A 72089-nucleotide genomic window follows, 5' to 3' on the forward strand; every position below is an offset into this window, starting at 1 on the left:
GTGAATTTAGAGTTGGTAAAAAGGAGCCAGATGGACATAAGAACGGCCAGACGGGGTCAGACCAAAGGTCCATCCAGCCCAGTATCCTGTCTGCCGACAGTGGCCAATGCCAGGTGCCCCAGAAGGAGGGAACACAACAGTAATCCTCATGTCTTCCCTCTCCTGTCACCCATTTCCAGACAAACAGAGGCTGGGACACCATTCCTACCCATCCTGGCTAATAGCCAACGATGGACCTAACCTCCATGAATCTATCTAGCCCTTTTCTGAACCCTGTAAAAGTTCTAGCCTTCACTGCTACACTGATGGCTGCTGGTTCTCCCCAGAATTTGTGCTTTATTATTATTGTTAAGTATCAGAGGAGTAGCCGTGTTAGTCTAGAAGGTGCCACGGGACTCCTCGTCGCTTTTGCAGATTCAGACTAACGGATGTATTGGAGCATGAGCTTTCGTGGGCAAAGACCCACTTCATCAGCTGCATGTAGTGGAACTATCCAGAGGCAGGTATAAATATGCAGGGCAGAATAAATGGACACAAAATCTTTTGAATAAATGGACACAAATCAGACCTTAGGAATGGCAATATACAAAAACCTGTAGGAGAACACATCAATATCCCTGGACACACAGTAGCAGATCTAAAGGCAGCCATCCTGCAGCCAAAAAACTTCAAGACCAGACTTCAAAGAGAAACTGCTGAGCTGCAGTTCATCTGCAAATTTGACACCATCCGTTTAGGATTAAACAAAGACTGTGAATGGTTAGCTAAGTACAAAAGCAGTTTCTCCTCTCTTGGTGTTCACACCTCCATGTCAGCTGCTAGAAGTGGGCCTAATCCTCCCTGACTGAATTAATCTCGTTATATCTAGCCTTATTCTGGCCTGCATATTTATATCTGCCTCTAGATATTTCCACTACATGCATCAGACGAAGTGGGTCTTTGCCCACGAAATCTTATGCGCCAATACATCTGTTAGGGTACGTCTACACTAGCCCCCTACTTCAAACTAGGGAGGCTAATGAAGGCGACTGAAATTGCAAATGAACCTCATTAGTAACAGCTAATTCGAGTTAGGGGTTTACTTCGAAGTCCCGTTTCACTGCCGTGTGCAGATGCGGGCAGTTATTTCGGGCTAGTCAGTTTCCAAAATGGCAACGGCCCAGGAACATGATAATGAAGCGCGGGATATTTAAATCCTGCGCTTCATTTGCAATTTCGGTCCCCCTCATTAGCCTCCCTAGTTCGAACTTGGGAGCTAGTGTAGACGTACCCTTAGTCTATAAGGTGCCACAGGACTCCTTGTCATTATTATTGTTATTAGTTGTATTGCAGTGGTATCTTCTCGACCCAGTCAGGGTCATTGTGCCGGGCACTGCACTAATCGGCCTATTTTTAGAGTTCGTCTGTCTGTTTGATGAAGAACGTCTCCTAGGGTGTGTCTAGACTACAGGGTTTTGTCGACAAAAGTGGACTTTTGTCGACAAAACTATACCTGCATCCACACTGCCTTTGAGTTATGTCGACATAACGGCGACAAAACTCAGCAGTTTTGTCGACGTATGTAAACCTCATTCTACGAGGAATAACGCCTTTTATCGACAGAGTTCTGTTGATAGAAGACATTATTGCATCTACACTGTCCTTTGCGTCCACACTGCTTTGTCGACAAAGCGGCTTGCTTTGTCGACAGAACTGGATGTAGTCTAGACACTCTTTGTCAACAGAAGATTTGTCGACAGTATCTGTCAACAAAACTTCTGTCGACAAAACCCTGTAGTCTAGACATACCCCTAAAGAGCAAGAACTAGCACCCCCCAATTCAGTAGGCAGCTTCCTCTTATCCTCCCTGAAAGCCAGGCCAGGGTTGAGTTGAGCCAGGACAGTGGGATGTGCCTCGAAAGAAATTGCTTCTCATAAAACCAGACCGAAAAGAGACAGACTCACCAAATCAAGTAGAATCCTCAAAACTGACATCCCTGAGCGAAAGAGACAGCTCCTAGAAGAGCCTCAACCTGTGATAGGATTGCAGCTCAATAAACCTTACAGAAAAGAGATAGGACGGAGAAATGCGGAGTAGTGCTCTGTTTTGGCCCAGCTAAATCAATCCTTAAGGTTTGAAAACTAGAAGAAAATGTTAATGGAAACCTCGTTGACGAGAGCCCTTTTTTGTTAAAACATAGCAAATGAGAATATCTTGCAGGGATGAAGAAAACAAATGCACTTGATGGAATTCCCCTTTAAAATTTTTTTTTAAAACGGGCAGATTTTCACAATCCCATTTTTTAAGAAATCCGAAATAAAAATTAACATCATAAAAATAACACGGTAGTTTGGGAAATATACAATAATTTAAATAAAGCATCTCCATTTCTATTACAAAAAACCCAGCTTAATTGAGTTAAAGAGATGAGCAATGCCGGTTCAGTCTCCTAGTCCTCAATAAAAGATGATCCCTGGTCCCCCAAATCCCCTTGCAGTCTGCACAGCATGAGATGCAGCAGTGTAAGCTACCCCGTATCACCAGGGCACTATGCCTTTGTATTGACTGCGAGGGATCATGTCTACAGAAACGATGCTAGTTCACTTGCTAGCCCTTGAACTCTGTGAAGGATAACGACGAGGCATACCAGCTAATGCCCAATGCCATCTGTGATGGACATCCTTGGAAAACCTGGACTCAGGAAGCCACTTTTGGGGGCTTGACAAGCACTTTGTTGAAACTTTTGAGGTTTATAAAGAATTGCAACGTTCTTTCACTACCCACATCCACACAGCGAGATCTCTGTTATCTAGCAGATGCCTCTCCAGGATGGAAATGAGCTGAGAACTCGCCAACTCATTGTATGCAAGTGAGTAACATCTTTGAATGCTTGTGAGCTCGAGCTGGCTTCAGACCGGGGCAGGAGTGAACGGCTCTGTGTCTCTTCTCTGGCATCTTAAGCTCCCTCTCCCCGGCCTTTGTTCCTCGTGTTTAATGAATTCTTTTGCATCCCACGAGGTGGCATTTCCAAATGCCTGTCCTTCCAATCGCATTTGATGCTTGCTAACTAGGTGAGCATGGTGATTGCTTCCGTATTCGGTCTGAACATCATCCTCAGAGGAAGACGTCCGAGGCTGTGATGCTCAAGTGGAAATTAAGACGCGCTGGAGTTCTACCCCAGTTCTCCCAGTCCGAGATACTGGTTCTCCGGAAGCCTCTCGCCAGGTGACAAAGGGCCTGCTGGTCTTTTTGGAACCTGGTGCCTCTCTGTTCCTGCAGGTAGGGCTGATGGACGTGTTGGCTCTTTACTTTGCCTGGGGTGTCCGTGTTTCTGTCCTGAAGGCCGCCTCTTCGCTAGGGAACGGAATTACTAAGCTGCCTATAATTAGATGGTTTCTATAATTAGATGAGTTTTGCTCCTTCACCCACCACAGAAGCTCAACCCTTTGCATTTCCAACCCATGTAAGGCCCAGAAAGACTGCAAATCTTCTGAGTGTGTGTGTGTTTAATTGTGAGATTTCTGGCCTGTGCTCCCGATCAAGAGGTTTGATGTTTATCTGGAGGCCTCTGACAGGCAGAAGCTGGGCCTCAATGACAGGAGACAGATCAGTCAATAATCGCTCTGTTTTATTAATTCGATCTGTGACGGGTTGAATCACAGAGGTCGCCTCGGGACTGTCCCCTGCGGTGCTGATCATACCACTGAGCCGACTTCCCTGCCCTCTGGGGCGCCCCACTGCTCTGTGCGGGGTAATGTAGGCATACCACACTTGCAAATGAAGCCCGGGATTTGAATTTCCCGGGCTTCATTTGCAAGTGCGGTATGCCTACATTACCCTCCTAGTTCGAACTAGGAGGGTAGTGTAGACATACCCTGGGAGACTAGACATCCCCCAGGACACAGCCCTCAAAAGGAACCAACCCCCCCTCCAAAATCCATCTTACTCTGTATAGAAGTTTTACATAGAGCAAGCTCATACGATTTATTCTCTTCATCAAGGAAAGAGAGAGATGCACGGCTGTAGCTAATCCCAGGTAACAAGTATATACCTGGGACTAGATAATAAACAAAGGTGTTTTATTAAGTATAAAATGTAGGATTTAAGTGATTGCAAGTGAAAATAGACAGATCAACGTAAGTTACTAGCCAAAGAAAACAAAACACGCCAGCTCATCCTAATACACTAAGAGAGATCGTTCCAAATCATAAGCCTCACCCTAGTGCTTATTCCAGGCAAAATCCGTCGCAACAGCTGATCTTTTTCCCTGGCCCAGATCTCACAGCTCCACGCTTATTCTCCTGGAGTTCTTTGTTTTCAGGTTTCTTCGTGTATATCCCTTAGGGTGGGGAAGCCATTTCAAAGATCAGATGAAGACCATGTTGATGGCTTCCATTCCTTACATAGAATTGCTTCAGGGCAGGAATTCTTTGTTTAACTCTCCCCACCCTCATGGAAAAATCCTAGATCCAAGATGTATTCCAGCACCCAATGACATGGTCACATGTCTTTGTAGGACCAACCGCGGTTTGAGCTTGCAGGACATACAAACCCATTTGCAGACCATTGTCTTGGGCACTGGGCCATTAAGTACCATGAATGACTCTCACTACAAATTCTCATTTGCTAAGCAGGTTTACACTTCATGTGTCTAACGTCACATTCAGGAATGATACATGCACGCAAATGGAATATACACATTCGGGAGATCACAGGCTCTTGAACGATTGGTCACTTGCCCTGTTTTACATAAAGCAGACTCAAGTTATACATATTCATAAACATATTTCCATAAAAATAAGTGGGCGCAGCGTCGCACTCGCTAAAGCACTTGGCATTGATCATTGTTGAAAGATTAGCCACTGAGCTGGAGAGACCATGGGTCTAACGCCACATGTTTATTCTCATGTTCTTAAAAGACAAATATAAGGCCCTGTCTCCTGTGGGACCATGCAGCAGATCAGACCAGACCACACATCTATTTAGTCCAGGGTCCATCTAATGGCTAATTCTAGAATAACCCTCCCACTGGTCAAATTTCCTCCCGTCTCCCTTCAGCAAGTGGTTTGCTTACGTGCCACAGCACGAGGCGTTCATATCTCTTCAGATTTGGTTTTCATTGACCCTGTCAAATGTAACGGCAGCGTTCCTGCTATCCATAGAAATGCGCAACCCATCACTGTGTTTATGAAGCTCTTTGTTCGCAGCGCTGTCTTGTGGCAATGAGTTCCCCAGGCTCATTATGAGTTGGGTAGAAATGTATTTCCCTGTGCTGACTTTCACTTTAATTGCATGCCCTCTTGTCCTTGTATCACCAGATGGTGTTAGGAACATAAGAACATAAGAATGGACATACTGGGTCAGACCAAAGGTCCATTGAGCCCAGTAACCTGTCTATCGACAGTGGCCAATGCCAGGTGTCCCAGAGGGAGAGAACCGAATAGGTAATGATCAAGCGATCTCTCTCCTGCCATCTATCTCCACCCTCTGACAAAAAGAGGCCAGGGACACTGTTCCCTACCCATCCTGGCTAATAGCCATTAATGGACTTAACCTCCATGAATTTATCTAGTTCTCTTTTAAACCCTGTTAGAGTCCTAGCCTTCACAACCTCCTCAGGCAAGGAGTTCCACAGGTTGGCTATGCGCTGTGTGAAGAAGAACTTCCTTTTATTTGTTTTAAACCTGCTGCCCATTAATTTCATTTGGTGACCTCTACTTCTTATATTATGGGAACAAGTAAATAACTTTTCCTCATTCACTTTCTCATGATTTTATAGGCCTCTATCATATCCCCTCTTACTCTCCTCTTTTCCAAGCTGAAAAGTCCCAGTCTCTTTAATCTCTCCTCATATGGGACCCGTTCCCAACCCCTCATTATTTTAGTTGCCCTTCTCTGAACCTTTTCTAATGCCAGTATATCTTTTTAGAGATGATGAGACCACATCTGTCCGCAGTGTTTTGTATTCCTAAACCCTGTTCCCTCCTAGTCTTCTCCCCTCTGAACTAAAAGAGCTACCGTCAGCTGAAACAAGCTGCTCCTACCAGAGGGAAACTGCCTCTTGGGCATCGCCTGGTCAGATTGCTGCCGGTAGATCCAGAGGTTCACAGCTGGAGTCCCTGCCAAGTTGCATGCAAGGTTGCACCTGCTGAGCCACTCAGCCCATCAAGCTGGTAGGTTGGTGATTTCTTTGTAATGTCAGCGTGCCTAGGTGCCCACGTCTGGGGCCAGGACGGCCTTGCGTAAGGTGCTGTCCAAGCAGAACCACACGGCCGTCCCTACCTCCAAGAGCGTGATCACGTCAGGCTGCCAAGTGGAAGTGTATTTCTCACGCCGGCTAAGAAGCAGCCATGGCCCTAGGTCCAGCAGTCAGGTCTGCATGGGGACCGAGGTCCAACGGCAGCATGGGTGTTTTTACCGCCCTGCTTCTACCCCCACGCAGAGGCAGGGGAGAATTGCTACTTTCAAATTGACATGATTCATCAGCCTGCTTCCGTAAACAGCGCCCCCCCACGCCGTGCTGTCCCAGGGGACGAATACGAATATTGATCCAATAAAGAAACTGCCTTCCCTCGGCCTTTGGCCAATGGCTTAGGTAGCGAGATGGACTTTGCCAGAGCATACTGCAGCCCGATTTCACTGTCGCGTACTCCGGAAACTCCCCTCCAGACGTCGGTGCGGGGACTCTGGCTCTACGCCAGTATCACGCCTCTGGGTTCCAATGCGGGAGGCAGACAAATCTGCCAAGCAGCCCACGTCAGGCCAGACTGGCCCAAACCGCCCTTCTCCGCCCTGCCCGGCACAGCCCACGAACCTAGCCCTGGGCAAGACGTATCTTCCAGCACGGCTCCCTCTGGTTTCGGGGGAGCCTGTCTCTCTCTCGCTCCCCCTTACAAATGGCTTTGCAGCAGCCAAGGGAATGAAAGGCAGCACCAATAATGTCTCCATGGCTTCTTGTTAGCTGCACTCTAAGCAGGAAAGTGACTGGCCCTGACAATATAATTTACATCGCTGTATAAAACTATCTGTGGAAGCCAGGCTAATTTGTGCCAGATTAGGCTATTTGTCTCAGCCACTGTCTAACGGCACAATCTATCAGAGGGCTGTTTTCAAATATCGCTTTTCAAGCGTGCCCTGGAGAGGCAGGAATTGATTGGGATCTTAGAAAGCAAAATTACAGCAATAACTTAAAAGAAACAATAATTACTGAATCATACCAGTGTCAGCACTCTGCAAAACACGAAATAGCCATCAAACCCCAATCCAATATATTCCAAAGCAAATTTATTGAATGGAAAAAGCAGTTGAGTGAGGCTTTTTCCTCCCCCTCTTTCCCTTCACCCCCTCGCTCGCCCTGTACATACGGTTATCTCAAAACCACAAGTGAATGAGTCGATAATTCTTGTCATTGACTGCTCCATTTTCAGAGAGTCAAGGAAAGATCCATTAGCTCCCGTCTGGCTCGGTGTCTCTCTCCTTCCCCTCTAGTCATTTGCTAGTCTGTGCTCCTCAGGCAAACAAACATATATAACTAATCATCTGTTAAAACGTTGAGTCCCCTAATAAATCTCCGCAACCGAAATACTTTAATGGGTAATTAATTGATCCTGTTCCAGAGGAGTAATAAGATAATAAATTAGACAATATTTCACTCAGTTGTGTCAGTGTACTGCTAATGGTGCTGTAGGGCTGAGCTGAAGGATAATAAATTAGCCAGAAATTAACTGCTAAGAGCTTTCTGCAGAGAAATTGGCTGACGGGCAAGTCTCCAGGATCTAGGGGCGTGATACCATTGTGGTGTCCTCCATTCCTGCCCCCCGCTTCCCCCGTTACCAATATTAACTCCTGTTTGGAAGCCAGTGGCAGCTGGTGTGGGAAATTCGGAGGATGGGGGGCGTATTCCAGTGGGCTGTGCTTTGCCCCACCGGTGTATTCCCAGCGTCTTCTGAGACACCGCGCAGAGTCTACTGGAAACAGGGCCCCTCTTGATGGTATTTAAACCATGTGGCAAGGAGCAATATCTAGCATGACTACATCACCAGCAGATTTATAGCGATCCAGCCGCGCTGCATGTAGGTAAATTACTTTTGTGCTGACTATAAAAACTGTCTCTGTGGCAAGTTATTACCCATCCAGCAAACAAAAAGGAAATATTTTCCAGGGCCTCTGCCATTTTTCACCGCATGGAAAAAATGACACGATGAGTCCGATGCACAAGGGGGGTAAATCCGCAGAGCCCTGCCGAAGTGCTGTACCGATTTACACGAGCTGGGGTGAGGAGAGGGGAAGATCTGCCCTCGGGGGAACTTTAATCCATTGTAAAACTGGCCAGTGTTCCTTCCCTATGCAGGCACCGACATTCTGATTAGCAAGGAGGTTCTAATGGTAAATGGCCACATGGGGATTGCGAGGGGGGCTAATGATTTATTTACTAAGTACATCACAGACCACAAAGGTGGAAAGATACGGCTCCTGCCTTCAAGTCACATTTTAGGCCACGGCTTTAGAAAGAGACTGATGATTCTGGTGGCTTCGTTTTGGGTTGTCCAACTCTTTTAGAGTGAGGGGAAAACTCCCATTGACTTCAGTGGAGTCTGGATTTCCCTTGGGGCATGCTCGGTGCTTTCTGACAACCGGGCCCCATGATCTCTAGGGAGGTGGCCCCAAAAGACTTGGCCTTAGACATTAAGACTTGGCCTTAGACATTACCCAGTAGAACCCAGTGGCGCTGTGTGCATTCCTGCAATTGTTCCCCTGCCCGTTGTGTTGAACATTCACAATTAGTCAAATCAGCACACATAGCCTGTGTCTACACTGAGCCGCTTTTCCGGAATAACTTGAAAGCTGTCTACACTGGCCGCTTGCTTTTCCGGAAAAGCAATGACGATCTACTGTAAAATGGTCAGTGCTTTTCTGGAAAAACTATGCTGCTCCCATTCGGGCAAAAGTCCTTTTCCGGAAAAACTATTCCAGAAAAGGGCCAGTGTAGACAGCACAATAGTCTTTTCCGCAAAAAAGCCCCGATCGCGAAAATGACGATCAGGGCTTTTTTGCGGAAAAGCGCGTCTACATTGGCCATGGACGCTTTTCTGGAAAAAGTGCTTTTCCGGAAAAGCATCCTGCCAATGTAGACGCGCTTTTTCCGGAAATACTTATAACGGAAAACTGTTTCATTTTAAGCATTTTCGGAAAAGGGTGCCAGTGTAGACACAGCCTTTTTGTCAAAAGAAATACAGGAATAGTTGTCATTAGACAGACTCACCACTGATCCACTACCCGTAGGTACCCCTGACAATGAACACAGCTCAGTCAATAGTGTGGATTCCTCTATTGCCTCTTACGCCAGCCGAAGACATAAGAACGTAAGAATAACCAGACTGGGTCAGGCTAAAGGTCCATCCAGCCCAGTGTCCTGTCTGCCGACAGCAGTCAATGCCAGGTGCCCCAGAGGGAGTAAACACAAGAGGTAATCCTCACATGATCCCTCTCCTGTCAACCATTTCCAGACAGAAGCTAGGGATACCATTTCTACTCATCCTGCCTAATAGCCATTGATGGGCTTAACCTCCATGAATTGATCTAGCTCTTTTTTGAACCCTGTTAAAGTCCTAGTCTTCACCACATCCTCTGGCAAGGAGTTCCACAGGTTGACAGTGTGCTGAGTGAAGAAAAACTTCTTTCTGTTTGTTTTAAACTTGCTGCCTATTAATTTCATTTGGTGACCTCTCCTTCTTATCTTATGGGAACAAGTAAATCACTTTTCCTTATTCACTTTTTCTACACCACTCATGATTTTATAGATCTCTATCATATCCCCCCTTAGTCTCCTCTTTTCTAAGCTGGAAAGTCCTAGTCTTTTTAACCTCTCTTCATATGGGAGCCATTCCAAACCCCAAATCATTTTCTGAACCTTTTCCAAAGAGGGAGTCCTTCCACTCACTTCAGCAGGTCGGCTCTGGTCTTTGTTGTGGGCACTGTATAAAAAGATCTGAGCCTTCATGAACAATTCAAATGGGGAGTCAGAAGCACCCTGCACGTTCTGTGTCTGTCTAGGCTGTTCCCCACTTTGAATGCAGAAGGTGCAAGAATCACTCTGCCACTAAAGACTCGTGTTAAAACTCCCCAAGGTCACAGATTCCTTGGCCTTGAATGGTACGCTACAGCCACCCACATGCAAAAAGCCCTTTGAGAATCCAGGGAGATGCACTTGGGAATGTCTTCCAGAGGGGTGCCCCCAAACACTTTAACCCTCCGTCTGGGGAGAGCTTGAAAAACTGTCATTTCACTTAGTCGCTAGGCTTTGCCGTCTGGGGCATGTGCACACAGAATCTCCTGCCTTATAGGACACAGGAATCACATCCTGGCCATGAAAGGGTTCTTAACAAACCAAAGGAAACACACGTGGTGAAATATTACTTGGTTGCTAGATGTGAAAGAGCAACTAAAAAACCCAAGCAAACAAAAAAGGATGAAAACGCAGAGAATTGCTTCTACGGGATTCAGTCTGGAAAGTCACAGTGCAAGGGGGCAATTACATCTACTCAGCACTCTGCTGGTCACCTAGCTGATACCCACTTCTTACGCCCTGAGGCTGCCCACCACCCTGCCCTGATGGGCCCGATCCTCTGTTCCCCCCCAAACAAGGCACAGTGTTGGGGTAACCGCCCCCCTGCAGAGCAATGCAGACACTCAGCCACTTTAGCTGTGGGAGGACACAGTTCTGGGGCACAGCACCGAGGAAATCACCCCCTAAAAGGGATCAACCCCCCTCCCCAAATAACCAGTCTTTTTCTATGTAAAAGTTTTACAGAAACTCATGAGGATGTTTGCCCTTGTTATCAGTGAAAGAGAGATATGCACCCTGGTTGTTCCCCCTCTCCTGCCCCGCTAGCGATTATTAACACTGGGCCTAGCAATACACAAACGTGTTTTGATTAGGTACAAAGAGCAGGATTTAAGGGATTGTACGTGAAAATGGACACAACACCATCACACTGGGAGGGGATGACCTGGCAGATGCGAAGCAGTTCATCTACTTGGGGAGTATTATGGGCAGAGACAGAGGAACAGACAAGGATATCAATGCTAGGCTAGGGAAAGCAACAGCTGCATTCAACACCCTTCGTCCCATATGGAGTTCCCAAATAATAACTGTGAAGACGAAACTGCGAATCTTCAACACAAATGTGAAGAGTGTGCTCTTGTATGGATGCGAGACCTGGCATACTAAAAAGTCTTCAAATCACAAGCTATGGACATTCATAAACAGATGCCGAAGGTACATCCTTTACATCAAATGGCAAGACTTAGTCACAAATGAAGAACTTTGGAACAGAGCAAGACAAGAACCACTTGGTGCTCAAATCAAGAGAAGAAAGCGGGGATAGCTAGGCCACACTCTCAGAAAACCATCCTCCAGCATAGTCCGTCAAGCTCTCACATGGAACCTGCAAGGAAAAGGCAAAAGAGGAAGACCTCGGACAACGTGGAGAAGATAGACTGAGACTGAAGGACAACAGCTGGGGTACTCCTGGAGTCAGCTAGACGTTTTGTCTCAAGACAGAGTGAAGTGGAGACTTGCAGATGACCTATGCTCCACTCGGAGTACAAGGGTTAAGAAGAAGAAGTGAAAACGGACAGATCAAGAGGTGCTCTGGGGATGGATGGCAAAAGCATCTCACTCTCCACTCATGCTTATGGTGGACAAGGCCAGCCCGCCCCTGCCTGCTCCATAGTAACACCAGGACTCCAGAAAACTGACCCGCCTGTCCATCTGAACCCCAGCTCAGCAGACAAACAGCTTCCCTTCGGGCGATGGGAGGAGCCGCACAGAGCAATGTTGCACTACAGAGTCCTGCGTGGGGTTGAGTGGTGAGAATACTATCAGACCACTCATGGGTCCAATGTCATAACGGACATTTCGCACTCAGGGCCAGACTGACACCCATTTGAGGCACTTCACATCCATGCTAGGATGTGTTGTGCCGAGTCTTGGTGGCACCCACACAGCGGGAAGCCCTTCCCTTACTCCTCACAGAATGAGGAGTGCCGGATGCTGGTGGGAGCTGCTCTCAGCATTTGATTTATGGGTCTATACTAGACCTGCTAAATCAAACGCCAGAAGATCGATCTCCGGAGCGTCGATCTTCCGGTAAGTTCAGATGTGCCCTTACAGAGGGAGGTGGGGACAAGGACGCGGCATCTCCAGCCACGGAGCAGCTGGGTCCTTTGAGTGGGCACAGTTCCTATGGCACCCCCCTCTGCAGCACATCCACAGACTCTGCTCGGCCGGCCGAGAGACACTCCTTTGACTTCTCAGTAGGGATGTAAAATCCCGATTCATCAGTTAATCACCTAACGTGTAACCGGTTCACGGACTCCATGGGATCCTGGGCTGGCTACAAGCTGCCAGCCCCCTCGCTGGGGCTGGTAGCAGGGCTGGAGCGGCCCTCCACCCAGGGCAGGCTGAGGGCAAGGGGCTGCTCTCGGGGAACCGGTTAACGGTTCGCCTCTCTACTCCTCAGCCTTGGTAGAAGGCCCCCCAGCTGCAGGAACCCCCAGCGATATCAAGGAGAGAGGCACCCACGAGCTTCAAGTCCAGTGAGTGACACGTGGAGCTTGTCTCTCTCTCTGGCTCGCTGTCTCTCTCTCACTAGCTGTCTCTCCCTCCCCCTCTTCTCCTTCCCTCTGCCACTGCTTCTTGAGAGGAGGAGAAGGGGCTTGTAATCAGCCAGGGCACCAGGAGAACTCATGGAAGAGATTAAAAGCAAATCTAAGAAGAAAAATCATGGCACCGTTTATGTCTTCCTAATTAAAACCCCGCCAGTCTCCCTTCCCCCTCCTCCCCCTTTTCCAGCTAATGTTACACTAACGAGCTGAGTTTAGTGGCATTTATGTAGATAAAAGTCCTGATGATTGATCTCAATGGCTTGTTAAAATTAGTTTCAGTCCACCATATTGATTTAATTCCATTGCTTGAAAGTGCTAATTAATAATGATAATAAAAGTGTCTGAGCTCATTATTATCAGTAGGCAGATTGGGCGGGGGGGGGGCAGAACTGGTTTAGCATCACTTACTTCATCTGAAGGTGGCCTTTGAAAAGCCGGGGCGGTGGGGGGGGAGAATGTGGCTTTGCCCTCGGAGAGGGTCGGGTGACCCTCCAGCGCTGCTTCTGCACCGAGATATTTCTTTCATTTGTCTCTGCAAAGAGGCCTTGGCACGTTGAGGGCAACACCTAAGGGTGGGAGCCTTATGGGATGCGTTCCAGGTTTTCTCTGGGAGGCATTTCTTGGGCTAACTTCCCACAGCAACAGGACACGCCCGCTCTCCACAGGCTTAAGACAGAAAAGTTTAGAGGCCTACAACGTGCTCTGCCTACCATGGTTCAGTGTTGCCTCTTCTGGGCTTCTGACCAGATCCGAGGGGCAAAAGGAGCAGGCCCCGCCTTTGAAGCACTCAGCTGTCGTGAGAGCACAAGGTCTCTTCCCCGGAGCAGCGTGAACGGGGATTTTGACGCTGCCTGTGCGTAAGGCACAGGGACCAGGCGTCCACACGCCCCGGCTCTGCATCCGGCTGTGCCACTCGCCTTGTAGCACACGCTGGCGAGCAGCAGTCAAATCTGCACGGGCATCTCAGTGAGTGGGCAGAGCCACTCTCTGAAGCTCACAGGTGCATTGTGGGAGAAGCGGGGTAGCAATCGGAACAGAGAGGTGTGGCTGCCCCCTTCCCTCCGCCGCAGCATGGCCATACTAGGGCTGGGGGACCACCAAAGTCCTGCGGGAATAAATGTCTTCAGGAACGTCTCTGAACGATCTAGGTCGACAGCACGGCGCACATCTATTTACTGTGGCCTGCTCAGGCTCACAACTCTTCAGAACCCACAGCTAAAGTGTGTGTAACCAGGCCCCCACCACACTGACCCCACAGAGCTGCTCGGTAAGGGATGTTGTCCTTTAGCTCAGTGTTGAGGGCCAGTTCTTTAGGACGGGAGGCAGGCTGTGAAGAGCTGCAAAAGGATCCCACAAAACTCGGTGACTGGGCAAGAAAACGGTGGTGAGTGTTAACGCTGGCGAATGCAAAGCAATGCATATTGCAAAACAGACTCCCAACTCTACGTATGAAATGATGGGGACTCAATTAGCTGTTATCACTGAAGAAGATGTTGGAGTCACTGTGGACACTTTTCTGACAACATCCACTCACTGTGCAGCGCAGTCCAAAAAAGCAAACTGAATGGGAGGAATCAGTCAGAAAGGGATACAGAATAAGGCAGAGAATATCTTTCTGCCTGTGTCTAAATCCATGGCACAGCCACATTTTGAATACTGCATACAGACGTGATCGCCTCATCTCAAAAAAGGTATCTTGGCACGGGAAAAATTCAGAAAAGGGCAACAAAAATGAAGAGGGGGATGAAACGGCTGCCAGACGAGGAGAGATTAATAAGTCTGGGATTTTTCATCTTGCAAAAGAGATGACTAAGGGCTATAGAGGTCTATAAAATGATCACTGGTGTGGAGAAAGTGAATAAGGAAGTGTTATTTACTTGTTCCCATAACACAAGAAATAGGAGGTCACCAAATGACATTAATAGGCAGCAGGTTTAAAACAAACAAAAGGAAGTTTTTCTTCACCTAATGCACAGTCAACCTGTGGAACTCCTTGGCAGAGGACGTTGTAAAGGTCAAAAGGGTTCAGAAAAGAGCTAGAGAAATTCATGGAGGTTAGGTCCATCAATAGCTGTTAGCCAGGCTAGGCAGGGGTGGTGTCGCTAGCTTCTGTTTGTCAGAGGCTGGGGATGGGTGACATGGGGTGTATGACTTGATAATTTCCTGTTCTGTTCATTCCCTCTGGGGCACCTGGCATTGGCCACTGTCAGCAGACAGGACACTGGGCTAGATGGATCTTTGGTCTGATCCAATATGGCCATTATGTTCTAATGGAAGGTTCGGGTTCCGTTGCCAGCTACGATGACATGTATCACCCTAAGTTTCCATGGGTCAGGGTGAGGGGGTTAGTGTCTCATATTGCATGATGGTCTTTATATTGCATATGGACATATGACGTAATGAACGAAGTTCTAGGGCGGCCTTCCATTGGGAGTTCTGGGCACAAACAACCTAACAAGTCAGACAATGGAGGTTGGTACATTTAGGAAGAGGATTATAAACTTAGGATGCCTGAGATAGCAGGGGACTGGACTTGATGACCCAGCAGCCCCCTTCCAACTCTACGTTCTTGTGGGCTGAATATATTTTGATCTATTGTATTGAGAGTCTGTGGTTCATAGGGAGAGTATTGACATAATGTCTGGGTGGGTTTTTTTGACTCTGGCACAGTGTCTAGGACTGGCTGGGATGGTTGAGTCGGGGCTGGTCCTGCTTTGGCCAGGGGGTTGGACTCGATGACTCCTGAGGTCTCTACCAGCCCTGGGAATCTATGATGACTTCCATGGGTACCCATAAGTGAGTACTGATCCAGAGTGAGATCCGACCCTGTTGTACTTTTTAGTAACCGGGTTTGGTTCTTTAAAGGATTTGAAACCACAAACAGAGGAATACTTCTTTTTAGGGTTAAACAAAGATTTTTATTTTCTATTTACTTTTTAATGAATTTCTCACTTAAATCAATTCACTGTCTTTAATTCTTCTCAGACAGCGTAACATACAGATAAAAATATAAAATATAAAACAATTAAAACAAATATAATAACTCCCCCTACAGCTATACCCTCCAGATTTACCTTTCGACAGTTTGTGGAATTCTCGGTCACACCTATATAATACGCACATTAAGACAGGTAGAAACATTGTTTAGATTCAAGAGATATTCTTTTTCTTTATCTTTCCTTTCCGATTTTTTGTTTGTTGCAACTTACGACCGGTGTTCCCCTTTTGGAGCTTACAAACGGCAATGAGATTCAACGCCGGGGAGGGAGCTGCTTGGTTGATCAGACCTGGCTTTTTTGATTCGCAACCCTTCTGCTCTTGGTCTGTTTCATTCAACCTAATACACCGTTTTCGGTAATTTTTCCACTCACCTGACTATGCTGACATCAATCTCTTTGCCTTTATTTGTTGTTGTTTTTAATTGTTGTGGTTTGTGGTCTGTGTTACTTTTGTTTCCCCTAAAGCGGGGGTTTTTGTAGGTCATCCAATTCAATTTCACTTTTTTGTTTACGTCTTGTGTATCTCAACAATGCTTCCTTTCCTTCACAGGTACATCGAGCTTCGTGCTCATTTAACATTCTGGTTTGTGGCTTTACCACATCCAATTCACAATACTCAAGACAAGCTATCCCAGAGACAGAGACTTCACTGCGATCCAGATTCCCCCAGGTCTCCACCTCCACTGGGATCTATGCTGCCAGAACCAAATGAAGCCCATACCAGATTTTTTTCACACAACCCAGAATTTTTTTTGAAAGCCAGCATTGGATTTTCAAACATTTAGTGCCTGCTGTGTGGATCAGAGTCTCAAAAGAGCCCAGCACTGGTTGGGCTGCCCAAGTTTGGTTGCCGATTGCACCTGCTTATTCCCGGGCTGCATTTTGGGGGGTGCGTTTGTTAACCGCATTCGTGTTGTCAGCCTGTTCAGTGAGGCTCTTCTTCCAGTGCCGTGTGCCTCTGAAAACGTTTTGCTTCGAGATTCTTTTTTTTTAAAAAAAGGAAGATTTTTAAAGATGCCACGAACTGCAGAGTCACCAAACGACTCGCATTAAGCATCACCTGCAAAATGGCATCCACGCCCTCCTTTGGATGCCTGTGGTCTCCAGCTGCTAAAGCTGTTGTCTGCAAGAAATTAATTAACGTAATTCATATATTTATGCAATCATTCCATGTACTGATTACAGACAACATCGGAGAAAAAAAGTTTTAATGTTGACGCACGCCTTTTACCTAGGCCCAAACATCGGCAGCGACAATTGCTTCGTTTTTATTTATTCACTAGAAGATGGGCCCGGCGTGGCTCGGGTCCCTAACTCAATTCATTTTTGTTGTTTGGAAAACTAAATGGCGGGAGTGGGGAGGAGGGGGTCAGGGTGCAGGCTGTCCCGGGGAGAGAGCAGCAGCTTGGCACAGCCAGGGGGTGGGGTGCCTGTCCCCCAGCTGGGGCAGGTCCAGGTTTATCTGCCCCCTGGGCTCCCCAGCCAGAGTGAAGAATGCAGCAAACTGGGCACTTCTCCCTGGGGAAGTAGCCAGCAAAGTTCCCGTATGAATGGGGGAGGAGCTGCACCTCCACCCCCTCTGGAGAGTGTCTGGGGGGGTGGGAAGCTCAGGACTGGGGCAGTCTCAGAAGTGAGGGGGGGTACCCCCCCAGCCATCCCTGCCACCTGCCTGGTGATTCTGTCTCCTTTCTGTCTGGTTTTATCCATCGCCATATGAATGGGGGGGGGGGGTGGGGGTGGAGGGGAGAGGAGCTGCAGTCTCCCCTCCCCTCCTTAAAGGGCACCTTGGGGGGTGGGAGGCTCGGGGCGAGGGCAGCCTGGGCAGTGGGGGTTGCCCCCAGCAGCCCCTTTCACCTGCCTGGTGATTCTGTCTCCTTTCTGTCTGGTTCTCTGAGGAGCAATCCCATTCCAGGCACATCCTCTTGTCCTGGCCCAACCCAACCCTGCGAGCGTCTCCACGTACGAGTTTTGCGGCTCTCCACTGCGAGCGGGGCCACGGTACCAGCGCTGGGGGAGAGCTGTCCCCACGCTCTAGGTAAACCACCCCCACAAGGGGAGTCGCTCACAGCGCTGGCGCCCCTTTACACTGCCGTTGCTGCGCGGGAGGGGACGGGGTGTTTTTCCACACCCCTGAGGCCAGAAAGAGCCAGCGCTGCACAGCGCCAGCGTTGACTTTGGCCTCGGCAAGAAAATGAAGACGAGGCCTCCCCAAAGAGTCTTCATCCGTCTCTGGCAGTGAGAAATGACGGTTCGGACACTGTCCAGGGGACGGTTTTGTTGGGCTTCCAGCACGCTGCCTCATGCCAAGCGTGCTGAGGCTGCCCAGGCAAACACATGGCAATTTGGCAACACTGGGCATGCCGGCGCATTAGGGGAGGCCCCAAAGACTTTGGAGGCGTCTTCACATCTTGTGTGACTGGCCCACGACGAGCTCTGAGGCGAGGCCGGACGCCAGGCGTAAGCCTCGGGGAGGCAGGACACCGGGAGCAGGCCTGGAACAGGCCAGATGGAAAGGACCCTGCAGGGAAATAGGCAGGATGCAAATAACAGGCATGAAATAAATGTCTGAAATTAGACACCAGCCTTTCACTAACCCCTGTGTAAGTGATCCCGGGGGGCCTGCTCATTCACATGTGCAGTCTTTGCCAGGACAGTGGGATCACTGCTGCGTATGGCCCAAAGCCAGGTCCATGCCCCTTGGGAGAGCCAGACAGTGTGCCTGCCTGGGCGCGTTCTCTCTGGCTCTTGCGCCTTAGTAACGGGCAGTACAGGGGCCTGGACACTCCGCTGTTCTGCACAGTCGGGCGCATGCTCTGGGCCTGGCCCCGTGCCAACAAAAGGGGTCTTTCTGGGGCTCTGTCTGTCATATTGTCTACACACACACACACACACACACACACACACACACACACACACACACACGACCGGGTGTGACCCAGGGCTGGGTGGTGGAATGTCGGGCTGTGGGTGTCGTGGCTGCAGGGGGATCGGGTGAGAAGTGGGGGGGCTAAGGAAGCTCCCTGCCTGTCCTGAGCACCACAGACTGCGCTGCGCCCCAGAAGCAGCCGGCAGCAGGCCCAGCTCCTACCTGAGGGCAAGGGGCAGAAGATCGCACAGGGCTCTTCCCTGAGCACTAGCTCCGCACTCCCGCTGGCTGGGAACCTGCTGCCGGCTGCTTCTGGGGGCAGCAGGGTCTGCGGGGCCAGGAGAGGCAGGCAACTGCCTCAGCCCCCCCCACTACACCGCAAAGTAACCCCCTCCCGCCTCAGCCCTGAGCCCCCCCACCAAAACCCCTTCCTGCACCCCAAAGCTCTCCCCCTCAGCTGCACCCACTCATCAGTCACATGACGCGGTAACAATTTTCTTCACCTGGGCCACGAGAAAGACGGTTTGGAAACGGCGGCCCTGCTAGCGCGGCCGCTGGGTCTGCGCACGCACAGGCGGCTCTAGCGCCCGTCAGGCCCGAGAGCGATTTCCGGGAACGGGCTGATGTCATTCGCCTTGAGAATGTCAGTGGCAGGAGTAAATCAGGCCGGGAGAGAAAGCCCGCCCGCTCCCTGTCGTCTGCTTGTTTGCTCATCCTGTCTCTCGGTGCTTTGGCTTTGATCCCCCGCCCCCTTTCCCTGGCTCGCATCCGTCATTTTCTCATCGGCAGCGACTCAGCTAATGGAGTCGGCGGTAGCGGCAATAAATAATTAGGGGGCTTGATTTTGCCTCCACCCCCCTGGGCTGGGAGGTTAATTAGCAGTGGGACTCTGTCATGGTGCTATGAGTACGGGGCCTACAGCAGTGCTTCCAAACTTTTTGGCATCACGCCCCCTTTTTGATTTTTGAGAAACCCTCACCCCCCCCCCAAAATAGCAGTTAATCTTGATTAATAAACGAACAAACAAACAAGCCACGGCAGACACCCAAGCCAGGAAAACACATGTCCAGTATTTTCTGAATTTTTTTACGGGACGGATCAGGCTCTTTCTTGGGAGGGGGGATTGATGGAGGGGACGAGGGGGAGCTGGGTCGCCTCGTGCCCCCCCTGGAATTTTTTCATGCCCCCCAGTTTGGGAACCTTTGGCCTACAGGATCAGGCCCCGGGAGAGTCCTGCCTTCCCCAGCCGCAGTGGGAGGGACGGTGACTTTGACGCTGCAGGAGCGTGGTATGAAACCCCCGTTGGGTCTGATCCACGGAGGGGGTGAGTCTAGAACAACCCCCCAGCGACTCCCTCGGCTTTTAGGCTCAGGCTGCGATGGAGCTGCGGTGCCCATCAGCTCTGGCCAAGGGTTCTGATGGAACCGTCTCCCGGACCCAAAACACACGGGTGCCTGCCCCCCGGTAGCCAGAGGTTGGAGGCACAGGAGGTTGGTCCAACGTTCCTCGGGGTCCCCGGGGGCGGGGGGGATCAGACTGGAGGAGCTGGAGGAACAATCCTGAGGAAGGTTGATTAGTCCACAGGGAGGAGAAACGAATAAAGGCCCCAAGCTCCTCTCCACCTGCAGAATTTCTGCCCACGTCTCCCCTCTGCAGCACAGCCAAAGGCGTTCAGATAGCAGCTGCTGGTTTGTGCAGCCGCAGCCGCTGCACACCCAGACAGACATCCATGCGAGCGACTCCATTGCAGGCGCTAACCACATCAGCCGCCACCTCAGGGGCTCCTCCGCCAGCCCAGCCTCCTAGGCCAGCAGGAGCCAGCACTGCCCCCCTGCTGTGTGTACGGGCCACACTGGCCAGGCGCTAGGAGGAAGGGTGCTGTCAATTACCCTCTCTGTGGAGTTTTTTCCAAAATGAAGCACCTGTCCCCCAGGAGAACTTCCTGGTCCATGGGGAGGTGAGGGACATTCCAGCGCAGGCCTGCTTCAAAGCGCCACCCATCCCTTTAAGGCGGGGGGGAGGGGGGAGAGTGGGGGAAACATAAGAACGGCCAGACGGGGTCAGACCAAAGGTCCCTCCAGCCCAGTGTCCTGTCTGCCCACAGTGGCCAGTGCCCGGTGCCCCAGAGGGAGTGAACCAAACAGACTCTGAGAAACAGAGGCTAGGGATATCATTCCTTACCCATCGTGGCTAATAGCCATTGATGGACTTAACCTCCATGAATTTATCCAGTTCTCTTTTAAATCCTGTTAGAGTCCTAGCCCTCACAACCTCCTCAGGCAAGGAGTTCCACAGATTGACTATGCCCTGGGTAAAGAAGAACTTCCTTGTATTTGTTTTAAACCTGCTGCCCATTAATTTCATATGGTGGCCCCTAGTTCTTATATGATGGGAACAAGTACATAACTTTTCCTTATTCACTTTCTCCACACCACTCATGATTTTATAGACCTCTATCATATCCCCCCTTAGTCTCCTCTTTTCCAAGCTGAAAAGTCCCAGTCTCTTTACTCTCTCCTCATATGGGACCTCTTCCAAACTCCTCATCATTTTAGTTGCCCTTCTCTGAACCTTTTCTAATGCCAGTATATCTTTTTTGAGATGAGGAGACACATCTGTCCGCAGTATTCAAGATGTGAGCGTACCACCATAAGGGCAATAAGATAGTCTCCGTCTTATTCTCTATCCCTTTCCTAATGATTCCTAACATCCTGTTTGCTTTTTTGACTGCCGCTGCGCACTGCGTGGACGTCTTCAGAGAACTATTCAGGATGGCTCTAAGATCTCATGCCTGATGAGTTGTAGCTAAATTAGCCCCCAGCATATTGTATGTGATGAGAGAGCTGGAGGTGTTGGAACCTCGGGGATTCAGCCTGTAGAGCAAGTTGAGGGAATCCTTCCTAGCCCACCCTAGGATCCAAAGCCAACCCATTTGGAACGGCCCCGGACGCTCCTTACAGCTGCTAATTCCACAGGATCCTGCTCCCAAGCCCAGAGTCCGTCCCAGTCCACCCAATCGGGACTCCTGAAATGATCCAAATGCAAAAGCCTTCCCTCCACACTTCACAGGCATGAGCACATGGTTGCCTGAGACCATACGCCTGACCCGCGGAGAGGACAAATCAAAGACCGGACAAGTCCAGTAACCCCCCCAGTTTTGCCGGAAGTAAGAACACAGATAAACATCTCCAGCGCCTTTGGTCTTGGCTGGAAACAAAGTGAAGGTCCCTGAGTTCTCCTATAAGTGGTAATGATAACACAATTATCATGCAAAACAAAAATTAAGTTTAATGGTGCAAAGCCAGGGTGTACGGTGGAGGTAATTCATATTAATTATGTTTGGATTAAAAGCTTATTTCTTTTGTTACCAGCTGCAAGTAGGAGCTTAGCTGTAAAAAAAAAAAAAAAAAAAAAAAAAAAAAGCGGCATATAATTACGGCATCGTATGGAGGAGCAGTGTCAAACTTAATGGAGCATCCCTGTTCTCTCTGGGCACCCAGCGAGCAGCAATATTTCACATTTTATGAAATACAGAAGAAATAAATTACAGGTTTAATGATAAGAATTACTTGGGCTCGTAATGAAATCTGATTGGCTAGTTAATGCTTGCAGAACCCCAGATCCGAGCAGCAGAAAAATGGGAAAATAGAAATGGCCTATTTTCTTTGCAGTTTGGGAGCAGAGTGGGAAAAAATGATTCAGTGGCATAGTCCAGTGTGCATGGAAGTAGCTTAAGACATAGGAGGCCTCGGGTCTATTCTCAGCTCTGTGACGTGGCCTTCAAGCCCAGTCTAGTCAGACCTCCTGCATATGGTCACGGAACCTCACCTCCTCCCCTCCCCATTCCTGCAGTAGGCGTCCAACATCTGGTGGAGCTACTGAAGTCCTTGAGGGTGTGTCTAGACTACAGGGTTTTGTCAACAAAAGTGGACTTTTGTCGACAAAACTATACCAGGGTCTACACTGCCACTGAGTTCTGTTGACATAACGACGACAGAACTCGGCAGTTTTGTCGATGGCGGTAAACCTCATTCTACGAGGAATAACGCCTTTTGTCGACAGAGTTCTGTAGACAGAAGGCGTTATTGCATCTACACGGTCCTTTGCATCTACACTGTCATGTCAACTAAGTGGCTTGCTTTGTTGACAGAACTGGATGTAGTGTAGATGCTCTTTGTCGACAGAAGCTTTGTCAACAGTATCTGTCGACAAAGCTTCTGTCGACAAAAGCCTGTAGTCTAGACATACCCTGAGTGTGGCTGTGAAGACTTCACATTACAGAGAATCCAACATTGCCTCTAGTTCAAATCAACAACTGATCCCTGCTGAGAAGAAAGGCCCCTTCTCCCACCATATCCCTGCCAATCGGACCCAGGGGAGAATTCCTTCCTGACCCCCAATGGCAATCAGAACCAGAAGCATGTGGGTGAGTCCCACCAGGCAGACATCTAGGGAAGAATTTGCTGTAGTAATTCAGAGCCCTCCCTATTTCTGGCTGGTTAAGCTGTTTTCTAGTAGCTCCTAGAATCGCTATCCTAAAACTATCAAGCGCCGACTTGAAACAAGCCAAGTGTTTTTCCATCCCTACACCCTTGGAAGGCAGTTTCAGCTCTTCCCTTCTCTGAGGGTGAGAGGAACCCTTCGTTTATTACACTGACCTCCTTGTGCACCTGAGGGTAACCCACATCCCCTGTGTAGGTCTCTGCTCGCCTTTGGCTCTCCTTTGCTTAGAGTGTAAGATCGTTGGAGCAGGAACTGTATCACACTGTGTAACGTACAGCACCTAGCACTCAACTGTGATACTAATAACACCCCCGGCGAGCAAGGAAAGGGTTATGTCCATGTAGCCTACAACTATTCTTCTATCCTATTCTATGTCATTCTGATCCCAGACCTGCCAGGGCCCCCCCACTCCTGACTGGGAGTGCTTGGCGCTATTCTATATTAATACTTGTGACGTAGTGGGGGTACCTGGATGGTTTCTATGCTGCTGGCTCCTGGGTAACCCCCACTGGCTGCCGTGGGTACCACGACCCAGCAAAACAGGATGAGTCACTATGCAAACCAGTAGGGCCAGACACCCCCCGTGGAGAGGAACAAAGGAAGGTGGAATGCTGCCCTGGCTGGGGGGCAGGGCTGGAAGAGGGTTGGTTAGTTGCTGGCTGGAAGCATGGAGGAGACAACCTAGGGAAAGGGGCTGGAGTTTAGGGGCCCAGTCTCCCCCATCTCAAGGGGGCCTGAGGCATCCTAGCCCAGCTCTGTGACCAGATTACATCTGTGCTGTGCTGTATCCTGGAGAGGCAATAAACTTCCTCTATTCCACCGGCTGGTGCAGTCTGTTTGTGCCATTTCGGGGTGCAGGAGACGGGGGACCCCCAACGAGCCGTCACAATAGTACAATAATCATGTGGGTGATTTCAGGACAAATATTTGTTCAGGTTTGTCTCAAAATGTAGTGGCTTCTGGCATTTTCTTAGTTTGTGAACCAGCAAAAAGCAGCCAATCCAAACCGACATATGACGACTGGTTGAACCTCTCTAGTTCGGGAACATCCGTGGTCCGGCATGATTTTAGGTAGCTGGATGTCTGTGTATCATGAGTGTGGCCAAGTTTCCCGTGGTCCCATAAAGTTTGTTTACAGCCCCCAGTCCTGGCTCTCAGTGTTCTGTGCCGTTATTTAGCTTCAATTTACCACTAAACGTCTTCTAAAAGCCCAGCACGCAGTGGAAGTGTCGGTGATGCTGCTAGACAATATTGGCCTCCTGTGGTTCGGCAAAGTCTCTGGTTCGGAACCAGCCAGGTCCTGAGGGTGCCGGATTAGAGATGTTCAACCTGTACTAAGTTCTTCCCAAAGATCAGCAAAACCTTCCGAAGCTCAGCATGTCTCAAACCTATTTCCACTGCTAACTAGCTCCGGTTAGATTGCGGCCCGAACCTTTTCTGGTTCCCTTCCCATTCACTTTCATGACTGATAAGTACGTGCCGCAGACAAGCCAGAAGCCTTTGCTTTGGATACTCAGGCATGTTGGTGCACTGTGGATTCTGAGCTGGAACAGAGAATTGGTGGAGGCAACTGGGAACTTGCTGGAATCAGCCCAGGTACCTGCAGCTTTCAGCACACCCCAAACGCAGCCTTTTTCAGGCAGAAATCAGAAAGTTTTGAGAGACCCAAATAGTTTTTTAATACCCCAACCCAACCAGACAGTATACATCCAAGAGCAGTCCATACTTGGTTTATTCTTATATTCCAGTGACAATTAGGGTACGTCTAGACTACGGCGCTATATCGGGATACCAGAAGTATCCTGAAACAGCAACGCCATGTCTTTAAATGTGCCTGCTATTTCCTGAAATAGGAGGCACGCTATTCCAGCGTCCCTGTAGCCCTCATTCCACGAGAGTTAAGGGATTTGTCGAAATAGGGCCGTATTTTGAAATTTGGCACTGCCTACACAGCACCAAATTTAAAAATAAGTTCTTTCGACCTAGACTCGAAAAAAGCTTTGCAATTTGTGCAGTGCAAATTGAGTAGCTTATTCCCACAGAAGGGTCTAAATACACCCTGAGAGTCCTCAGTGCGATTAGGGCTCCATTCCGTTGGGTGCTGGCGGGGCCACATTATGACTTTCGTGGGCCCCTTCCTCCATAAAAAAAAAAAAAAGAAAGTATTTAAAGTTATATCAAAAATAATTGTTAATGTTTTAGGCAAAATTTAATTGTTTCGTGGGCCCTAAAAGTTTCATTTTTTTCTGATGTGAGAAAAAAATTAACATATTTTCTTCAACCCTAAAAGTTCTTTTTTTTTTCTTCCGATTTTAAAAGAAATTAAAACATGTTCGTGGGCCCTAGGCACTGTGCCTACTGTGCCTAACGGATAAGTCGGCTGTGGGTGCTGGACAAACAGACGTCTACACAGCAACACTATTTCGAAATAACTAGCGCTATTCTGAAATAACTGAGTCCTCATCTACACAACAGGCAGTTATTTTGAAATAGTGTCAAAATACTGTCGAGCTGGAAGACTTCTTCCTCCAGCTCCTGCATCCCTCATTGGATGAGGAGTAAGGGAAGTCGGAGGAAGAGGGCTCGATTTCGATATCAGGGCTGTGTAGACGCTCCCAATTTCAAAATAAGCTACACTATTGACATAGCTCCATTTGCGTCACTTATTTTTAGTTAAGCCCCTGCGGGCAGAGCTTGTGACCTCAATACACCAGCTGGATGAAGGCTGCGAAGGGAAAAGAGGACAAACAGGGGAAGGCCATGCAACAAGGCCATGCAGCAGCTCAGCGAAGAGCAAGACGGGTCTCCGAACATGTAGCTCCTATCCTTGAAGCTCATTGCTTTTCTTTAACACGTACTTGCTAACCCTGGTCCCATTTGTGCCTGGGTCCAAGAGACCATCGTAGAAATATGGATGAAGTCCCAGGTTTGGATTCGTTCATACGGTGGATAAAGCTTTGGGCTGACGCTCGAGGCTTGGATGGAGATTCAGACTGGGTTCAAGCAGACGCCTCACCTTCGCTCTCTCCTACACATTCTATTTTAGCTGCGTATGGCGGCCCCGGATCCACCGCGCCGTGGTTCCTGAGGGTTTTTAACTTGCATCGACACCCTCATTAGTGTTATCTGGTTATTGATCGGTGAATTAAACATTCTGTAGCAGGGGCCTTAGGGTCCTGATCTAATAGACCGTAATGACCTAAGAGAGCCATCCAGTTCTATACGATAGATTGGCCGCCCATTTGGTTACTGCACAGTCCAGGCTGGCGTTTATGGGCGGTGATAGTAGGGACACACTATGCAACCAGTAATCTCCGGCAGGCATTGTCTCTATACAATGTCACTCCACGGGCCTGGGCGCACCATCGTGTTCAGACACCCATGGAAAAGACATGAGGTCTCTGTCTGTAGCCAGCAGGTGAAAGGATAGTCACTTCTGAAAATGCTCCAAAAGGGATGGGCAAACACCAGGCCATGGCCCGGGTCTGGTCTGCCACGGTTAGCCCCTGGCGGGCCCCCACACTGCTGTATTTACCTGTTCCTTCACAGGTACGGGGGACCATGGCTCCTGTTAGCCATGGGTTGCTGTTCCTGGCCAATGGGGTCTGCAATCATCCATCCCTACCATATAGCCCAGTGTCCTGTCTTCTGACAATGGCCAATACCAGATGTCCCAGAGGGAGTGAACCGAACAGGGGATCATCAAGTGACCCCCTCCCCTGTCACCCACTCCCAATCTGGCAAACAGAGACTAGGGACACCATTCCTACCCATCCTTGCTAAGGAGCATTGATAGACCTATCCTCCATGAACTTATCTTGTTTTTCTTTTGAACCTAGTTAAAGTCCTGGTCTTCACAACATCCTCTGGCAAGGAGTTCCACAGGTTGAGTAGGCGCTGCATAAAGAAAAACTTCCTTTTGTTTTTTCATTTTAAACCTGCTACTTATTAAGGTAAGAGGTGCAGGTTAAATATAGCAGCAGCGACCCACCTAGGGCTAACCCCGGTGAGCCGCCGACATTTCATTGCCCACCCCTGTGCTACAACAAAGCCCTGTTTCTCATCTTTGGGAATACTAAGGAAATTGAGCGTTTAACAGCTGCTTCGGGTTTATGCCCTGAGACAACACACCCCTGCCTATGCACATGGGCGCCTGTGCCGATTGCATCTCACAATCTTCCATGGTCGCGTTGGGGCCTGATTCTTTTCTCATGTTAGTTTTGCTTCATGGCAAAACTGGCGTTGGTGGAGTTACTCCTGCTGTACGTTCAGAGGAGAGTCGCCAGCTTGGGCACTGGGGTGAAGCAGCGTGTGAGAAAGGCCCTGCCGCACAGACAGCGGTTCCGTTCTTGTCTGGGAGAAATACCGGGTGTGCTTTAGTTATGGTCCAGGGGACCGAACGCTTCAGTCAATGCCTTGGTGTTGAATCCCCAGTGGAGGAAGGGGGAAAAAAAGGATGGACCGTAAACGGTCCCTGTAAATGCAGGTCTTGGCTTTTAACTGGAGGAAGCTGGCAAGGCAGCACCAGAAGCGAAAGATTGATGCGACGTCTTGCGCTGCTCCCCCAGTCAAGCTACCCTGGACAATTCTCCTCCCCTTCATGGACCCCGCAGGGTTATCCCATCACTAGCCATGAGGTCCGTCCTCGGTCATGCTGCTAGGCGCGGTACAAAACCACCGCGAGACACTGTCCCTGCCCTGGAGAGCTCTTCTCCAGAGAGAAGACCCAGTATGGAAACAGATGAAGTGAATCCTAGAATCCCAGGGCGGGCAGAGTCCTCACGAGTCATTGAGTCCAGCCCCCTGCCCAAAGCTGGACCAACCCAACTCAATCAACCCAGCCAGGGCTTTGTCAAGCCAGGACTTAAACACATCTAGGGATGGAGATTCCACCTCCTCCCTAGGGAACCCGTCCCAAGTTCCTTGTGACTTGTCGAAGACCACACAACAAGTCGAGCGGTGGAGCTAGGAATAAAAAACCACCTCTCCTGTGTCCCAGGCCAGTGCTCTACCCACTGGGCTACACTGCCCCTCTGACTGACTCACATCAAGCTGCTGGATGAGTGAGGTAGGAGAGCGCAAGATCTGGGTACCAGCCTGGACCTGTCGGTACTCTCCGACCTTAAAAGGCTGGATCCTGCACTCTTCACTCAGGCAATATTACCATCGAGACGTCTGCAGTTTCCCCTGAGCTCATGGGAGTGGGGTGCAGCTTTTCCTGAACAGCCCCTGAAAATGACCTGTTGGGCTGAAGGGTCTGCATCCTGCCTATTCAGGACTGTGCCTGTCCCCAGACCATCTGAGCGGCTCTTGGAGATGGGCCTTTGGAGCGGGTTTTGTTAGAATCCTCTGGCGAATTGAAAACCGTATTCAGACGACACGCGATTCCTTTAAGCAGCAAGGGGTTCCTGGTCCTTCTGGCAGGCTGGTGGGCTCTGGGGATAAGCGCCTGAGTCAGCCAGCCTATCCCAACATGGGCTCTGCCTTAAGGAGCAGCCTGCTCTATCTGTCTCTGAGTTTGGTTCTTGGTGTTTCTTAGGGAATGTTTAGACTGCAAAGCTATTTTGGGATACCTCTGGTATCCCGAAATCGCTACCCTGCATCCAAGGAATGTGTCTGCTAATTCGAAAAAAATCGAGAAATAACAGATGCACTGTTTTGGCATCCCGGGAAACCTCGTTCCATGAGGAATAAGGGTTGTCTCAAAATAGCGCTTTATTTCGAAGTATGGACCGTATAGATGCGCCAGATTTCGAAATAAAATCAAAATAAGATACACAAGTTGCGCAATGCAAATTGCATATCTCATTTCGATTTTAGAGTGCAGTCTACACATACCCTTCATAAGAAACCTTAACACCGTTGTGTTATGTTGCCACCTTCCAGAAAGATTATTTTTTAATCTAATGTCACTGGGCACATACCAGGAACACAAGGAATCCCTGTGCTAAAACTGTCAGGGCCAAATCTGTACCTCACATTGTAACTGAGTCTCTGCCGAAAGGGGGTGCACTCATCTGCCCCAAGAGCCAAACCGAACGAAGCCCCGAATCTCACTAGCATGAAGCCACTAGCAGACCTGTACCAAAGTAGATCCCAAACGGGCACACATGCACCTCAGTTTGTATCTGATATTAACCCTGGGTTCAAATACTAGCAGGAGATGGGCTGCATTGGAGACAGTTCCTGTTCAGGTCCCATTTATCTGAATCCCTCCAATGCAGAATGATTGTCTATTTCTTTGTCCTCCACCATTACTGGAGCATTTAAACATTACAGAATTTGGATTTCTTCTGCCAAATCCCCAAGGGAAGTGCTGCTAACTTTGTCCTACCAATTGGGAACTGTAGCCCAGAGAGGCTAAGTGATCTGCCCAAGGTCATATTGGAAAACTGTGGCAGAGGTAGAAACGAAGCCCATCTTTAACCCTCACACTGTTCTCCAGGGTTCTGGTAATTTTATTGCTTCTGATGTTTGTCAAAAGAAGATTTGTTAGTACGTTTTGTTTACTAACACCCAGGGTATACCAAAAGCCAAAGAGGCAGCACTTCCGGGTGGCCTTTGCAGGGGACATGCCAGCTCCTGGAGAAAGCCATGGAGCCTAGAGGGAATCAAATTTATTATTTCCCTTCTCGAGGCTGCTGCGCCCTCTGCAGGATTGGCCCGATTTGCAAGCTGGGGATAACTAAGAGCAGCTGGCTGGCGAAAAGGCCCATCCGTCCATCTACTTGCCGTAGTGGCGACAGCATGCAACAGAAGAGATGCAGCCTTGGAAAATCAGCCGTCAGGTCCTCCCTTGGCAGTAAATCCAGTAAGATCCCTACCTCCTTCCCACCACCGAAAAAGGGAAATGCTGCAAAGGAATATATATATATATAACACAGTCCATTACCTAAATCAACCCCCTTTTTTGGCACAATAAATCTTCTTTTTAAACTTGTGGTAGCGATTGCATCATCCGCCCTCTTTCTCTCCCCCCACCTCCAGCCCTAGAACAGCACAGATTAAGATAAAGTGATAGTGCTGTGTCAAAGAGTGCTTTACTGCCACACTCGGGATAGAAGAGGAGAGGTTAATTTATCATCGCTGGGGAGAACTGACAGAAGAGAGATATACTACCGAAGGGGGATTTAACACAGGGCCAAGAAACTTCACACTATTTTTACCATCTGTCACATGCTCTAATAAAGCAGGACAAAATATGAAGAAAGGAAAAATGAACTATCAAACACTGATGTAATGCAGCCCATAAATCTAATTTAATTACTTTGCATGGAGACAGGTCCTTGAGTCCGTGTGAATATACTGGATTTTCTTGGCAACTTAACAACTAAGTGTTTTAATAACATCACACTATAATTTATTCTGCTTGAAACACAAAACCTCTTTTGTGCGAGTTTCATATTTTTTTCTCTTCGCGTCTCATTTTTTTTTTTGCTAGAACTGTTAATTTTTCCTGCGAATGTCAAAACTGGCATAAATTCCCATGTGAACTTGATGCCTGACTGTGAGAAAAGGCGGAGGTTAGAGAACTCCCTTTTTATTGTTCATTTCTTTGTGTGGATGGGGGGGGGGGGGTTTAATGGTGTGTGTGTGTGCGTGTGTGTGTGGTATCCATTAGAAATAATTGGGCCTGTGGATGACTTAGGTGAAGAGACTTGTCTTGATAATTAGATTTTAATATAATGACAAAGAGATTTTGAGGGGGTTGGCCAAAAGAGAGAGGAATGGAAAATAAAATGATAGATATTTTTTTCAAAAGGTAAAAACTTGAGCGTATTTTTTCCCTTGTTGTTTAGCAAAGAGATCAAACTCTTTCGGGATAAAAATACAGCACTCCGGGAGGGTCTGAGTCTATCAAGCTACCGGGATCAAAGGAATCAGAGTTCACCTGAGAAGAAGTGCGTAGTTCGGAAAAGAAACAAATAACGAAACAAAACAGAATTATTATTCATGGTGTGTTGCTGTGAATCCAGACGCAGTTACAGAAATTATTGCTAATAATGAAAGCTATATATCAAAGGTTATACATATCCTGGGTGCTGGGGCACTGTTTTGCCAGGCTTTGTTAGGAACCATTAAGGATGACATATTGAATGCGTGCGCCTCTGTGTATAATAAGCTACATTTAAGTCTGATTCTAACCTAAACTGGCAATTCTGACATTTGACTCTGGTCTTAAAAGTTGGCGCAGGGGTGTCGGCAGCCGGAGGAAGGTGGATAAGTCAAACCCTGCATGATCTCACTCAGGAAAGAGGCAGTAAGTGGGGAATTAATTTGTTAGATCATCCGTGAGTCATGCAAAATTAAACCAGCCGTTTCTCTCTAGTTTCAAATGAAATAAACCCCAAATAGAATAAGGAAGGGAAACATTTCCCACAGAAGACTAAAACCGATTGGCTAGAGGGATCCATGAAAGGAGAGCTCCGATTGGAGGGCTGTGTTACTTGTCTACAGTCCTATGAAATGCATTTTTAAGGCCATGCCGGCATGCTGGAGGGTGCCACACAGGGACGTGTGTTGACCAAAGTGTATAGGATTGAACAGGCTGGAGAACAGAATGGGCCAAACCGGCCAGTTTTTGAAATGAGCCTCCTTGGCCGTCTCCGGAAGGCTTGCTCTCCTTGCACTTGCAAAGCTCCACAGACACCCAAATCGAAGAGACGGGATCTGAGATGGAACAAGGGAGCCCTGTTGCCCCATCAGCCTGTTCTTCTCTAACATCAGGAAACCCCCCCATCAAGTGAAGGTTTTTTGGGGGGTGGTGGTAGAGATTCTGCCTCTCCTTTTCTTTAGCCACAATACAACCGGGACAAAGAAAAGAATCCGTGAAAAATGCAAAGCCGTGGGCATTTTCCAGACACGGTCTCGGCCAGGCGAGCCGGTTTTGTGCCACAAGGGAGGGCAAGAAATAGAGATGCTAAGCTGGTGTGTGACATTCTCAGAGGCCAGAACCCGTCGGGAAGGCACGAGGATTAAGACGTAGCCGCGGGAAGCTGCCAGCTCCTCTCTAGATTACATTTCTTCCACCAGGGGAGGAGACCCATAACTCATGAACTCCACAGGTGGGAGCCGCTCTTCCGAGCCTGCTCTCCCCGGCCCCAGAAATCTAATCCACCTGCGTGGGCGCGGCGTGTTGCTATTTATTCCCGGAGGATTCGTTTCAGTTTATTTTTAACGGGCGTGTCTTTCGAGGCTGCACCCCTGCTACTGTTACAAAGCAGAGGACGGGCAGGTGGCGGCGCCTGGCTTTTTCATGCTGCTTTCAGCCAAGAGGACGGTGACCCCAGCTGGGAAACCGGTGGGAAACTTCCCGGTGTCTTCATCGTCCTCTGAATCGGGTCCAAACCTAGCGGCGGTTCATGTGGCTCATCGTGATGAAGTTTGCTCCCTGCAGCCCGGCCTGGCGGGACCAGGCATGGCCGTATGGAGTTCAGTCACTGTGGCCTAGATTGGTGCAACACCCTGCGTGTCCACAAAGCCTTTTGTCTCAAAAGAGCCCCGCTTGCTTTTGAAGCAGGGTGTGTTTCCCCCACCCCTGACATGCAATCGCATCTTTGAGGGAAGGCCCAGGAAACATGCCCAGCAGCTCGGGAGGGGGAGTAAAGGAGAACGGGGCAGGTGAGCAAAACCACAGAGATCCGGGTTGTTGAAAGCCACCAATCCAATGGCAGCTTAGGGAGCAGGGCTACCGACAGCAGGGGTGATTGCCCCTGGGACCAGTGATTTAACGGGGTGCGGGGCTGAAGGCTGCCATCACCGCACACTGGCAGCCAAAGTCCAGGGCAGAGCCGAGCCCCCTCCCCATGGCCCGGGAGGGCTGGGCCAAGTCTGCTGCCAGCCCTGTTAGAGAAGACACCAAAGTTAACACCCCGTTCTTGCCAAAAGTGCAGTGGGATATTCAGCAACTACCAGTGTTCAATTTTACAACAACATCCCTTAGCCCTCCACGGACACGTGGGTTTAATCTCAATTCAGTGGTCAGAAAATCATCGGATAACCCATGTCCCTCTCACGCTTGGTGTTGCAGCTTAGGGCAATCACACCTGTATTTCCAGCCATGTGGCCAGTATGGACACTCGCCTTAGGCTCCTGGCTCTCCCAGGCAGCGATTTTCTGCGCTGTGAACTCTCCAGCACATCAGACTGCCTCCGCATGCCTGCGTTGCTTCCTCCACAGTGGCTTTACGCAATATAACTGCCGACCGTTATAAATCACCACATAGGCCTTTCTAAGCAAGTACATTTATTCTTAAGGTAAAAGCATTGCTGAAAAACACATACTGAAAATGACAAAAGAGCCTAACCCCATGCGAATAAGCTTACTAAAGATCACCCCCTGTTCCAAGAAGGGCTGCAGCAGGTGTCCACCCTGCAAACCTGACCCAGGGCTTTTTCTGCAGTTATAAATTCACACCAGCTGTTGATTTAGAATAAGCCCACCCATGAATCATTCATTCTTTCCGTCAAAGTCTGGGCCTTTGATCTTGTCCTCATGTCACAGCTAATCAGCAGACAAAGGTTCCTTCCTCACAGCAAAGTTTCAAAAGATTAAGTTCTTGTATAACCGGAGAGGGTATATTTGGATATCCTAGAATGGTAGGATCGGAAGAGACCATGAGAGGTCACGTAGTCCAGTCCTCTGCATTCATGGCAGGACTAAGTATTATATAGACCGGCCCCTGTTTGTCTAACCTGTTCTTAAAAATGTACAGCGACGGAATTTCCAGCAACCTCCTTAGGCAAGTTATTCCAGTGCTTAGCTATCCTGACGACTAGGAACTTTTTTCCTAATGTCCAACTTGAACTGCCCTTGGTGCAATTTAAGCCCATTGTTCAAAAAACCTCCCCTGAGGAATCCCTTTGAACTTTGTCCCAAAAGTTCACTCTGGTCTGGCACAGAATCCTTTGAAGCTCATAACACTTCCCAGGGTTCATATTGGTTGTGTCACTCCCTCCCTCCAACGGTTTTCCCCACAAAAGCTTCTGTCCAAATAAATCTGTTAGTCTTTAAGGTTTCCTTGTTGTTTTTGCTGATACAGACGAACACAGCTCCCCCGCTGCTACAATCTCACAGTAATACATAAACTTTGTGTTTATAACAAAAAGGATTCCAAAGCAATTTTAATGTAGTTCAATACATTTCCCAAAGCAATTCACACTTAAGGTACGTCTACACTTGCTCCCTATCTCGAGATAGGGATGCAAATGTAGTGTACCAAAATTGCTAATGAAGCGCGGGATTTAAATATCCCACGCTTAATTAACATAATCGCATCCGGGCGCCATTTTAAAATCATGTGATTGCGAAATAAAATGCCCCGTGTAGCAGCGTTATTTCACGAGAAAACCCTTCTCTCGAAATAACTGGTAAACCTCATACAATGAGGAATAACTGTTATGTCAAGAGCAGGGTTTTTTCTCGAAATAACGCTGCCACATGGGGTGTTTTATTTCGAAATAACGCAATTTCAAAATGGTGCCTGGACATGATTATGCTAATGAAGCGTGGGATATTTAAATCCCGCGCTTCATTAGCAATTTTGGTACACTACATTTGCATCCCTATCTCGAGATAGGGAGCAAGTGTAGATGTACCCTTAGGGCCGTGGTCACCAACCAGTAGATCGCGATCTACCGGTAGATCTCGGAGGCTCTAAGAGTAGCTCTTGAGCCCTCTCTGAACTGCGCGCCTGCGCAGTACATTTACATTAGATTTCCTCATTTGAGGAGCAGCTACTCACCGAGCAACAGCACAGGTGAGTAGCTGCGAGGAATGGTGGGATTTTTTTTAAAAGTAGCAGCATAAGGATTGGGGATAGCAAGTGATGGAGAGGAGGAGAAAAGAGAGGGCGGGGCTTCAAGGAAGGGGCGGGGTGGTAGATCTTGGCTTGGTCTGTCATTTAAAAAGTGATCTTGGGTGTAAAAAGGTTGGAGACCATTGCCTTAGGGATTGTCTTTCATGGCACCGTGTAGTTACCAATCAATTCTGGCCAAGCCTCTGTATAACCATGGATTGTCATCGTCTGTGTGATGAGCACACCTGGGGTGTGTCTACACTGCACCGTAACTTGAAATAAACTACGCAATTTGAGCTATGCAAGTTGCATCTCTTATTTTGAAATAGCAAAGGTTTTAATTCTCTTCCCCCCACAAAGTACAACTCTCGTGTGTGTGTGTTAATTATCAACAAGACAACAGGGCTACGTCTACATTGCAACATTATTTCGGGAAACCGGAGTTTCCCGAGGTGGCTATCCCGCGTCTTGACAGCAAGCCAGTTATTTCGGGCTCGTTATTCCAACGTCCCTATAAACCTCATTCCACGAGGAGTAAGAGACGTTTCGGAATAGCGGGTTCTTTCGAAATGTGGTGCTGTGTGGACTGCGCCAAAGGACGAAATAAGCTAACTAGACCCATCTATTTTTCTGAAAGGAATCTGAAGACATGTGGGGGTTTGATCCAAAGCTAATGGAAGTGGACGGCGCAGACCCATCGTCAGTTACTTTTCACCCCAAAAAGTCTCTATTGTTACAATCTCTGTTCTTTCGTGCCTCCTACATTAAGGACAATAATATATTTGAATACAGTTAAGAATGTCAATATTGAGTCCAACGCATGTTGAGTGTAACCCCTCGGTTAGCAGCAGCCATTCCAAAGAGACACTTGACATATTGTGTTGAATACATGCAGCCCTCCTCTATCCACTACATATTTGAGAGAGTCTGTCCGTCTGTGGGTTTGTCTGTCTGTTCAAGGAGTCCCCCCTAAACCATAAGAGCTAGGACCACCAAACTCAGTAGGCCACTTCCTCTGAGCATAACTTACAGCAAGGCCAGGGTTGGGTTGGGTCAGCACAATGGGTCTTGCCTGGAATGGGATTGCTTCTCATACTATCATATGGAAAAGAGACAGAATCAACGGGCAGGTGAAAGGGGCTGGCTGGGGGTGTCCCCCCCCTCCAGGACTGCCCCAGTCTGTAGCCTCCCACCCCTCAGGTGCCCTATAGGGAGGGTGTGTGGGGGGAGGGGCTGAAGCTTCCCCCTCCCCCCCAGTTCATACAGGAACATGGCTGGCTGTTCCCCTTGGTCAGGGAGCGAGGGGAAAGTGCCCAGTTCGCTGCATTCCTCACTCTGGCTGGGGAGCGCAGGGGGCAGACAAACTTGCACCTGCCCCAGTTTAAGGACATGCCTCCCTCCCCTAGCTGTGCCTGCTGGAGCTGCAGCGGCCATGGAGAGGTGTGTCTTACATGGCCCCACGCTGCTGTGGTGACAGAGGGCTGGGGGTGTCCTCTCCCCCCAGGGCAGCCTGCACCCCGACCCCCTCCCCCCCAGCCCTGCCCCGGAGCAACGATTCACACGAAGCCTGGCCATTTTCCTTTTATTTTCCAATACCCAAAATTAATTGTGTTAAGGATCCGCTGGGTGAATCCTAGTGGTATATATTTCAACGATGCACGTAGTCGGAGAGCGGTCGGTAGCATGGGGCTAAGAGTCAGCTGTTGTGTTCTCTACGCCTCATTGTGCTCTGTGACCTGGGGCCATTTATAGCCCCTCTTTGGGTCTGTGTTCCCCCCTCACTCTTCATAGCCGTCTCTCCCCGGGTTTAAGGGCTCACATCTCGGTTGGGGTGTCCAGGCACTCACGTAACATACACCATCAGAAATAGGGCCAGAATATTAAAATCCTTCCAAAGACAACCACGGCAGACAGCAAAACCTCAGTCAAAATGTTTTCACGCTATCCAGTCAAAATCGATTTCCATTATTGCCCACATAGATTTTGTAAAATATACCAGGCATGATATGGCTACAGAAATAGACATCCCTACAAATATATTGTCCAACAGATTGGAATTTATTTCACTTTGTTTCCAATACGTCTCCCCCTTTTTCTTTTTCTGTGTTGGAGATAATGAAAACCCCAGTATTTAAATTCAGTTGCTGCGTCTCGCGAGGTAGATTGATTGCTTGGGGGGAAAAAACCCCCCAAATAAAAAACTCAGAGCATGTCTGCATAAACGAGATGGTAGATTAGGTTACTGGGAAAGGAAATGTACAAATGTAGCAGCAGCGTACCTCTTGCAAGAAGATTAACTGATGGGAGCAGCAAGTTGCTGATGAAGGCAGTTTGTGTAAGAGCAGACCCTGACTCCTGAGACTCATCAGTCACTGCTGTCAACGTTTCCTCGGCTTCCATCGGAGCATAGTGCCGGGTCCCCAGGCCTGAGAACGGCGCTGAGAAAGGAGTAGACCCAACGTGCCAGCCGGAACGTGTGGCGCCTGCTTAGTGGGGGACTGAAGCTGGCAAATCTACTTATGGCATTGGTCTTGCTATCAAGTGGCTGGGATTTTTAATGGAGGGGGGGAGGCGATGCCAGCCTGTGCATGGCGCAAACAAGGCTGACGGGGGTGGGGGACAGGAGGGCTAACGCCAGGCATGAACCTCCTTGCAGAGGCAGATTCCACTGCCCTGGTTAGCATGTGGGACGAAGGGCCCAATGCTCTCAAGCCGTACGTGGCCCCGTAAGAACATAAGAAAGAACGTAAGAGCAGCCAGACTGGGTCAGACCAAAGGTTCATCCAGCCAGGAGTCCTGTCAGCCAACAGCGGTCAGCACCTAGTGCCCCAGAGGCAGGGAACACAACAGGGAATCCTCATGTGATCCCTCCCCTGTCACCCACCTCCAGAGAAATAGAGGCTACGGACTCCTACCCAGCCTGGCTAATAGCCATTGATGGACTTAACCTCCACGAATGTATCTAGTTCTCTGTTAGGGCACGTCTAGACTACATGGCTTGGTCGACGGAGCCATGTAGATTAGGGTTGTAGGCAAAGGGAAATGAAGTGTGCCGATCAACAAGTCTACATGGCTCCGTCGACAGAGCCATGTAGTCTAGACGTTCCCTTATAGTCCTAGCCTTCACAATATCCTCGGGCAAGGAGTTCCACAGGTTGACTATGCGCTGTGTGAAGAAGAACTTCCTTTTGTTTGTTTTAAACCTGCTGCCCATTAATTTCATTTGGGGGCCCCTAGTTCTTATATTGTGGGAACAAGTAAATAACTTTTCCTTATTCACTCTTTCCACACCAGACATGATTTTATAGACCCCTATCATATCCCCCCCTTAGGTCCCATATGAAAAGACACTGAAACAGAAAAGAGGAGACTAAGCTGAAAAGTCCAAGTCTTTTTAAACACCTAATCATTTTTGTTGCCCTTTTCTGAAACTTTTTCAATGCCAAGATATCGCTTTTGAGATGAGGTGACCACATCCGTAGGCGGTATTCAAGTTCCAGATGTTGAAAAGTCTCCACGGGGTCGCCGGGCTCATCTGTGACTTTAAAAACAATGAGTGGCATCTTAGAGACCAACCAAAACAGACAGAAGCACGAGCTTTCACAGGCAAAACCCACATCGCCTATGAAGGCTCATGGTTCTATATATTTAGTTAGTCTCTAAACCGTCGCCAGATCACTTGTCGTTTTTATGATTCCGGATACACACGGGAATAAGTTGCCTATGGGGGTTGTGGAATTTCCATCCCTGGAGATAATTAAGAGCAGGTTGGACGGACATCTCTCGGGGATAGTCTTGACCAGTGCTTCCCAAGCGGTGTTCCATGAAACCCTGGGGTTCTGCGAAGTGAAAATAAGGGTTCCGCGAGAAAATTCCACGACAATAAAACTTTATGATTTAAAAAAATAATAATTAATATGATGTGAGTTTATTTTTAAATATGTGCAATTAAACTAAATGTTGATCTCATGACCTTCTTTAGCATTTGTTTATTATGATCCTTACTTATTTGTGGTCTGCTTTTCCAGCTCCATAGATTAGACCGTTATTAGAGGTTCCGCAAAATTCTTTTGAGTTTAAAAGGGTTCCGTGGCCACATAAAATTGGGAAACACTGATCTAGATGGTGTTTGGTCCTGCTGGGAGGGCAGGGGACTGGACTGCCCAGTCCCCTTGGATTAGACAAGGCGGCTAATGGCATATTGGGATGCATTAGGAGGAGCATTGCCAGCATTATTCCCCTTTATTCGGCACTGGTGAGGCCACACTTGGAGTGTTGCATCCTGTTCTGGGCCCCCCACTACAGAAGACATGTGGACACATTGGAGAGAGTCCAGCAGAGGGCAATCAAAATGATTAGGGGGCTGGAGCACATGACCTAAGAGGAGAGGCTGAGGGATTTGGGCTTGTTTAGTCTGCAGAAGAGAAGAGTGAGGGGGGATTTGATAGAAGCCTTCAACGTCCTGAAGGGAGGTTCCAAAGAGGATGGAGAGAGGCTGTTCTCAGTAGTGACAAATGACAGAACAAGGAGCAATGGTCTCAAGTTACAGTGGGGGAGGTCTAGGTTGAAGATTAGGAAAAACTATTTCTCTAGGAGGATGGGGAAGCGCTGGGCTGGGTTCCCTAGGGCGGGGGTGTAGTCTCCATCCCTAGACGTGTTTAAGTCCTGGTTTGACAAAGCCCTGGCTGGACTGATTGTGTTGGGTCGGTCCTGCTTTGGGCAGGGGCTGGACTCGATGACTCCTGAGGTCTTTGCCCGCCCTGGGCATCTAGAATCCTGTGACTTGATGACCTCTCGAGGTCCTTTCCCGTTCTACGATTCCAGGAACACTTCTTCAGAATCATCTCCCAGTTGGCTTGTGCCTCTCTCTATGAACAGGATCAAAGGCAGTAGGTGGAGACAGAGTGGAAGCTCTCGGGGCATCTTTTCATTCCATGTCTGTAAGGCGCCTCGCATTCTGAGGGCACGGTCCACAAGGGGGCCACACGACAAATCGGAATACGGGCCTTCACATGAAGCACAGGCTGGAGCATTTGCAGGATGGGGAACCTTCAAGTGTGTCCATCTCCCCCGCCCACCTGCCTATTTCAAGACGTTGGGGATATTCCGAATGGCTTGAAAGACGTCGTTCCAGTCTCTGTCCTGACGTGTCTTTGTTATGGGAGGGCGTTAGCAGGCAGGAAAGGGTGTGCAGAGCAAGCTGGGAAACCGGCCTGGGAATCCTGGGTTCACAGATGTTAGGGATGGGAAAACTGCCTTTGCCTGTCCTCGAGCTGCGGTCTACAGGGCAGGCCTGGACCGGTGCTGCCGGCCCCCAGGAATTTCCGAGCCCCAATACCTATAAAAGCAGCTGCGGCAGAAGAAGAGAGGCAAGACCAGCCCCAGCTCTTAGGAGCTGCTGCAGCTGAGAGAGGCAGAAAGAGGCCGTAAAGGCCCAGCAGAAACGCTCTGGCAGATGCCAGCAGAACTGGGACCAGCGAGCAGCGGCAAAGAGTTTTGGAAGGTAGGTACTTCCGCTGAGAGCAGTGCCTGGGGTTACTCTAGACGGCGCAGCAGGGAGCAGAGCGGAGCTGGCGACAGGAAACCATTGAACAAGAGCAGGGGCACGCACGGGGAGAGGAACGTCGTGTGGTTTGAACGCTGTTGACCGGACGCATCTCGACCCAGCATACCCCAGACGGCGTGGGATCAGGGTGAGCCTCCTTCCCACCTGGCGTCACAATCCCAAGAGAGGCAAGGTGGGTGGACTCCAGTGTTTGGCCCAATGGCATTTGCATGGAGGCTCCTCTCCGTTCAGCAGTCTCACTCGAGGCCTGGCGATGAATTCCCAGAGCTCGCTCTTCAGATCTTCTCCCCGAGATCCAGCTGACATTCGTCTTTTCTTAATTTAATTGACACGAACAGCTAATTTAGGCTCACATCTTCCCTTGCCCTCTCTTTCTTCATCCCCTTTCCACCGTCACTAGAATCATTCACCTGTTGCATATTGTCTCGCCCCTAGACTGAGTAATCCGGGGGCAGGGATTGTCTTTGTGTTGTTGGTTTTTGTACAGTGTGGCCATAATTGGTGTAACCACAACAGAGCCCAGGAGCAGTGTTCCCTGTAAGCCGAGCGCTTGGGCGGCCATCCCGGAGAGATTCAAATGCTGCCAGCTGATTAGCAGAGCACTCACCGCTGGCAACATGTGTTTCTACAGGTGGTGCACATGTAGATGTGTCTTGGTGCACAGAACAAAATTTATTCCACACACTAGTGGAAAAAAAACCCACAACAACAACAGGAGTTCTGATTACCAGCCCCATGCTCCAACCGTTAGCTACTGGTGGCTTTATAGGAGGTGTTGTCTATTTGCCAGGAACCAGTTTGGACTAATATTTGCAAAAAAGAAACAAAGGCACATTATCAACTCTTTTTGTAAATGGGCAAGACTTTTGTTAAACACACAACACACACACACACACACAAACAACACACAGACACACACACACACAAGTTTTTACATTAATTTTCTGAGTTCATGGATAAAGTCCAGAGCTGCCAAGCTTCCACTATTTTGCCATGTCACACTAATAGCTCCCAGATCCCATCACATATTAAATTCATGCGGTTTCAGCGAAGCCATCTATTTAATGCAATTCGCTAAATGCCTGCGTAGCTCCGCTGACAGTGACATATTAGTTTTGCAGTCTTTTGCAATCTGATATCTCTGAATTTGCCACTGTACTAAAGATTTGATTAATGTGGTTCCATTTCGGTGCAGTAATTGGCTGAGACTGTTGTAGAAAATAATCAGGCTTTCATTCCTTACAACTGCATGGACATGCTAATGAGCGAGTGGGTTAATTAAGCCCCAGGCAGAAAGCGACAGTTACTGATGACTGTTATGACAAACCACCGACTCGGCATTTGGGAGCAGGACAGCAAATTTGCACTTTATGAAATTACAGGAAAACTGGGACAGAAGGAATAAATAGAGAGACAGACACTCCCTCGCTGTATCTCTCTCTCTCTTTTCCTTTCCCCAGACAGATGTAACAAAGTCAGGGGTTCACAACCTTTTTCAGTCCCCGTACCTCCTTGGCTTTTAGTAAACCTTCCTGTACCCCCTATTCAATATGAACGGAAATAAATTCTAGAGTTTACCATGCATATGCACATAAGAAATTAAATAAACAGAAGAATTAATTTTTCATAAAGAAAATTTTATTCGGAACAGAACAACATTTTTTAGCATGATAAAGTTGTTAAATGTTTATCAGAGTCTAAGAGGAGGTGCCCAAAAGTTAGGAGCCCCCAAAGCACAGGGACATACGAAAGAAGTTTATTTGCCGTGCAGGTGTGCCTCAGTTTCCCATCAAGAGTCATACGTTGCGAGGTGTGAACACCAAGCAGAAGGATTTGCATTACTGCGAATAGCAATAATGAAAAAGAAGAAAAAATGAGAGGCTGCAGCAACTCTATTCCTCTGGCAGACACAGGAAATAAATCACATACACAAACATGGGGAAAATTCTGGCCTCTCCAGAGGCGTCTCAGCATTGTGCCAACCAGGCAGAGGGGTTCTCTGCAGGGGTGGGTGAGTCCAGCGCTTTTTCCCTGAGCTCTTTGGAAGCACCACGATTCTGTTAACGGGAGGGGGTCAGGCATCTCTGGCACTGTTCCTTGCCTCGTTCCTTTGTCCCCAACCTGAACCAAGTCTTTCTTCTGCATCCATTGCTCCCCGAGGGGGCAGCTGGATCTCTCTTTGCTGTGCCAAGCACTCATTGGTTTTGCTGCGGCAGCGCTGATCTTCTGCGTAGTGTAGATGTGAGTTAGGCCTTTCAGAAACTCCCACCCGCTCCGCTTCCATTCCCCCATCTGGGAAATTGGAGAGAATAGGCCGGAACTGTCCCGCCATTGACGTCAGCAGCATTAATTCAGACTTAGCCCAGCACCAGGGAGAGGAGATGCAAGCCCAGTAAGTTTACCCCCAGGGACATCGCAGCGTTGAGTTGACATTTGGGTCACATGTTTTATTGCGATTCCCTTAATAAACAGTTTTAAAGGATGAATCAATGACGAATAGATATTGCTGAATAGGAATTCAGAATCCAACAGCTCTGTACATAGTCCCAGAGAGCACATGTTTGTACAGCACCTTGCGCAACGGGGCTCTAGTCAACGACCAGGAAGTGCTGCTGCGAAACAAAACAAATATTAAATACTACTACTAAATAATAGTAGCTGCTTGTAGTAATAACCCTGCTTTACAACCATCGCTAACACCTTCTACTGCTGTGCTTATAGTCCTCTATAAACATATACTACCAATGTTTGTAAGGTACTTATAGCATCTATTAATTGTTTATAACCCAGTTCCAAATTGTTTATAAACCAGCTCTTAATGGGGCGGGTGGCCACTATATGCCATGCACGTCGATATTTGCAGAAGGGAAACAATATGAAGTGTAACCCACATAGCTAGTGTGGGTCGCTGTCCCATGGAGTAGCACAGACCACTTGCAGCGAGAGATAAGAACAAGGGAGCTCCACAGCCTGAGCTGAGACCCAACTGGCTTTTAGCTTAGATAGCAGAGGCTCCTACACTAAGCTCCAGAAGTCATAGGTTCAAATCTGCCTCCTGGTGGTTACAGACACGCTAAGTATCATTTCTGGGTAGGCTTTTTGCCCTCATACATCTCACTTTGGGAAAGCAAAATTCCCCCAAAACCTCATCATAAAAAAACAAGGCAACACAAAACAACACAAAACAGTTCTCTGGTTCCCCAGGGAGGTGGGGCAAGAAGTGCTTCCAGATAAACTACAGATCAATTCGCTCCAAATCCATCGTTTAGTGTTAATTTACAGCTATTCACTGCCTGCTCCGCCAACCTTGCCTTCCGTCCAAGGGATATTTCGCAACATCAGCACTCACATGGCGTGGCTGCTGAGGTCGCTGTGGGGCTTTAAAATTTGTTGGGAATGGCCTTGATCACATTTTAAAGGCATTTCAGACAATAAACACATAACTGGTGATCTGTGTATGCTGGGATAGTCACCAGGCCCTCGAGCAAGGCTTAAAACCCCCCATTAGATTGTGGAGGAACACACAGATGCCTCTTCTATTGTCTTCCAAAGTGTCCTCCCTAAGACTAATCTTCTAATGCAACCTAGAGTCCTGTGAGAGCCCCATGGCTATCTAGAATACAGACCTTATGGAGGAGGGATGGTGATTATCAGTCACTTCCTGCCTATGCCACAGAACTTCCGTGTAGTCTTGAGCAAGTCACTTCAATGCAGGTCCTGAAGTTATTTAGGCTCCGAACATCCATTGACATCAATGGACGTTAAGATCCTACATACCTACGGGCATCCAAGCCATAGGGCTTCTCTTCATTGCAGAGTTAACGTGAGTTTTAACTGGCGTGTGGCCCTGATCTTGAACCCACACAAAGAAATCTCTTGACTCAAGTGCGGAGGTGTTTTTAATGAGGGTTGGCTGCAATTGTTGATAAATGCAAAGTAATGCATATTGGGGAATAATATGCATATTGCAAAGTAATGCATATTGGGGAATAAGGTGCCACAGGACTCCTCGCCGCTATTGGGGAACAGAATCCCAGCAGGGCATAGAATATGAAGGTGACTAAATTAGTTGTTACCTCTCAAAAGTCATCTTGGAGTCATTGTGGACAGTTCTCGGCAAACAGCTACTCAATGTCAGAAAAGCAAACAAGGTTAGGACTCATTCTCTATTCCTTTTTTAATAAGGCAGAAAATATCTTATTGCCTCTGTATACATCCATACTGCACGCAGATGTGGTGGCCTCCTGTGAGATATTTTGGTGTTTGGGTGGGTTTGGAAAATGGCAACGAAAGTCCCAGTCTCTTTAGCCTCTCTTCATACGGGACCTGTTCCAAACCCCTGATCATTTTAGTTGCCCTCCCCTCTCCCACCCTCTCTCTTCCCCTCTCCCACCTCCTTTTCCCAGTCTCCCCGAGTTTTGTTCAATAAAGAGAGTTTCTATTTTTGAACACAAGTGTCCTTTATTTTCTACATCAGGAAGGGGGGCTAGGGAGGAGTAAGTGGAAGGAGGTAAGGGAGGAATGGGGTACGAGCCCCCGATGGGGAGGACTGGGGTGGCTCTGTGGGCTCCTTGGGGTGGAAACTCTCCTCAGCCCCCCGATTGACCCCCCTCCCCTGATGGCAGCCTGCGGCAAGTGCAGCCGGGCTGATAGCTGGGTGCTGTGATGTGCCAAGTGTGGGCATTCAGGGCACTCCAAGCCAGGACTGCTTTGCTGTCCCTCATCGAGTTAGACAAGCGAGCGGGGAACCCCAGAGAACTGTCTGTCCGGGGTGGGGGTCGGGTCCCTTTAAGCACAGCCCTCGGCTAGCCTGAGACAGCAGCTCCACGCTCTAAGTCCTAATCTGATACCATGCCGGCTCAGCTTCTGGACATCCTCAAGCCCGGTTCAGGGTCCACTCAATGTGGACATGCTAGTTTGAATTAGCAAAACGCTAATTCGAACTAGTTTTTAGGTCTAGATGCACTAGTTCGAATTAGCTTAGTTCAAATTAACTAATTCGAATTAAGTTAGTTTGAATTAGTGCTGTAGTGTAGACATAGCCTCAGAGAGGAGAGGTGTTGTATGTGCCCCTAGACAGACCACCCTTCAACCAGGAGACAGCACGTGGCAGGGCTGGATGGGGGGCAATTTGTCATGAGAGCAACGATTGAGGCCCATTGTAACTACCCGGGACAGCTGTTGCATGTTCCAAAAGATCTTTGATGTGGTTTTCTATCCTACATGGTGGTGTTACTCTTCCCTCCTCAAACAGATACAGAGGCAAGGGGTATATCATATGCTATTCCTTTAAATATGGCTATGGCCTCATACCAGGCCTGTGATGTACTGGCATATGTCTCATGCCCTCTGCTCGGGCCTGGATTCCCCCCACCTCACTCCAGACCCCACCAGCCCGTCTGCTAACCCCTCCACTGATTCCATTCCCCGTCCGGATGCCCCTGCATGCTCCTTGGGGCGTGTCTCACAAGTCCACCCTTCAGATGCTTAAGGCTTCTGCGAGCTGTCAGGGTCTCCTGCACATTTTTATACCTGACATGATCTTGCAAAAGCAGCCCCCCCCCGCCCCCCGGGAGCTGCTGTAAAAATGCTCGATGCAGGAACGGCTTGGTTTCTGGGCAATAAAACCTGAAGCCATAGAAAAGCAAAGCTCCTGTATAATTACAAAGACAGAGGAGATAGCTTCCATATGTCTGAGTGGGCGGGAGCAGTCCAGAGCCTACATCTGTTCTCTTTGTTCTGTCAGGGGGGAAGAAGAAAGACGGAAGAAAAGGGGAACTCGGGTCTGAAGGAGAAACTGACCTCTTGATAAACCCTGACCAGAACCGATCACTGGCTGTAAGGGTCAAGGTACGGCAACATCTGGCCCTAGGACCAGCACAGCAGAAAAGGCAGCTGATCAATAAACCGTGCTACCAGGCACGACATCGGAGAGATCTGAGAGCCATTCATTAACGAGCTCGTTAAGTGATTGATATGCTTAATTTTCCTGTCACATGTGGACTTCCCTTGTAAACATGTCAATTGAGAAAAGTTCAAGCTTGTCACTCGGATTTATGGCTGGAATAACATGTAGGTGGAAAAGAGCACCGTGTCCCCCGTGGCCCTGTGCTGCTTCCTATAAAATGCCAGGCCAACAAATCCAGGTGCTCGAAGGCCCTTTCTCCTCCCCTCCTACTCCTTTCTTCCCGCAGCTGAGATAACAATAACAGGCCTCCAAACCAGAAACATCCCAGTCTTGGCCCCAGCAACAATTAGCCTATTAATTTGGTCATCTTGATAAAGCCAGGGGCATCGTAGCTTTGGAATGTCTTTGAAGGCTTGTTTTGGACACTAAGACTTCCCCACTTCTGGAGCCCCCCTCCTTAACTATAGGGTTGGACGTGTTTTAATCCAAGCACTCAGGGCTGGCCTTGTTTTCCTTCAGCATCCTGTAAGAAATTTAGATGCAGATCCTGAATTTCAGCTGGGTCGCATCCTGCCCTCCACTTGTCGTTTTCATTATGACAGTGTTACCGGATGGTCGGTATGTATTGCTTTCTTCCTCGGGGTACATCTACACAGCAACATTATTTCAAAATAATCTAGTCTGCATCTACACAGCCAGCAGTTATTTTGAAATAACGTTGAAATACTGTTAAGCTGGAGGACTTCTTGCTCCGACTCCTGTAGCCCTCATTGTACAAGGACATAAGAACATAAGAACGGCCGTACTGGGTCAGACCAAAGGTCCATCCAGCCCAGTATCCTGTCTGCCGACAGTGGCCAGCACCAGGTGCCCCAGAGGGGGTGGACCGAAGACAATGATTAAGCAATTTGTCTTGTGCCATCCATCTCCAGCCTCTGACAGAGGCCAGGGACACCATTTCTATCCCCTAGCTAATAGCCTTTTATGGACCTAACCTCCATGAAATTATCTAGCTTCTCTTTGAACTTTGTTATAGTTCTAGCCTTCACAGCCTCCTCTGGCAAGGAGTTCCACAGGTTTACTATGTGCTGTGTGAAGAAGAACTTTTGCTTATTAGTTTTAAGCCTGCATTAATTTCATTTGGTGTCCTCTAGTTCTTCTATTATGGGAACTAATAAATAACTTTTCTTTATCCACCTCTCCACACCACTCATGATTTTATAGACCTCTATCATATCCCCCCTCAGTCTCCTCTTTTCTAAACTGAAAAGTCCCAGTCGCTTTAACCTCTCCTCATATGAGACCCGTTCCAAACCCCTACTCATTTTAGTTGCCCTTTTCTGAACCCTTTCCAAGGCCAAAATATCTTTTTTTAGGCTACGTCTGCACTGCAGCGCTATTTCGGGGTATCTCTGGTATCCCAAAATAGCTATTCTGTGTCTTTTGAGCCTGCCCGTTCTTTTGAAATACAATGGGCTCGCTATTCCGACGTCCCCGTAAACCTCATTCCATGAGGAGTAAGGGACTTTTTAGAATAGGGATTTATTTCAAAACAAGTGCTGGATAGACAACCCCAAATGTCGAAATAAGCTGTTTCGAAATAATGTCTAAATAAGATATGCAATTTGCGTAGCTCAAACTGCATATCTTATTTCGACCAATGGTGCCGTGTAGATGCACCCCTAGTGGCCAACACACAGAAGATAGGGGACAGTTCCAGATAAAAGGTCTTTCACTGATGCTCAATGGGACAGCCGACTTGCAAGGCGGGAGTGGGAGGAGCTCCGTGCCTTCAGAAGGGGCGGAGCTTTGGGAGGAAGGGGCAGGACTAGGTTCCTCCAGGCAGCCTCAGTGCTGCCTGAAGAGCTCTGTGCAGGGTTCTGGCCATGATTTAAAGGGTCTGGGGCGCCAGCCACCACCATTGACTTTTGAATCCCCAGGCCTTGTTAGCAGGCCTGTGGATGCAGCAAAGTTTTGTGCTTTTAGTTACTAAGCTTCCTAGTTCAATCCCCAGGCTTACTCAAAATGGGAGCCCTTGTGTGAGATCTAAAGACTGATGTGAGAGCAGTTCTCTGTTGCATTAGGGGCTGGACAAATACACCGTGAGAGACAGTCCAGAGTCCGAAGCTGGAACAATATTAGGTCCCCGTCCTACAGACATTTAAGCACCCGTCCCGTGCTGAGGGGACCAGTGGACCGTGGGAAATTCAACATGTACACAAGCTGTTGTAGCATCTGGGCTTAAGTGGACGATTATTAGAGAGAAATATTTTACCGATAAGCCCAGAGAGGTCATGTCTGGAATTTGGCAGCTGGCAGAATAGGTTGGTCTGGGGGGTTTGTCACTAGTAGGAATGAGGGGCAAAGCAGGGAGAACTGGATGACAAAAATCCGTGGCATATAGCTAGAGCTATGGAAGAAGCGGCTCCTGAAAGTATTGGCCCTTTTGGCCGCACACTCGGCAAAAAGGCCCACTCATATCTACCCCAGCACGGTAAAAAAGGGTTATGCTGTAGGATCAATATAGAAAAGGGAATGAAATTCACCCTGTAGCGGTCTAATGTTCAGCTTGTGTTCCTCACAAGCCTTATGTCTTTCAGCCAGCGTGAGTCCAACCTTCTGACCAATAAAAACACAGGGAAGAAGTTAGGGTTAAATTGTGCCTTTTTAAAAAAAATTAAGAATCCAATTTTCAGATTGCTCAGGGACCTACTTATCCCTCATGGTTGTTGCAAGAATTGGACTGTATTGCTAAGTAAGCACAAAAAATACAGGTTGAACCTCTCTAGTCGAGCTCCCTCTGGTCTGGAAACATCTGTGGTCCGGCATGATTTTAGTGAGCTAGATGTCCACTTAGCATGGGTGTGGTCAAGTTTCCCGTGGTCCCATAAAGTTTGTCCTGGCTCTCAGTGTACTGTACGGTTATTTAGCTCTAATTTACCCCACAATGTCTTCTAAGGGCCCAGCAAACAGCAGAAGTGTGGGTGATGCTGCTAGACAATATTGACCTCTCGTGGTCCGGCAAATTCTCTGGTTCGGCACCGGTCTGGTCCCGAGGGCGACGGACTAGAGAGGTTCAAACTGTAACAGTTTCACACCACTACAGAGAAACAACAGGCCAAGAATACTCTGGCTGCAGCTAAGACAAAGAAACAAATACATAAATAAGAGAAAACAATGATGCCAGCATTAAGGAAGGTGTGTTTGTTTGACTATTAGTTTAAGTTTACCTTGCTTTCCCAGTGAATTATTTCTATGAATTATTTCTATTGTGAAATTTAGTTTAAAAATATCTACACACACACACGCACACTATGAGTGTGTGTTTTTCTGTCTCCCTTTAGTGGCAGCTTCCAGCAACTACACAGCTTACTAGCAGTAACCACCTCAGGTAGCTATTTTACTCAAATGTTTGAAGTCTGTAAGTTTGATGCAGAAAGTCCATGATACCTTCCCACAACTGATCAGTAGATGAGGTCATGGTTTGTTGCAGAAATATGAAATGTTTAATAGTTTTATATATTTCAATGCACGTGTTGAGCTTTAAACAAATATTTGAAATTCAGGATGTTAAGGTTTTGTTTGTTTTGTTTTAAGCTCAAACAGAAAAATTGAGCCAACTACTTTCAAAACGTTGGAGATAATTGTTAGTTTTGATTCCCCCTCACTCCATTGTCATAAGCAAAATGGACAAAAGAAAGACATTCCCACAAAATTATCCTCTCTCCAAAAACAAAAATGAAATCAAAATGAATATTGGGAGGCTTTCATTTTCAACATGTTCAGTAAAAACTTTGTAGGGAACATTTTGAAAAAAAAATAGAAAGAAGTTCTTTTCCAAAACTGTGAAATAAAAATAAAGTCTATTAAATGTTTGGAAGACACGTCCAAGAATTTCTTGTATTTTTTTCAACCTGCTCTCTATAAGTACAAGAACAGAACAGAACAAAGCAGCTGTTATTGGATAACAAGGACTAATCACCACTTCCATGTTCAGAAATGACATTTTTGTCATTTTGTCATTTTTGAAGATGTTAGAGATAAGCATCACTGTGGCATGATTTTCCTATATGTCCAGAAGGGAGAAGATTTTTTTTTTAAAACAACTAAACCACACAAAACAGTGGCCTAGCCTATCCCTCCACAAACAATGTACGGAATAGTTTCTACGATTCAGGATGGTTGGTGGTAAGACACTGTATTGGGACTCAGGAAATCTAGGTTCAATTTCTGGTTCTTTCATAGGCTCCTTATGTTTGATCTTTAGCAAGTCACTTACTATTCACCAAGCTAGGGATCTGATTCTCCTGCTTGTGTATGCACAATGCTCGTGTACACACACTGGTCGTGTGTACATATTGCTCGTGTGCATGCACGCAGCTTGTGTGTGCACACTGCTTGTGTACCCACACTCCAACCGGCACTCATTGAGCTAGTGTGAGTTTGAACAGCAGGGCAGCCAGAGCTGCACTGGTAGCGGATGGGAAGGTCCAACTGGGCCTTTCCGAGTATGTACCCACCTGAATCTAGGGGGTATTCCCTGAGCTGACCCCCTGCTGTTGGACCAATGTGATCGCGGTTACACTGCTCTATAAAAACACCAGACTAGCCTTGCAAATGTGCTCTTCCTGCGGGGTGGTGCCACGTACCGCGCGGTGTCGATACGCCCAAGAGAACACGGACCGCTCCTTGCCTGCTGCTTTCCCGACAGAACCCCCCTGCGGGGAGCAGAGGTGTGTGGCAGGCACTGGAATGCCTGGGGGTGCCCATCTTGTTAGTCTTTAAAGTGTTACATTGTCCTGCATTTTGCTCTTGTTTCCTGACTGCTTGCATGATGCAGCGTCTCTGGGTAATGCGCATATCGATGACTTTACAAGTCGCCCCCCCCTTTGAAATGCGCTGTCAGCACACACCGTCAGGGGAGCCTGTCCCAGGCTTGTCCCTGGCTTTCCGAGGGATTCCTTCCACCCAGGCGAGCTGTAAACTGGCAGGAAGCAGATGGCTCCTCAGCAACAGGTCTCGTATTCAGGAAAGGGCCGGGAGTGGGGTGCTGTGAATGCAGGGTGTGATTGGTACAGCTTTGGAAACATGCCAGTGCGCCGTGTGAACGCAATGGCTGTCTCGGCACTGGGGACTCAGCTGGGCATAGCTACAGCTCTCACAGCTAAATCCACGCCCCTGAGAGATGTCGCTGGGCTGAGCTAACCCTCGGGGCAGGCAGTGCTAGGTTGATGGGATTTGTCGGTCGATCTAGCTATCGCTTCTCAGGAGGTGGGTCGTCTGCCCCGCCCATCGGTGTAGGGCGTGTCTCTGAAATAGAGATGTTAAATATCGGTTACTTGAATAGTTGAGTAACCTCGTGAATTCTTATTGGTTAGTTGACTATTCTATAGTCCCCGGGGGCGGGGCCTGCAGCCAGCATGCTCTAGCCTCACTCCCGAGGAGACCCTGCCACTCCACGCTGCTGCCGCTGTATCAGAGGAAGCAGCGCAAGGTGCCAGGTGGGATCTGGTCTGCCAGGGGAGCCTGTTTAAAAACCAGCTCCCCACATGGACCCAGGGCTGCCCAGAGGATTCAGGGGGCCTGGGGCAAAGCAATTTTGGGGGCCCCTTCCTGGCACCCCCTGTCTCAGACCTAAGACTTCAGACATTCTCATGGGGGCCTCTGCGGGGTCTGGGGCAAATTGCCCCACTTGCCCCCCCGCCCCGGGCGGTCCTGCATGGACTAGCTGCCTGTCGCCCTGAGCTGCTCCCTCTGATAAAGAGGCAGCAGTGTGGGGTGGCAGCAGCCTGTCTAGTGGGGGTCTGAGCTCCTGGACCTGGCGCAAGCCAGAACTGAGCCAGGCTGCCTGCCCGCCTGGCTCCTAACACACGTTAATTACAGAGCCACAGTAGGGGGATGTCCCGGACCCAGAACAAGCCAGAACAGAGCTGGGCTTCTGGTTAGCTGCTAAAAAATGTACTGGCAAGGTGGAAGAGTGGAATGCATGGAGTCTATAGCATTAACCTAGACACTTTTGTTTATCGGTTAATCGGTTAATCAACTTCACTATTACATCTCTACTCTGAAACACTCTCCCAGCCAGGCTGTAGTTTGAAATGTAGACAGGGCCTGTGTGTGTGTGTGTGTGTGTGATTCAGTTAACCCCTTGGGTGCTGGGTTGTCGACGGGGAGGTCAAAAGGGTTAGCTGCCCTGGGACTCTGGCCAGAGTCTTGGGCCCTGGATGCGCCGAAGGGCTGGCTGAGGGAGGCTAGCCTCAGCCCCACCCATTCTGCCATAGGCCTTGCCTTTCTGGGGGCCCAGAGCTGCCCCCTTTCTCCCAGGCCTGGCTAAATTGTCCTCAGCTCTGGTTGGGACGTCCTGAGCCCTCGGGAGCTGGGCCAATGAGCTCAATTAGTGATGGACCCGCTGGAGTCATGTATCCAGGCTCCATCCCGCTGGAGGGAGAGGTGCCCTCCCCCCTCAGCATGGCCATCGACAGCATTCTGGGGCCCTGAGAAATGTCCAGGACAGATCCTCCGGCAGCAGGGAGTCATGGAGCACGAGAACGGGCCGGGCCCTCGAGAGGACATCAAGTCCCATTGCCTGCCCTCACTGCAGGGCCCAGCATCATCGGGGTGACCATTGGTTCCATGGGCAACTGAGGAAAGGGGGTAGCTTTCAACCCCACCTGGGGCAGTGAGGTGCCCAATCCCCATGGAAAGCCAGTCGGCGTGAGGTGTGCATTTCCCATCTAGCCTTTGGAAAACCTTCTCTTCAGTTATGTCTGTACCTTTCATATCACACTAGGCCACGCGGACACCATGACAAGGATGATGCTAATGGGAAATGATGGGAAATAGTTAATGTGATAAAACATTTAGCGCCTATGAATAAAAAGAAACGCGAGGAAAAAGACTTTTCTGTCTCTTCCAGGTTGCTCATATTGCATCTAGGAGCCCATAGAATCATAGAGCTGGAAAAGACCTTAGAAGGCCGTCAAGTCCAGCCCCCTGCCCAAGACAGGACCAATCCAATTAAATAAACCCGACCAGGGCTTTGTCAAGCCGAGACTTAAACACCTCCAGGGATGGAGACTCCACTACTTCCCTAGGGAACCCATCCCAGTGCTTCACCACCCTCCTAGTGAAATAGTTTTTCCTAATATCCAACCTGGACCTCTCCCACCACAACTTGAGACCATTGCTCCTTGTTCTGCCATCTGTCACTACTGAGAACAGCCTCTCTCCATCCTCTTTGGAACCCCCTTCAGGAAGCTGAAGGCTGCTCTCAAATCCCCCCTCGCTCTTCGCTTCTGCAGACTAAACAGACCCAACTCCCTCAGCCTCTCCTCGTAGGTCATGTGCTCCAGCCCCGTGATCATTTTGGTCGCCCTCCGCTGGACCCTCTCCAATGCATCCACATCCTTCCTGTAACTGGGGGCCCACAAATGGACACAATACTCCAGATGTGGCCTCAGCAGAGCCGAGCAAAGAGGAATAATCACTTCTCTGGATCTGCTGGCAATGCTCCTCTTAATGCAGCCTAGTATGTCATTAGCCTTCTTGGCTTCAAGGGCGCCCTGTTGACTCATCTCCAGCTTCTCATCCACTGTCACCAGTGGCAACATCCTTTGCGTTTGTGGTCATAGTATGTCTGCACACAGCTCCTTAATGGAGCTAGGGATTCCCCCAACCAGACGATGTTTTCAGAAGCACCTGTGGGATTTAGGAACCTCTCAAGAAAGGCAAGCAGCCACACGAGTCTGACGTCTCGACAAATGACAGTTTCTCGATAAATGACAAGAACAGTCCCAGAAGAAGAGACCACTATCCCGTGACATGTGCCTCTCCACTCACAATATGCCTAAAATAATACGGACACCTGCACAAATCCCTAGAGCGGTCACGAGAGGGGCTAGAACAGAGCCTGCCTCATTGTGCCAGGGATGTTGCATAGAGTTCACAGAAGGGTAAAACAGCTGGACAGGCCGGTAGCTCGGTTTGAACATCAACTCTTGGCTTATCTTCTCCTGAGCCTGTTTGAAGGCCGCTTGCCAATAATGACAACTGAGAACTGGGTTTAAAAATGGCAATTACGTTCCATGAAACAAATTCAAAACAGTTTTGTTTTTATTTTTTTTTTTCAAAAATTCAGACTTTTTGGATGGAAATTCCCCCTCCCCCTGTCGTCGGAGCTCAGAATCGACAGAACTCTCGTGTGGTGAAAGCCGCCTCTGCTTTCAACAGACACAATTTGTTGGGGATTTGCTCCGTCCCTTTGGATTCAGGCTTGGAAATGCCGAGGAGAGCAAAATTGTGCCTGTGGGCTGATACAAATTTCTGCATTCTGGGTCTATAGTAATTCCTAGTTCTTAGATAGCACTTTTCAGCGGTAAATATCAAAGCCCTGGACCAAGATGGTCAGTATTGTCATCCCCGTAGTACAGGTGGGGAAACAGGCATTTACCTGAGTTCACCCAAGAGGTCTGTGACTGAACTGGAGATACAATTCCAGTCTCTTGAATCTTAGTGCAGTGATCTTGAATACTGTGTACAGCTGTGGTCTCCTCACCTCAAAAAAGATATTTTGGCTTTGGAAAGGGTTCAGAGAAGGGCAACTAAAATGATTAGGGGTTTGGAATGGGTCCCATATGAGGAGAGGTTAAAGCGACTGGGACTTTTCAGTTTAGAAAAGAGGAGACTGAGGGGGGATATGATAAAGGTCTATAAAATCATGAGTGGTGTGGAGAGGGCGGATAAAGAAAAGTTATTTATTAGTTCCCATAATAGAAGAACTAGAGGACACCAAATGAAATTAATGGGTAGCAGGTTTAAAACTAATAAAAGAAAGTTCTTCTTCCCACAGCGTGTAGTCAACCTGTGGAACTCCTTGCCAGAGGAGGCTGTGAAGGCTAGGACTATAATAGAGTTTAAAGAGAAGCTAGATAATTTCATGGAGGTTAGGTCCATAAAAGGCCATTAGCCAGGGGATAAAATGGTGTCCCTGGCCTCTGTTTGCCAGAGGCTGGAGAGAGATGGCAGGAGACAAATCACTTGATCATTGTCTTCGGTCCACCCTCTCTGGGGCACCTGGTGCTGGCCACTGTCGGTAGACAGGATACTGGGCTAGAAGGACCTTTGGTCTGATCCAGTACGGTCGTTCTTATGTTCTTATCTTGGCATGAGGTTACTTTTCTTCCCTAGATTAGACTCAGGCAAAATGTGGGGGTTTGGACTTGAGACCGAATCAGAGCTAGGATTCAGCCCTACATTTGATGCTGCCCCAATCTGGCAGCTCTTCTCTTGTGATTTCAGTTCCAAGCAGCTGAAATCTTGAGCGCTCAGCTGTTCTTGAGAGAGATTTGGCCTTTGGAGCTGCCGGGCTTGTGAGGTTGGAAAACAGGTCGCTTTTATTTTTGAAAAAGACCAACAATGTGGATTTGGTTCTAAAGAGTCAAATAGGCCTTTTCAGTTTTTGCAGGAGACCTGGGACCAGAGCCATAAACATTGCTCTGAATTGGTCTCTGGCCCAGTGACATGTGAGAGAAGCCGGGTGTGAGGTCTTGCGTTTGTCTCTTCCCCATTCAGTGGCGTCAGAATTAGAACCACCTCAAAAATTCCACCTGCCTCCCCTAATACTCCCTCAGGCTATGTCTACACTATGAGTTTTCTCGGCAAAAAATATGCTAATGAGGGGCTCATTTGCATGAGTCACAATCTCATTTGCCTATTTTCTGCCGATCCATTTTTGCGCTGGGGGTTTTGCGCAAAAACAAGCAGTGTGGACATTTTCTTTTTGCGCAAAAACCCCCTTTTTCACAAGATCGGTATTGATCTTGCAGGAAAAGGGGGTTTTGCGCAAAAATAAAATGTCCACACTGCTTGTTTTTGCGCAAAACCCCCAGCGCAAAAATGGATCGGCAGAAAATATGCAAATGAGATCGTGACTCATGCAAATGAGCCCCTCATTAGCATATTTTTTTGCTGAGAAAACTTGTAGTGTAAACGTAGCCTGTCAGTGAGTGCTCATTTAGTCTCTACTGTTTACTCAGTGCATTGTCTAAGTTATCAGTTTCTCTGATCCTTTTTCGCACTAAGCAACCCTTTGGATCCGAAACTTTGAGATGTGGTAGCAAAACTTTGAAGAAATAAATAACAATTATTTCAGAGAAGAAGGTTCCAGCTGGAACGGTATCTGGTGGTTGAGCATATATCTAACAAAGGATTGTTATTTAAGCAATAACCCTTGAGAAATTGGTCGTTACCAGCATTAAACGACTTAGTCCATTGCCAAGGATGGTTAACGCTCTAATAAACTGGTCATTAACTGCAGTAACAATGAATTTCGAGGGGATTATTGCTATTATAAACCTTAATCAATGGTTTATAACTGCAATAATGTGGTCCTTCCTTTTAATGGTGAGTAGGCCGGTATGAGCAGCCTGCCTAGAAATGTTTTTGCCCTGGCTGACCAGACAAAAAACAGGTGTTAAAATATCATTGAACTCAAAACATCCTGGGACCTTCGCTGGGAAGGGTGATGGGTTGGCCACATCCGTTGCAAGCCGTACTGCAATCATAGAACACTGGAACTGGAAGGGACCTCGACAGGTCATCAAGTCCATCCCCTTGCCCTCCTGGCAGGACCAAGCACCATCTAGATCATCCCAGACAGGTGTCTGTCTAACCTGCTTTTCAATATCTCCAGGGATGGAGGTTCTACAACCTCCCTAGGCAATTTATTCCAGTGTTTGGAGGACTTACAGCTGAGACTGACTTTGAATGGTTCCTAGCCACCTGGAAAACCTTCAGGCCCAAAGAGGCGGCATAGACGTCAGGAAACCATGGGCATTCTAGCTCTGTAGCAGATGGTCTGGTTAGCAGGTATTCCCTTTGGAATATCACTGGTGTGCAGGACTGGCTGGAGTTTGAATATTGTTGGGTTCATGTTTGTTAAGGAGTGGTTATGGGTAAAGATTAAGAGAGGAAGAGCCCAGTGATAATGGAGGAGAGAAGGTTAGGGGTGGATACTCTGATGGTGCTGACGTCAACTCCCATTGTCTTTAGTAGGGTCGGGATTTCCTCCTGGTGTTTCAGAAGGGTACCTCCTCATAATGTAGTGGCCAACTGTGGCCAATCTTGTTGATCCCAACAACCATCAATTAATGCCCTGAAGCATGAGTTTTGCCTCTTCCTCAGTTCTTTGTGCTACTCTCATGGAAAGCATCGGACATTGGGAACCACGTCACCTGTCTTTAACCTCTGGAACGCTTTGCTCCTTTTCTGCTGGCTCGGCTCCAATTTGTGCAGGGTCAGGAAAGGAACTTAGATGCCCTCCTGTTTCGTTCACCTGGTTTATCCCTTTGCTTAAGGCAAACATGACAGTACAATAAGTGGCAATGGCTTGGTAATGATCTCTCCCTAGAGCTGATTGAAAAAAAAATCTGCATTTTGCAAAGAAGGCCAAAAACCATTTTCCAGACTAATGCCCATAGCTTGGAATATTGTATGCGAAACACTGCCATTTTCATAAATTCAAAAATTTTGAAATTTCAAACATAAAAAACCCCCCACTGTTTGAAAAAGTTTTGCAAAAAAAATATTTTTTTTTTTGGAAAAGTTCTGACCTGCTCGATAATTAGCACCTGTCCGGAGGCTTTCATCTTGAAGGCTCACACAGCTTTCTGCTGACTTGACATCTTCAGGGATTGCTGAGCTGTCCACTGAAGGGCATCCGCCTCTGAGATGGAAGATAGCAGCAGCTGAACCGTATACTTCGGTCGGCATTTGCTGCTTCAACAGCCGCAGACCACCTGGCCGGGCTCACCTTGAGCTCAGTGAATGGAATATTTAGGGAGAGACACTCAGCCACAAAGGGGAATTAGGGGCCCAACTTCTATGGTCTTTCAATAGGACATAGATGCCTAAATCCTCTTTGAAATGCAGATGAGTGGGCTTGAGTCGAGGGTGGGTGACACTCAATAAGACCTGATCCTCCAAGGTGCCAAGTCTCACCACCCAGAATGGGGCCCTGAACCTGGTTCTGCCACTCTGTGTTTTGCGCCTGAGTTTCTATCTGGTCCTTTAGATGTAAGACAGCGTATCCTGGAATCCGAGACCGATCGTGTGCATGGCTGTTTGCTAGGACTTGCCTGACTATTGTGGCTTATGACTTCAGTACTTCTAAGTATTCTGTCCACTGTGACAGGCCCAGGGCAGCTGGCTACACTAGCTGGGTGGAAGGCAGACATACCGGGAACAGGGGGAATGGTTTTCTGTTTCCCGAATAAACTAACAAAACTGGGGCCGTGTAATCAAGGCAGGCAGGCACCTGAGGCTAATTGAGAGCTTTCCTGAAGCAGCAGGCTAAGGGGGGACTTGTAGCCAATTAAGGCCTGCTGGGCTACTTTAAAGGGCTTCCCCTCAGGTAAGGGAGGGGGAAGGAGAAGAGGGAAGGACTGAGAGGAGGAAGTGCCTTGCTGGAGAGCTGAGAAAGGAAAGAGTGTTTGTGCTGGAGCAGGAAAGACTCGCTCAGGCCCCAGGGAGAAAGTTCTAGGGAAGCATTTGGGGAAGTGGCCCAGGGAAAAGGCTGCTGTCTTGGGGCTAGAGCAGGGTGGCTAGGTGTCTTCCCGGGTGGCTCTTCAGGACGGTTTTTGAATTGCCCTCGGTCACCATGTCTTCCTAAATTGTCAAAACGGGTCCCCATCTGGGAAAGATTGGGAATCACTAGGCTAGAGGAAAACCCCACCAGTTGCTGCTGTCGCTGGGCCGGGCCCAGGTTCCCCCCAAAGGAGGGGTTTCCCCCCAACCCTTTAACTTTACCATTGATGAGAATGGAGCAGTGAGCTGGGACTCTGGCCTCCAGAAAAGACAAGAGGCAGGGTGGAGGGTCACAGGGTGGAGGGTCACAGCTAGTCTCCGAGGCACACAATAGCCACCTAGAAGTGCAGGATCCACAGGGCACGGCCAGAGCTTTGCCCCACCACCTGGCACTGAGGGGTGTTGCCGGAGACAGGACTCCAGGCAGGGTGGATCATAAGAACATAAGAACGGCCGTACTGGGTCAGACCAAAGGTCCATCTAGCCCAGTATCCTGTCTGCCGACAGTGGCCAGCACCAGGTGCCCCAGAGGGAGTGGACCGAAGACAATGATCAAGCGATTTGTCTCCTGCCATCCATCTCCAGCCTCTGACTAACAGAGGCCAGGGACACTAATTCTATCCCCTGGCTAATAGCCTTTTATGGACCTAACCTCCAGGAAATTATCTAGCTTCTCTTTAAACTCTCTTATAGTCCTAGCCTTCACAGCTTCCTCTGGCAAGGAGTTCCACAGGTTGACTACATGCTGTGTGAAGAATTTTCTTTTATTAGTTTTAAACCTGCTACTCATTAATTTCATTTGGTGTCCTCTAGTTCTTCTATTATGGGAACTAATAAATAACTTTTCTTTATCGGCCCTCTCCACACCACTCACGATTTTATAGACCTCTATCATATCCCCCCTCGGTCTCCTCTTTTCTAAACTGAAAAGTCCCAGTCGCTTTAACCTCTCCTCATATGGGACCCGTTCCAAACCCCTAATCATTTTAGTTGCCCTTTTCTGAACCCTTTCCAAGGCCAAAATATCTTTTTTGAGGTGAGGAGACCACTTCTGTACACAGTATTCATGTGTACTGGGCGAACCTAGCATGGCCGGTTCTTATGCTCTTCCTTATTTCCTGGGGCTCATTACAGGGCACTGTCCGACAGCTGACCCTGCGTCTCAGTGATGACAAAAGCATTTCCTCTCTATGTGGACAAAGATCCCACAAACCTCACTCAAGCCGCATTCCTACGGACAGTCCAGGCTGTTTTGAGCTGAGCACGGACCATAGGAGCCAATAGTTCATACTGTTCATTGAGATTCTTTCAGATACAATGGTACAGGGTTAAGAGCCCGCTAGCTAGAGAGGGAAACACCTACTATATTATATAGCCTGCTAGATTGCCTGGTCTTCTAGACTAGTCTAGATTTATCTAGCGGCACAGACCATCTTTTTCTCTGTACAGCGCCTTGCGCACTGGGACTCTTGCATGCTACCGTACTGCAAATCAATCAATATTATTGCCTGGCCTGGGTAGGGTATAATCTGTCTCATCATAGATACTTTCTTAGTCTGTTATTATTAACCTTGTTGATTTCTTTGAAGGGTATGTGGCGAGGTACACATTAATTCTCATATCCTTGTCCCATGTACACGTCTCACCGGTGTTCACTGTAAGCTGAGCACTTGGACAGCCGCCCAAGAGAGATTCAAATGCTGCCCAGCTGATTGGCAGAGCGCCCACAGCCACCCGTATGCAGCATGTGTTTCTATTGGTGGTGCACATCTGCACATGCCTCAGTGCACATAACAACATTTATTCCTCACACAGATGGAAAAAATTAAAGGGAATGTTGCTTCTTCCTGGAGCCAGCCACAAGGAAATTCTTTGGCTGGGTGATAGAGAGTCTGTTTGTTCCATTAGCTTCATTCCATTGGAAGAATTATCCCTGTTTCTTTTTGAAACATTTGCCCACTCGACACCTTGACTCCTGCTTCAAAGATCTATGCTAACTATAGAGACCTTGCAGGGCCCTTTAATGGTTCAGTCTCCCAAGCCTGTAGACAAGCTGTGAGTTATAATTATGTCCTGACTGTAACATAGATTCTTCTCCATTCAAGAAAAAAGGGGAAGATAGACATTATGGATCTTCGGAGCAGATTCTGAAATCCTGTCCTTATCTGTGCACCCCTTCCCGGCTTGCAAAGCTAGAGGAGGAGCTATACATCTGATATTAACAAGAGTGAAACTTATAGGACTTTGGCTTCTCTGGCTATTTCCCCCTTGTCTTTTCTAGCAAGCTCCCTTCCATCTCTATCCCATGATGGGTGTCAGCTCAGGAGATGGCTGGTACCATTTTTTTTAAAAAAAGAAGGCTAAACCGGAATAAATTGGAAAGTTTACTTCATGTAGCATGGAAATAAAAAAGCTCATTCAGAAAGTTAATGATTTATTTTATAGTTTCATTATCAGGGTCACATTACTCAATAGCATTTCAAACATGTCATTTGTACAAACTATGGTAATTAAAATTTATAACGTACTTCATCAGCGGCATATGAATCTTTTAGCCAGCTCTCTGCTGTCATATAAACAGTGTAATTTCAGCTGCAATTCACCCTTTATTGGCTCTCATTTGTGATTTAACAGCCATCAATGACTGTGCTATAAAGAATAAATTAACCATCCGTAAACCTTATGATGACAGGGACAGTCAAACAGTTTTAAAGTGCTTCCACCAGACACTGGCTAGCCAGCAGAGATCAAATATGGATGAGGTGCCAGTGTGAAAATTTGATGGCTGCCTGCTTGAAAGGTGCCACTCACAACATGGAGCCGGAGAATAGTCTTCTCTGGTTGCATCCTGGATGGAGTTTCTCCTCCATGCCTCAGTCCTAGGGCCTTAGCATCCCCCCACTCCTGCAAATAATTTTCTGTCCTGCTGCAGCAGTTTCAGGGAATAACTTGGAGTTCCTGTTAAAGTCACATCAAAAGACACACTCCTTCCGTCCGGACAGTTCCCTTGTTCAGGCACTGGGGGGTCCGAATGACAATTGCCTTGCATGTTGGGTTGCTAACGAGAATTAACATGCGACCAAATCGGGATGAAAGGACTTTGTGCTAGTGTACAGGGCAACGGTGTTGAACATGGAGGCTGTTGAGCCCCGATGTGGCAGGGCATAATCATCAAGAGGGAAAAAATATGTGACAAATAAACTCCCTGAAGTTCTGTCCTGCTCAGCACCCCAAAATCGAGGGGCTTACTGGGGTAACTGGATTCAGAGCTGCAGCCTTAAAGCTACTCCCTAGTCACCTAGGCGGGACTAGGAAGACAGCACATGGCTGCAGCTGAAATCCAACCCAGAAGACGCCAAGGCCTTGGGCAACCTGGCGCCCTCTCAGCTGAAAGGGAGCCTTCTGGGTTCCAAGCTAAGCAGAGCTTGTCCCAGCTGCTGGCTGACCTCATAAGCCAGGTGATTTAATTGTTTTGCCCTAATCAAGCTCTTCCTTTTCCCCCCAGCATAACTGCCTTCACGCTGATACAGATGGAACCTCTCTAGTCCAGCACTCTGTGGTCCAGCAACCTCTGTGGTCTGGCATGATTTTAGTGAGCTGGATGTCCACTGATCATGGGTGTGTCCAATTTTCCTACATCCCCTTAAAGTTTGTTTACAGCCAGCAGGCCTGGCTCTCAGTGTTCTGGGCTGTTCTTTAGCTCAGATTTACTCCCAAATATCTTATAAGAGCCCAGCAAGCAGTGGAAGTGTGGGTAATTCTGCTAGACAATATCGACCTCTTGTGGTTCGGCAAATTCTCTGATTCGGCACTGGTCAGGTCCCGAGGGTGCCAGACTCAAGAGGTTCAACCTGTAGTCTACTTAGGAAGGTGAAAGCAAAAACAAACAGACAAAGAAAACTCCACAAAGTCCAAACTCAACCATCCCCAGTCCGCAAAAGGCGCTTTCTTAATGGGAAGCTCTTAATCAGCAGCTGACAATTATCCAATAGCTTTTTCGGGCTCATCCTTGGGGGGGAGGGGAGCATATGTTTTAATGGAATCCCCACTATGTTTACGGTTGACACTGTACAAAGCTAATAAATGCTATGGATTGGATTTGTTACTGAGACATCTCCAAGGAGCCTGGGTCATACAGGCCAATAAAATTGGCCTCATAAATTTACCCTGACACACAGGATTACTCCAGCATCGCTGAGGTCACCTTCTCACGCTGATTTATCGCCAGTCCATGGGTTAATAATACTGTTTGCGAGCTGTTGTTTTTCCCTCCACGTAGCAGATATTCATCAGAATGTCCCGGCCTTCTCTGGTCTTTGTGGGCAGGTGCAGGGAATGGGAGGTGCGGGGAGGTGGAGTGGTAGGTGTGGGTTCCTGATTATTTATTTTCTAGACAAAGCTTTTGGCATTTAAAAGACTTTCTCCAAAGCCCAGCAGGGACAAGCAATATTCCTTGTTTCTACAGAGGTCTGAAGAAGGGGAAGAGCCAATGAAGTGATATAAGGCCTTGTGCACCCTGCGGATTTTCTCCTCTGTCCGGGCAAATTGCCTGGTTCTAAGCACTACTGCAAATAGTAGGTTTGCCTAGTGGTGCAAGAGATCACACTGGTGCAGCACACCAGTGGCTGGAGCCAGCCTGGATGAGACCAGAGCAATCACGGTATTTTTGATAGGCAAATGAGAAAGCCTTAGGCATTTTCCCAGTCCAGACTGAGCTTTGTTTAAGGCTTTGTCTACACTGGCATGCTTTGTCACTGCCTTTTGGCAACAAAACAGAGAGAGTGTTTACACAGCAATGCGATTTTGTGGGGAAAAACATCCAGTTTGGATGACAAAAAACTTTCACCCCTGCGAGAGACTTTGTTGTTGACAAAAAACCAATGTGGACTCTGTTGTTTGTTCTGTCGAGAGAACTGGCTTCTGCCAGTATCCCACAAGGCCTGTCCTGATGGCTCTGCTCAGTGTTCTGTGATCTCTGCTGCCCTGCAGGCCTGTGCCCCTCCCCTTTCAAAGCTCTGGGAAGTGTCTGACAGCTGAGTGAGCTGCTTCGTTCATAAATACAAATGTGTCTAAAAAACAGACACTTGGCCCTATTACTTTCCCTTCTTGTTTTCCAATCCATGGAAATGAAGTCTCGAGGAAAAGTTAATTTCAGATGCCCGAGCAGCAAGATAGCTGTGTATGCAATTAGAGGCCATTATTTACCATTAGAAAGGGGAAAGTACAGTGGTATCCAAAATGAAACTGATTGGCGTAAATTGCTGGAACTTACAAAGGGCAAACTCCAGGATGTGAATTATGGTGTATTAATTCCCAGCAAGTCTCAGCATAAAGCGGAATGTCTCATTTCTAAAGAAACATGCTAAATGTGCTAAAGATATAGCACAATATCCTGTTGCCTGGTTTTTTTACCAAGCAGGGCTGGATTTGGACCAGCTGCCCCCACATAAAAGGCATGTTTTAAGCCCGGTTACCAACATGCTGAGACTTTTGGTAGCAAAATCTTATGTCTGTTATAGCCTCACTTTTGAATCTAAGCCCTACACTGCTCACCACAAACCTCTGCCAATCATTGACTCTTAGGGTATGTCTACACTAGCCACCCTAGTTCGAACTAGGGTGGCTAATGTAGTCATTCGAACTTGCAAATGAAGCCTGGGATTTTTAAATGCCCAGTAGTTTGAACCCCCTGCCTGCGGCTACACGCGGCATGGGCTAGGAAGTTTAAATTAAAGCTCCTAATTCGAACTACCGTTACTTCTCCTGCAAGTTCAAATGCCTACATTAGCCACCCTAGTTCGAACTAGTGTGGCAGTGTGAACATACCCTTAGATTGGCTCTTTGAGGCTGTTTTTTCTTGCTATAAAAGGAGAAGAGAGAAAGATGAAGGGATGAAAAAACAAAACCAAAAACTGTTTTTGGGGAACCCCCCCCACCAGCTTTTGGTAAACATTTCCTATTTGAAAACAACAGACAAGCCAACTCTTACCAAAACCCAATTTTTTTTTACTAAAACCTGATTTTTTTAACAGAAAATTCCTGATTTTTCATTGAAAAAATGGAAAATTTCAACCAAAATGAAAATGTTCATTTTAGCCAAAAGCCACATTTGATAGAAAAATGTTTAAATGAAAAAATTCCCCTAGCTCAATACGAAGGCTGGTGAGCCAAAGGAGAATTGTGAAGTAGCTTCACCCAAAGACCTGCGGGACAATATCTGGGGACATGTATGTGCTCCATTCTAGATTTCAGTAAGGCATCTGATACAGTTTTGCATGAATCTTCCCATTCATAAACTAGGGAAATAAAGCCTAGGGTGAGCTACTAGAAGATGGGAGCATAACTGGTTGGATAACCTACCGTTGTTCCCAGAAAGTAGTTATCAATGGTTCAGTCTTGCTTGAAGCGCATAATGATGGGGTTCCACAGGGATCGGTTTTGGGTCCAATTCTGTTAAAAAACATCATCAATGATTTAGATAATGCTACAGAGAGCACGCTTATAACATTTGCAGATGATTCCAAGCTGGGAGGGGTTGCAAGCGCTTTGGAGGGTAGGATAGTCATTCAAAATGATGTGCAGAAACTGGAGCAATGGTCGGAGGTAAATAGGATGACGTTCAATAAGGACAAATGCAAAGTGTCCCACTAAGGAAGGAATAATCAATTGTACTCTTACACAATCGGAATATGACTGATTCGGAAGGAGTACTCTGGAAAGGGTCTAGGGGTCATAGTGGACCACAAGTTAAATATGAGTCAGTGTGACATTGTTGCAAGCAAGCAAGCAAAACCCCAAACACCATTCTGGGCTCTGTTAGCAGGAGTGTTGTAAGCAAAACATGAGAATTCATTCTTGCGCTCTACTCTGTGCTGATTAGGCTTCAGTTGGAGGATTGTGTCCAGTTCTGGGCGCCACATTTCAAGACAGATGTGGAGAAATTGGAGAGGGTCCAGAGAAGAGCAATAAAAATGAGTAAAGGTCTAGAAAACATGAGCTATGAGGTAAGCTTGAAGGACTTGGGTTTGTTTAGTCTAGAAAAGAGAAGACTGAGGGGGAACATGATAGAAGCTTTTAAGTACCTAAAAGGTGGTTCCAAGGTAGAGAGGGAAAAATAGTTCTCCTTGACCTTTGAGGAGAGGACAAGAAGCAATGGGCTTAAAAAGCTGCAGCACGGGAGGGTCAGGTTGGACGTTAGAAAAGACGTCCTACCTATCAGGGTGGTGAAACACTGAAATAAATTGCCTGGGGAGGTTGTGGAATCTCCATTTCTAGAGAGATTTAAGAGCAGGTTAGACAGACACCTATCAAGGATGATCTAGATGGTGCTTGGTCCTGTCGTGAAGGCAGGAGACTGGACTGGACGACCTCTCGAGGTCCCTTCTAGTTCTGTGATTCTATGACTCTCAACAAACTAACATCATTGTCGTTGTGACAATTTTCTTCCACTGTTTGATCTGAGGAAGTGGGTCTGGCCCATGAAAGCTCATCACCTAATAAACCATCTTGTTAATCTTTAAAGTGCTACATAGTCCTGTTTTTTGTTTCATCACCATTGAGGTGCAACTAAATCCTTCTCTGAGGAGCAGCTTCAGCATGCCTGTGCAGGAATTAGTGGACTAGCCCTTCCCTAGGTTTATCTACCCTGCTCTTAAACATCTCCAGTGATGGAGATTCCACACCCTCCCTAGGCAATTATGCTGAGGGTACGGAGATGGTGGTGTGAGAAGCCAAAGAGCAGGCGGAAGAAGAAGTAGAAGATCGTATGTCATCCACCGTTTGCTCCATCTGTGCTCTCATTCCCCACGTGGTGCGATGAGGCACCTGCCACCCCATCTCAGGAGGAACAAACCTCGGCTCCTCCAGGTAAGGACCAGGCAGATTTTTCTGGTATGTCATGCCTCCTGACTGGCTTGAAACTGATCCGTCACCTGCCTGGTTTATAATAATACTAGCTCGAGTTACGTGGCATTGCTCAGGAAAATTGATATAACTGAGGTGAGGCGCCTGAGGGGAAGGAGGGAGAAGGGAGCCGCGTGATTGCTGCCAGCACCTGAGCCTGTCTTCCGCTTCCTTGTCCCTCCGCCGGCCTTCGTGAGTGACTGTCTCTGCCACTTCCCCCATGAAGCTGCTTCTCCCCACACTGCCAAGCTCCATGCAGCTCCTGGAGGAAAGGTTACCCCATGCAAAGTTTGGTCGAGGTAGCTCTTATAGTGTCCAAGTTATTAGCGCACAAACTTACAAACATTCTCCTTTATATATTACTAGCTGGAGTTACCTGGCATTGCTCGGGAAACCGGAGGAACAAAATGTCGAAAAACAGTAATCCATTATCTTTTTTGAACCGGGGCAAAGAAGCATTTGTGCGGCACAAAGACGTGGTGATTTGCAGCTACATGGGTCCACGTATCCCCTTGGAAGACGGGCTCGTGGGCAAAGCTCAGACTCCTGTAGCCCAGCGCACGTGGACAGAGAAAGAGGCAGGTGACTTCCCCTCTCTCCAGATCTGGGAAAGGCACCACGTGCTTACGATCCAGCAGCCAAGTTTTTGCGTTGCCTGCCTAGCGCCTGCTGCTTCCTGTTATTTTCATTCCACCGTAATACGGGGGGACATGCGAGATGTGCTTCAAAACACTGTAATCATCTTTTAAATGGAAATGAAATGTGTGAATTAAATGTAAATTACAGCCGAATGGAAGGACAATCACTATTAGTTAAGGTCTGACACCTATTTTTGCAGACCTTTCCTAAATGCCACAACTTGTTTCCCCGCACGTGTGACGAGGGCTTGTAATTATGTGGCAGCTGCTCTCGCCGTGGGTCCGAGGCTTGTTACCGAGGGGCTCTGTGCGTGGTGCTGCTGGGGTATTTTAAATAGATACAGACGGCTGGTGGGTTTTGTGAGAGAAGGACACTTTGATGATATTTTTATTCGGGAGCCAGGAGAATAAACCTTTGTGTTTCCCCCGTGAAAAGGCGAGGCAGTAATACAAAGGGACGTATGGCCAGAGACAATTTATTTAAGGGTTCCCCCATTTGCTTTTAGATTGGAAAAATATGGGCCCTGCCAAGGAGCAGCATCGCAATCTCTTCTCGAATCTGCCTATGCGGAGAGAACCGCCCTACGCTTCACCTTGGGATGCGCATTTGGATGATAGGAACGGGCAGCGGTCCCCGAACAATGGGGACTCTCCCGTGCTTGGTGCTGTACATGCACAGAGTAAAAGACAACTCTTGCTCTGAAGAACTTGCTGTCAAAACAGAGGAATGATGCATTATTTTTACAGAGGGGAAGGGAGGTTTGGTGGCAGTCGAGACTCGGAGATTAAAAGTGACATTGGCAAGACCTTTCCCCGTCCAGGGCAAATTGACCGAAATACTAAGACAGGCGACGTGTGATTTAAATGGAACATCAGCCAGAGAATAAAGAAAGCCATGGCGGGTGACTTGCTCCTTCCCGGATAACGTCTTGCTGATTGAAGAGCTTCCTTTTTTCTCATTGTTCTGTCCGTCTGTCTGTAAAGAACATAAGAATGGCCAGACTGGGTCGGTCCAAAGGTCCATCCAGCACAGTGTCCAGTCTGTCAACAGTGGCCAGCTAATAGCCATTGATGGACCTAACCTCCATGAATCTATCTAGCTCATTTTTGAACCCTGTTCAAGTCCTAGTATTCACCGCGTCCTCTGGCAAGGAGTTCCACAGATTGACTGTATGCTGAGTGAAGACAAACTTCTTTTGGTTTGTTTTAAACCTGCTGCCTATTCCTTTCATTTGGTGACCCTTAGTTCTTATATTGTGGGACCAAGTAAGTAACGTTTCCTTTATCAGAGGGGTAGCCGTGTTAGTTCACGCCTCCAGATCAGCTGCTAGAAGTGGGCCTCATCCTCTCTGATTGAATTCAACTCGTTATCTCTAGCCTGATTCTTGCCTGTATATTTATACCTGCCTCTGGAAATTTCCACTACATGCATCTGACGAAGGGGGTCTTTGCCCACGAAAGCTCATGCTCCAATACATCTGTGGCTATAAGGTGCCACAGGACTCCTCGTTGCTTTAACTTTTCCTTGTTCACTTTTTCCACACCAGTCGCGATTTTATAGACCTCTAGCTCATAGACCTCCCGAGTTGTTATTGTGGCTAATACTGGGGAAGCCTGCTCTGGAGATGTGTTCAGCCGCACAACCGCTGCCCCAGGGCAGGGTGAAGAGGGGACAGGGTACATTTTACCAGGGCCTGCAAACTCTATTGTGGTAAATGAGACATGGGTAATGAAGAGCTCTGTTGCCAATCGCAAGCAGAGGAAAGGGTAAACTCTCTGTTGCTTGAAATCTTTGGACAAGGGGTGGGCAATTATTTTTGCAGGGGAGGTTGCTTACTGAATTTTGGTACATAGTCATGGGCTGGCTCTAGCCTCAGAGGGGCGGGGCCTTGGGCAGAAGGGGCGGGGCCTTGGAACTAGCCTTCCCCCAGAGTTGATTGGGACAAGAGGCGTTGAAGTGAAAACAGAGCGAAGGGCTCGCATCCCCGCCGCTACCACATTGCCAGGCAGCCACCCACGATTGCTGTGGCTAATTAAAGGTCGCACAGCTCTGAACCCTGCCAGGGTAGCGCTGCGACCCGGAGAGATGAGCCATTTAACTAGGATCCTGCTGCCTGAGCCACTGCCTGGAAATTCGGTGGCACGGGCAGTGGGCGGCAGGGGTATAACTAGAAAGTGGCCAGGTGCAGTCTGCCAGCTGGATCAAAGTGTAAGGCGGGCTGCATCCGGCTCCCGGACTGCATCTTGCCCAGCCCTGCTTTCAACTGTGTTTGGAGGCCGTCACTAACTCAGCCAGAGGTTGGGGGGCTATCCCGTGAGGCTCTGCATTGCACAGGCGGTCAGACTAGGTGATCACGATGGTCCCTAGTGACCGTGAAGTCTCTGGGTTGCTAGATTTGGATGAAGATGCCACCCAGGGGCAAAATGACGTATGGACGCTGCACCCAGCCGAGCTGTCAGCCCTGTTCCTACCCCGGAGCTGCAGGTGCAGCGGGAGGGGTTTTGAGACCTCCCCTTTCCCTCCTCCCCTCAGGGACAATCTGGCACCGAGCCTACAGCTCCATGGGGGAAGTGAACCTGGCTGGCAGGCAGCTGGGGCTGAAGGAGTCTCACCTGGGTGTGGTTCCCATCGCTTCCAAGCCCTCCCTGCCGGCCTGGAGCCTCACTGTTCCTGCACTGGCCTGTGAGCGTTTGGTTCTTTGTGCGATGCTCTAGGGGCTTTTCTCCCTGCAGGGGCACTTGTGTGCCCTTAGGGAGGATGTACCTGCAAGCAGGCATCGGAGGACCATCAGCATGTGCATGATGCGGCAGCTGGGGGGGATCCTGCCAGAGCTAAAATGGAGCCTGGTGATAACGCTCTCTCGCCCCCAGCCAGGGAAAATAGCCTGGGCTTAAAAACCTCAAAACCCACGTCAGAGGCATCTCTGCATGAACAGCAGCTTAGGCAGTTAAAACCTGGGTCCTTTCACTTCCATGACGGAGCCCTGTTCACTATTGGGTAAACTTCACCGTCGGTACCACGGTGCTGCACAGCACTAAGAGCCACAGAAACGTTGATCCAGCAAGGCATGTACGTACATGTTCAATTTTCAGCATGTGAGTAGTCACATTTGTGGTGATGTTTACTTATTCAATTACTAAATATCCCTGTGCTGTATAGAGTTCCAAAGCGAGTGTGGTCCCTGGTAAACGAAGTCCACAAAGCTGGAGCTCAAGCTGTGTGGAGACCTGTGCGTGTATGTGTATGTGTGCATAGCTATAATTGTTTTCTCTAACAAAGGGCTCCTGTTAAAGATGGAATCCTGATCCCATATAGCATGGTATCAGTGAAGCTAATGGGCCTTGTTTTCATGCTTAAATTTCAGTAACATGCTTAAGTGCTTTCCTGGAGCAGGGCCTTACACCCTGCTTTGAGGACATAAGCGATGCACGGGCCTGTACTGGATTCTCAGCAAAGGGGTGAATTCCATCCTGACAGAAAGAGAATGCCCATTTGTTCCACATTGGCAGCAATTCCTGACAGCAACTTAATTAAGAGGGAAACATCCTTCATGCCTATCAGGTGACTCATCGTTCTGGTCCAACGCTGAATCCTCCCCTCCTCCCTGCATAAGAACATAAAAGTTTAAAAGGTTCCAGAGTTCGCCTTCCTATTCTGATAAAGCTCCCAGCACTGTCAGAAGGAAAGGGTACCATCTGGTTAGCCCTTGTTTACTCCACACCCTGCCAGTTTGAGCTTATTAATCATATTTACCCAAGTATCTTAATTACTCCCTGTCTAGCGTCTCGCCTGGCACTCAGCTGCTGACCCGTCCCGCCTCTCCGCTCTCTTTCTTTTTTAAAAATTCCTTTCTATCATTAATCACAGGAGCAGCTCCGGGAGAGGAATTCTGCGGCTTGGATTTCACGAGCAGTTTCTTGCTCTCACCGTGGAATGGCTGGAGTTTGGCTCCGACCAAATTTCCTAATGAATCCACCCCAGATCAGAGGCTGACTCATCAGAGCTGAGGCCTGTGTGGGGGTCTCCTCCCCTCCCCATTGTGAGTGCTGGGCTCGGACACCCTGGCTCTGGATGGTCTCATCAAACCTGCGCAGGGGGCCTCTGCAGTGGGTGATTTATGCGGTGGGAGGAAAGGATTTTGTGTTGCGTTTCCCCCCTTCCTGGCTTTCAAAGCTGCTGGCTAATAAATCAAACCATGCTCCGAATAAATCTCTTTTGGCCTTTTCTGCCTGGCCTTGCACAATCCCCCGACAAGCCTGGGCACGCTCGTTGTGTGCTTTTCCCTGGAAACAACCGGGGAATTGTCACCATTAGGCTATTGGCCTGGGCGGCTGGTGAAGGCAGGGCTGGAGGAGGCAAGCCCACAGACCCAGCCCCGCCCCTTCCCGAGGCCCCAATTCCCACAGGAGCCAAGCTGCCCCCTGCCCCCTCCCCACTCAAGGGAGTGTCTGCCCTCCCTGGCCCAAGAGAATGGGGAGGACAGGCAATGGGGGCAGCATTACTTTGCCCCCAGTATGTCTACAGCAGGAGTTCTTGGGGTGGAGTGTGGGCAGGGCCAGGCTGGCAGTGTATAAGGCAACGCCTCCCCCTGCCTAGCGTACCGGCCGTGCCCATGACTATTGGTCTATTTTGCCTGGTATCCCATCTCTCTGCACAATGGGGCCAACTTCCTCCTGTG

This window comes from Pelodiscus sinensis, chromosome 28, assembly GCF_052426305.1.
Source record: "Pelodiscus sinensis isolate ZL-2025 chromosome 28, ASM5242630v1, whole genome shotgun sequence".
In the NCBI taxonomy this organism is placed as follows: domain Eukaryota; kingdom Metazoa; phylum Chordata; order Testudines; family Trionychidae; genus Pelodiscus; species Pelodiscus sinensis.